This window comes from Rutidosis leptorrhynchoides, chromosome 5, assembly GCF_046630445.1.
Source record: "Rutidosis leptorrhynchoides isolate AG116_Rl617_1_P2 chromosome 5, CSIRO_AGI_Rlap_v1, whole genome shotgun sequence".
NCBI lineage: Eukaryota > Viridiplantae > Streptophyta > Magnoliopsida > Asterales > Asteraceae > Rutidosis > Rutidosis leptorrhynchoides.
The window spans coordinates 145,303,316-145,375,404 of NC_092337.1; positions in this window are offsets into that span (position 1 = coordinate 145,303,316).

Genomic DNA, 72,089 nt, shown 5'->3' on the forward strand with positions numbered 1-72,089 from the left:
CATTCTTATCTTTATTTTCATTCATCCAAACATCTTAGAGAGATAAGGGGGGAGGGTTTTAGAGAGAAATGAAAGAACTTAGAGAAGGAGCTTGATTCTTAACAAAGTTCAAGAATTAAAGTTGTTGCTCTTGCTCTTAGCTACATTTTGGTAGTGATGGCAAGTCCTAACTCCGAATTTCATTTTTAATTCGAGGTTTATGTTAAAAATGATGGTGCATCGGTGATGGCAATGCAGAATTGTTGGGCGATTACGATTTAACAATTGCAAAAGATGAGTTGGAGAGAGTTGTTGTGCATACTTCATGTGAATTGAAGTAGGGCGAATGAACACTATGGTCATTTGCTATGCGCAAACCAGGAGCAGTGATGAGTTGCGTGTGTTTGATGAGCTCATGAGACGGGTTAATCATGTTGCTTTTAAGAGCTCAGTGAGTTGTGATGATTGATGAAGCGACTATGGACATAACTGTCTGTTAGGTTGCGGTTGATGATGATGTGTTGTTTGATTCGGGTGACTTAATTTCGCATTAGAGTGGTCACTCTTCTCTATGAGAGTGAACAATTTTAGGTAAACTGTTGGTTGAGTGGAAGGTCGAGTGGACTCGACTGATACATCAGATTAATGGAGCTTGATGGCATACTCCTAGGCTCAGAGGTGTACGTACGAATTTTGTAAGAGTTTACCCTGAGGTTGACTGGTGTGACTCATGTTATTGAAGTATGATGTTATTGTAAGTATGACGTCTAGGGTGAGTGTGTTTGATGACTTCAAAGGTTTGAAGTTGATCCTCAGGAAATTGGTGTTTATATGATCAGTGATGATGATGATGGTCAGGTATGTTGGTGAACGATAAGTTTACAGGATTTTACCTTCTTTACGACTAGAGTGTGGAGCTAAATCTTATGTGGGGGAGTTTTATTATTCCCCAAGGAAGTTTCGATAGTGTGGTATGGTAAGAAATGTCAAAGAGCAACTTTATTGACCTCCATATGGATGTGTACTCCTAACGGGGTAGAGTGACGTGCTATTGACATGGGACTCGAGGTCAGGCATTATGACCATCGGGCCATGATTCAAAAAGAATGTGTGTGGGATCTTTTGTGATGATGGTTGAGTGGGGCTTAGGTTCTCATGAGAAAAGGGGATCGGGAATCATCAAATGGTAGTATGAGACTCAATGTGATACCTTAGAAACCTGAAGTGGAGGTACGAGCATACCCTAAAGTGGTGTATCCGTAGCATAAATCTGGGAAGTTGTGAATCTCGGATGGTGTTGGTGAGCGACTATGAGCTTTGTGTTGAGTAGATTGTTTCATTTTTCGGGTTGGGAAGTATGTTCACGGGAATCGCTAGTGGATTATTCTGCTTTGCGAGTGATTGTGGGTTATGGAGTGCCAATTCTGAATGCTTCAATTAGAAGCGTATAGATGCAGCTTGATTTTCGAGAGTTTGTTACCTTATTTTGTGAGAACTTGATGTTGTGTAATGCCAAGGCATTCCTTAATGGATGGTCAAGGCGAGAGGCTTAACCGGCGTTGGTGAGTGTATTGCGAGTTATGTCACTACGTGCGATGTTTGATGGGGTGAGAACTTGTCTTGACAAAATTTTGGTACACGAATAGTATCCATACTAGTGCTAGAAAGCTTTTTGGGCATTGAAAGTTGATGGGGATTGAGAAGAAACCCTGTGTAATGGGGTGGTAAGCTGTCGAGAGTGTTGCGTAGTAACGTTGTCCTGATATGATTCGAGGACGATCAATTTGTTGTGAGTAAATTTAAGGGACAGTTAGTGCCCTAAAAATGATTGTATATGTGATGTTTTTCCGCAGAACGGATAAGTTCGAATGTTGTTGAGGTAGACAAACTTTTGCGCAAAGGCGCGTGTAAGATCCATGGAATTTGTAGGCGAGAGTCGTTGTATGATCGAGGTATAAGTCCTCCCTGAATTGGAAATAATGCGAGGCCTAATACTTGATTTGGTGGACTTGGTAAATCACGATTGACGATGTGGTGTGAAAGGTAACTTATAGGGAGAAGTTACCGGAGAGCAAACGTAGGAATACATGGTGTCCTCCATGTTTCCGAGGCGGATACTTGATTGTTGGAAGTACAATATCACTATATTTTGTTGTAAGAGGCGTCGATGAATGCGAGCGAGTGGTGAGATTGCTAAATTGCTTTGCGCGTGAAGTTTCGACTTTGAAGTTTCGATTGTGTCCAACGGGTTCGTAGGATGCAGTTTGTGTTGCTGACGGGTAGTTAGAGTGGTGCTGGTGTAGATACCTTTTGGTCATAGTACGGATCACGGGGACGTGATCCATTCTAAGTGGGGGAGAGTTGTAACACCTTAATTTCTGAAATCAGGCATAAATCGCGTCGCGACTTATGCTATCGTATTGCGACTCAACGCGGTCAGACTTGGTAGTTTTGTATATTCGCATAATTGATGGGGGCATTTTGGGCTTTTCACTTGAGAACTTATTTGAGGCAGAGATTAGATCTGTATCTCATTTTTATCTTTATTTTCATCCATCTAAACATCTTAGAGAGAGAGAAGGGTTTTAGAGAGAAGTGCAAGAACTTAGAGAAGGAGCGTGATTCTTAACAAAGTTCAAGAATTAAAGTTGTTGCTCTTACTCCTAGCTACATTTTGGTAGTGATGGTAAGTCCTAACTCCAAATTTCAATTTTAATTTGAGGTTTATGTTAGGGTTTGAACTTGCATGTTCTTGAGAAAACCTATTTAGCTCACAAATGGGTAATTGAAGCTAGTTATTGGGCATGTTGACCCATTGATGGTGGGTTTTGGTTTGGGGAGTTTAGTCATGATTTTTGGGAGTGAATCACAAGTTAACTAGTTGGTGGTGTTTGAGATGTTCATAAGAACATGTTTTGTGTCAACTTGGGTGATTTTTTGAAATGGGTCAAAATAAGGGTTCATGACTTGATTTTGAGAAGATAAGTGCATGAGTACTTGGGTTAATTGTGTAATTGGTGTTTTGGTGACCTAATCACTGGTATTAGTACTTGGGTTTATTGTGCAAATATGCGAGCGCCGGGCAATATAACGCGAGGTTGGTAACAAAGTTTCTCCAGCAGCAAATTTATTTTAAGTCTAAAACAAGATTTCCAACATGATACAAGTCTAAATGATTCAAAAACTTGTATATCAATAGTTACCACAACATACCGCAATTTTAAATGATGGATTTGATAGAATAATCAATAACCCTTGGAAAAACCCAAGGGAAGCAGCAGATGAACAATCGAGAAGGAAGGGTGCAATTTTGGGGGAATAAGCTGGAAAGGAAAAAAGGACACTTATAAGGAGAATAGATATGTCGTTTTGGGGTTGTTAGTGAAGCCCACGACAAAAATTGGGATGCCTTTTAGTACACCCCTAAATGTGTCATTGGCTTTATTAACAATCCCAAAACGACAACTGATGTTATGCGAGGTGTATATAAAATAGTTATTAATTTTAGCAGGAAATACTATTAAATACGATACAATTTTACACAAGATATTTATTTATTTATAGAATGGATATACTTAAACCTTGCTACAACACTTATAGGCAGTGTACCTAATCGTACAGTAGTGTAGTTTTTAGTAAGTCCGGTTCGTTCCACAGGGAAATCTTTAAACAAAGCTCAACGCTATATTAGTTTACTTTTATTAAAAATACAAATATATATAAGTAATATTATTATTATAAAGGGGGGTTTTTACCGTTTAATGACCGGTTTGTCGATTTTAAAACTTTAGTCGCAGTTAAAACCTAATGTAAAATATTAAATAAATAAAAGACTTAAATTAAAACTTAAAGTAAATAACGATAATGAAATTTCGAATAATAAAAGTGCGATAAAATAAAATTGCGATAATTAAAAAGTACGATAATTAAAAGTGCGATTAAATAACAATAAATAAAAGTGCGATAATTAGAAGTGCAATTAAATATAAAATAAAGGAAATTAAATATGAAATAAAAGAATTATGCTTATTTAAACTTCCGTAATCATGATGTTTGACGTGTTGATTTTAGTTTTATGCCCATGGGTTAATTGTCCTTTGTCCTGGATTATTTAATATGTCCGTCTGGTTTTTGTCCATAACAGTCCATCAGTCATAAATATAAAGTGCGAGTGTCCTCATCAAATTATTCTTATACCCGAAGTTAAGTATTCCAACTAATTGGGGATTCGAATTGTAACAAGGTTTTAATACTTTGTTTAATGAATACACCAGGTTATCGACTGCGTGTAAACCAAGGTTTTACTACTTTGTTAACAATTACACCAATTACCCTTGAATGTAATTTCACCCCTGTTTTAATTATTCTAGTGGCTATTAATCCATTCCCGTGTCCGGTTAAATGAACGATTATTCGTACATATAAATACCCTGCCCATCGTGTCCGATCGAGTGTATATGGTAATTTATAGGGACACCCAATTGTAAATCTTTATATTAACATTAACAAACTATCATTTAGTTAAACAAATATAAAGCCCATTAATAGCCCATAGTCTAATTTCCACAAGTGTCGTTCTTTTGTCCAAACCCCAATTATGGTACAAAGCCCAATTTCCCAATTTTAGTAATTAGCCCAATATCATGATTACTTCGTTTTAAATAAGCATAATAATAACTTAGCTACGAGACATTAATGTAAAAAGGTTGAACATAACTTACAATGATTAAAAATAGCGTAGCGTTACACGGACAGAATTTCGACTTACACCCTTACAACATTCGCTAACATACCCTTATTATTAGAATTAGAATTATAATTAAAATATAAATTATAAATATAAATATAAATTTTACGTATGAATGAGGGAGAAAAAGATATATTTTTTTGATCAGAATTCGGTTTGCTTTATAGGCAGAGTTGAAATTTGGGGCTCCGCGACTCGCGGTGAAAACCTCTTCAAACTCCGCGAGTCGCGGAGGTTACTTTTACAGCTCAGTCTTTGGAGTTTTTCTCTGCCGACGTTTTTTTATTTATAAATATAATATATATATAATTAATATAATTAATTATATATTATATTATATTTATATACATAGTTAACTTGTAATTTTTAGTCCGTTGCGTCGAGCGTTAAGAGTTGACTCTGGTCCCGGTTCTGGATTTTCGAACGTCCTCGCGTACAATTTAATATCTTGTACTTTGCGTTTTGAATCTTGTACTCTTGTAATTTCGAGACGTTTCTTATCAATAATTGGAACCTTTTTTATTGTCTTTTGTACTTTTGAGCTTTTTGGTCGTTTGCGTTTTCAATTCGTCGAATCTGTCTTTTGTCTTCACTTTTTATTATTTAAACGAATATCTCTTGTAAATAGAACAATTGCAACTAAAAGCTTGTCTTTCTTGAGGAATAATGCTATGAAATATATGTTCGTTTTTAGCATTATCAAATATTCCCACACTTGAGCGTTGCTTGTCCTCAAGCAATATCGTCTTGAAATACTAGAATCACTTCTTTATTCTTCACACTTTGTACATCAGTGATTTCTATACGGCGGTATAAACAATGGTAGTAACGATATGGTTTACAGTCCCACATGACTATAAAAATTTAGATCCATTAAGGAAATTGGATCTTTATGAAAACATTTGATCTTTTGAAAATTAAATCTAGTTTTTACCCTAGATAAGTTTTCCGGAATAACCCTTTACCGGTGTTTGCAAAATATTTTTGTGGGTTTGGTGGGTTTCAGATTTGAAAATTTTAGCTCAAACTTGCGGTTTTGTGTCACCCACTTGCTAACCTTGTATTTGGAAAGCAACACGTCCAGTTTACTTGTTCCGTATATTACCTTTCGGCAAACTACCGTCCGGTTGTAAAGGAAAGCGTTGAACAAGCAACTGTTAAGGCAATGTCCCGTGACATGCTTTTGATTATGGTCTATAACGTGTCGGACGCAATTACTATCCTTGGTAGGAGCAATAGTAAAGCTCACCCTTATAATTTTTCGGTCTGGCACAAGGTCCTGTCTTTGACCACTATGCAACCACCGTTCTTACGGTTGACACCCGATTTAGTTCAGGTGACCTAATGAATTCCAGGTGAATTCCTAGGATTTTACGTTCAATGGTAATGAACGCATTGAAAATAGGGTTTTCAGAAAACAAATCGGTTTGTAATTTTGATCAAAATATTTTCTCGTTTAAGCTCGAGTTTAGATATCATTGAATTCCATGAGTTTGAATTCTCAATCTTTAAGGTCAATCTCTAGGATTGAGTAATATCAGTCTTAAAAGCTGATTTTTAATCTTTAAGGAGATTATCCTTTCTGGGGATCTGATTTATTAGTCTTATCCAGCTAATTTGCATGGTGCCCCCCCATTGTACGAGATAAATCCTTCTCATGGTTAGGATAAATCTGACCACTTGGCGACCCTGTTTAATGCTGAGGTCCGTGGATTTCCTGCTGATTTTAGTGATGACTTTTCTAGATTTTTCGTCAACCTACAGCTGGTCTGGACGACAACTTCATGACCTAAATCAAGAAGCGCGTTTCTTTTTCGGAAGACTTTACTTCCTTTTAATGATGGAATTGATTCATCGTGTAGATCCATCTCTTCTTTTCTTTCATCGGGTAAAACAGTTTAGTTTAGTCCAAAGCAAAAGTATTTTCAGTTATTTGTTACAGATATATGTGACATATGTTTAAAATAACTTGGTAAATTTTCCCACACTTGGCTTTTTATTTTTCTTTTTATCGTCCTCTATTCCATTTTAAATGAATTTTGACATTTTAGTTTGTTTCTTAATTTATGTTCTTTCTGAGATAACAATAATTTCGGTGTTAAAACCTAGTTTTATCGTTCATAAATATGTATAAACATGATTTGAATTCATTTAATTGAAAAATTTTACTAGAATTGGGTAGTCAGTATATAAGACTAGGGCTGTTCTTTTTTATCAGAGAGCACTAGATTCTAATACAACTACTGCTTTACTAGTATTTTTAATGGTAACCAAGTGTATAAAGTAAAAAATTTTTAAAATCCGAAAGAATTTAACCCCTTCCCACACTTAAGATCTTGCAATGCCCTCATTTGCAAGAAATCAGTAACAATTTAAATTATTGAGGGTGATTTGTGTGAAAATGATTAAATTTTTACCAAAGTTTCCAAATATATTGGCGTTTGTTTGCTGAATGATAAATGGTGCACATCATTTGTTCATTCCGTCTTGTTGTTATTTCACATATATTTTGCATCTTGTCGTCAAAATTAGTTGCTTTTGCTGAACTTAATGCCAGTCTTTGAAAATGCGTTGTTTTACCCTGTTGTGTACATAAGATAAACTGCAAACATATATACATATTTTTGAAGTTTGGTATATTACCCCACATTCAAAAATTATTAAAATCTAAGAATAAAAGTTAGATAATTATAAAAATGATTACAATATTAACAAAAATATTAAATGTATCAATAATTACAAATTACAAAATAAAAAAAATAATAATAAGTAAACTAAGGATGATATTGGTACCAATAGGGGTTCCAGGCATAACCATAAGTGCTATAGAATGCTTCGGCAGGGTCATACGTAGGATATGGTGGCTGCATCTCTATAGACCAAGGAGGGAAGACGGGTTTCGGTGTAGAAATATAGTTTCTACCTATATGTTGGCAATGAGCTATGATCTGGTTCTGATGAACTTGCCAATCTTCAAATGCTCTCTGTCTAGCATTTTCGTATTCCTGAGAAGCTATAAACCTATGCATTTCTTGCATCTCATTCCCCCCTCCTACATTACCTTGCTGCTGGTTTCTCTCCACCTGTGGATGTCTACCATGGTATCGTACTGCGGCGTTATTTCGCCTCTTCAAAACTTTCGCACCATGGTATACATTTAAACCTATAGTATCGCGGGGTTCCGGCTCTTCTAGTAATAATCCCCCCCGACTTATATCCACACCGAGATATTCACCAATCAAAGTAATAAAAATACCACCTCCTATTATGCTATGTGGTCGCATCCCCCGAACCATAGCTGATAAATAATAACCCACACAATATGGTATACTTACAGCGCTTTGTGGGTCTCGAATACACATATGGTAAAACAAATCTTGTTCATTTACTTTTTCTTTGTTCTTACCCCTTTGTGTAATCGAATTAGCTAAAAACCTATGTATCACTCTTAATTCGGCTCTATCTATATCCAAATAAGAGTAGTTTCCCCCTTTGAAACGGTGATGGCTTGTCATTTGACTCCACACACCGTGTGTATCAAAATTCTCATCTATCTTTCTACCGTTTAGTATCAATCCTCTACAATCGGCAGATGCTAACTCCTCAGGCGTATATATACGTAAAGCCTGAGCCATGTCCAGTAAAGACATGTGGCGCATCGAACCGCCTAACAAAAATCTAATAAAAGAACGATCGGTTAAACTAGCTACCCGATCATTCAACTCTATACTACATAACAATTCTTCACACCATACTTTATATACAGGTCTACGTATGGTGAATAAACATATCCAGTCATTAAAAGAAGAATTACCATACCTCTGTACAAGTAATTCCCTAATTGGCCCGGCCAATTCTACAGCTTCTAAGGGTCCCCATTCTATGACCCTCGGTACCTCAACAACCTTGGAATGAAGACTATGCAAACCCCGTTGATATTTTGGATAATCTATCCAAAGTCTGTCAAATCTCAGGTTCGGGTGCAACTCTTCCAAATGCATATCGGAAAAGGTCATGACTGGATGAGGTACATCCTGCTTGTAGTAGTTATCCACCTCCTGTTGTTCCAAATTCTCAGCAGGAGCATTGCGGGCTTGAGATGAAGATTCACCCCTTTCATTCTGCAAAACACATCAAACACAATTTTTGTGCATCCAAATATGCATTAGTGTCAGCAAAATCATTAATCAAAATAATTACAATGACATTATCAATTTATATCAAACTTAAGCTCATTTTCACATTTTTATCAAATCTACACTTTTTCAAATAAGCATATACGAAAATGTTCGCCAAGTTCATAAGCATTCAACTCAAATAACATGTCAAAATAATCATTACTAGCAATTAAACAAGTCTCAAATGGCATTATCTTTCAAAAATCAAGTTCATGAATTTTAGACTTGAAAAAGTCCACTTTAATTCTCAAAATCATGTTTAGGCTCAAAGTTTGGATCATTTAACTACCTAAACATGTTACACTACTTAATTTAGCAACAATTCATGACAAAAATAGGCCATAACCTGTTTATATCAAAAAGCCCCAAATTTGCTCAAGAACACAAACCCTAGATTACTCAAAATTTGAAGTTTAAGGCTTCTAATCATGTTAAACAGCATCAATCTAGGTTATACAAGCATAATACATAAACAATTTAAGCTTAATTACACTAAAAAGCATCAAAATCAAATTGGGGAAAAAATAGCTCAAGAACACCAAATTTCGGATTAAATGGTGTTTAGGTGTAGAAATTTGCCGTTTTTCTTGAGTAATTCTTAGATAGCATTCTTCTCAACATGATTTTAGCAAAAGATTTGGTGATTAACGGTTAAAAATTGTGATTTTGGGGGGTTTTTTTCGTGTTTTTGCGGAGTGTTTTTCGCAGGTTTTTATTGTTTTGGGGTTGGGACTGATCTGTTCCAGCTCTTTATTTTTTTCTGATTTTTCATCCCTCCGCGAGTCGCGGAGATTTCCCTTTCAAACTCCGCGAGTCGCGGAGTTTGCACTTTTTTTTTTTTTTTTTTATAATATTTAACTTATAAAACAATTAAGTATTTAATTTTAAAATTTTGTCTCCCTTGTTATTTAGGACGAGGTCGTTTCGGATCGATGTCCTAGTCCGTCTCTCGACAAAATTTTAAAATTTGTCTTTTTGTAGCGATTGTTTTAAAAGCTAAGATTTTTGGGTTTTTTAATGTTTTTGGCATACTTTAAATTAATAAGATTAAAAATAATGATAATAAAAGTTCTCGTCCCTCCCTTGGGTAAAGCAATTTCGGTTCAAAGACCTAGTCTTCAACTTACGACGAATTTTAAAAATCATATTTTTAACTTAATGAGATAAAGGAAATTTTTGTTTTTAAATTCACACAACTTAAATATAAAATTCAAAATTAATATTAAAAATTCACACCAAACTCAAAATTTAAAATGCATAAAATTAAAATTTTATATTTTAAAAATTAAAAATTCACACCAAACTTAAAATTAATTTTTCAAATATTTACAATTTTAAATATATTGTTTTTACAAAGTTTACAATATTAATTTAAGATTTAAATATTAATTTTAAAAACATGGTAAAAAATAAATTTAAAAATCTTTTTGTCTTTTTATCCCACTTTAATCAATCAAATATTATCAAAAATATGCGCCCCTCTTTTCGGTAAAGTAATTTCGATTCCAAGACCTAATTTAACTCATGACGAATTTTTGAAATATTTTGGGTTGATTGATTAAAGATATTTATACCTTAAGAATAAACGTTAAATTTCGCAGTAATGTAATAAATTTTTGAATGATATCAATAATTTCGGTCGCCAAACCTAATTTTATTTAATACCAATTTAATACTTTTTAGCGAACAAATTAGCGTTTATTATCAAAAGGTTAAAAATAAAAATAAAAATAAAAACTGTACAGACATACCTGTGAAATAGATTTCTTAGTTATATGATCTATCCCATTCATAAGATAGTCGGTTTAATTGGTTTTCCATGGCTACATAGGCGTAACCTCGAGCATTCAGTGTCTTTTCTTCTAAACATATCAACGGTCCGTCTCTGCATAAAGTAACAAATTCGGTATTTGAATAGGTTTGATTATTTGAACATTTACCTCCATGTGACCATTTTCCGCATTTGTGACATCGTTCTAGGTGTCGTGCTCTTCTTTTCGCTGCGGATTTTGATTTTCCTTTACCAAATTGTAACTTATTATCTTCGCATCTGGATTCTTTTCTAACTCCGTCCATTCTTTCTCTGATTACTGATACTATTTCACTCAGTAGTATGTCATTATTACGTTTAGTGATCAAAGCGTGTAGCATTAGACCATGGTTTAGTTCACAGGCAGTCTTCATTTCGTAAAAACCTAAAAAAAAAAAAAATTCAGAATGGGGGGAGAAGACTAGTTCTTTAGGGTCTGCTAGGGAAAGACCATTCGGGTTCCATTTTCGAGAACTACACGAAAACAGACAATCTAACTCTAACAGAAATACATATTATCCTTTAAAGACTTGATTCTCCCCACACTTAGTTAGCTGTGGTGTCGAAATTGTGATTAACTTCGTTGTCGACTTCCATCGGACCATGTATGTAATGTTTAACTCTGTGACCATTAACTTTAAATTCAATCCCATTTGAATTTATCAATTCTATCGTTCCGTATGGGAAAACTCTTTTGACTATGAATGGTCCAGACCATCTTGATTTCAATTTTCCAGGAAATAGCTTGAATCGTGAATTGAAAAGAAGAACTCTGTCTACTTCTTTAAATTCTTTTGAACTTCTGATTCTTTTATCATGCCATTTCTTCGTTCTTTCTTTATAGATTAACGAATTTTCGTATGCTTCATGTCTTAATTCTTCTAATTCGTTTAGTTGACTTAATCGTAGACGTCCGGCTTCATGTAAATCAAGATTACATGTTTTCAAAGCCCAAAATGCTTTGTGTTCAATTTCTACTGGAAGATGACATGCTTTTCCATAAACAAGTCTAAAAGGTGTGGTTCCAATTGGAGTTTTGTAGGCTGTTCTAAAAGCCCAGAGTGCATCCTCCAATTTAATGGACCATTCCTTCGGATTTGATCCTACGGTTTTCTCTAGAATACGTTTTAAAGCTCGGTTGGTATTTTCAACTTGTCCACTTGTTTGTGGATGATATGCGGAGGAGATTTTATGAGTTACTCCATATCTTTTAAGAACTTTCTCAAGTTGATTATTACAGAAATGAGTACCCCGATCACTTATTAAAGCTTTCGGTGTTCCAAACCTTGCAAAAAGACGTTTTAAAAAATTGACTACAACTCGTGCATCGTTAGTTGGGAGAGCTTGTGCTTCCGCCCATTTAGATACATAATCAATGGCTACGAGTATATATAAATTATTATGAGATTTTGGAAATGGACCCATAAAGTCAATACCCCAAATGTCAAATACTTCACATACTTGGATGACATTTTGTGGCATTTCATCACGTTGACTTATTTTTCCGGCCCTTTGACATGCATCACAGGATTTGCAAAGAAGGTGTGCGTCTTTGTAAATTGTAGGCCAATAGAATCCAGCTTCATAAACTTTTCTTGCTGTTAGTTGAGGCCCATAATGCCCTCCTGTTGGTCCTGTGTGACAATGGTTTAAAATTTTACTAGCTTCATCTCCAAATACACATCGGCGTATTATTCCATCGGGACAACTTTTAAACAGATGTGGATCTTCTCAGAAATAGTGTTTTATATCACTGAAGAATTTCTTTCGTCTTTGGTACGATAATCCTTTTTCAAGGAATCCACAAACTAAGTAGTTTGCATAATCTGCAAACCATGGGATTTCTTTATAATCTATCTTCAATAGATATTCATCAGGAAAGTTGTCTTGTATGGCCGATTCATTTAGAACTTCTAATTCGGGATTTTCAAGACGAGAAAGATGATCAGCGGTGAGATTTTCTGCTCCTCTTTTATCTCGGATTTCAATATCAAACTCTTGTAAGAGTAAGATCCAATGGATTAATCTTGGTTTAGCATCTTGTTTTGAAAATAGGTATCTAAGAGCAGAATGGTCGGTATAGACCACCGTTTTTGCTAGAACGAGATATGATCGAAATTTGTCAAAATCAAAGACAATAGCAAGGAGTTCTTTTTCAGTAGTTGTATAGTTCGTTTGTGCTCCTTGTAACGTCTTACTAGCATAATATATAGGTTGAAATCGTTTTTCAATCCTTTGTCCTAAAACGGCTCCCATTGCAAAATCACTTGCATCGCACATTAGTTCAAATGGTAGATTCCAATTTGGTGTTATCATGATCGGTGCATTAGTGAGTTTCTCTTTAAGAATATTAAAAGATTTGATACACTCATCTGAAAAGATGAATGGCGCATCCTTTTCTAGGAGTTTATTCATAGGAGTGGCAATTTTAGAAAAATCTTTTATGAAACGTCGGTAAAAACCGGCATGCCCTAGAAAACTCCTAACTCCTCTAACATTGGTGGGATGTGGAAGTTTAGCAATTACATCTACTTTAGCTCTATTCACTTCAATTCCTTCTTTTGAAATTTTATGTCCAAGAACGATGCCTTCTTTAACCATGAAATGGCATTTCTCCCAATTAAGTACTAGATTTGATTTTTCGCATCTAATTAGCATTCGTTCCAGATTAACTAGACATGATTTAAATGTATCACCGAAGACTGAAAAGTCATCCATGAATACTTCCATGCATTCTTCTATCATGTCGTGAAAAATCGCCATCATACACCTTTGAAAGGTTGCAGGGGCGTTACAAAGTCCAAATGGCATGCGTTTGTAAGCAAAAGTACCATAAGGGCACGTGAATGTGGTTTTCTCTTGATCTTCGGGTGCTATTGGAATTTGAAAATATCCGGAAAATCCATCTAGAAAACAATAGTAACTATTTCCGGCTAATCTTTCCAACATTTGATCTATGAAAGGTAAGGGAAAGTGATCTTTTCTGGTGGCGTCATTTAATTTTCTATAATCAATACATACACGCCATCCTGTTACAGTCCAAGTAGGAATAAGCTCATTTTTTTCATTTGTAATGACAGTCATGCCACCCTTCTTAGGTACGCATTGAACTGGGCTTACCCATGGACTATCAGAAATTGGATATATCAAACCTGTGATGACCCGGAAATTTCCGATCAAATTTAAACTTTAATCTTTATATGTTTCCGACACGATAAGCAAAATATGTAATATTGAGTCTCGAAAGTTTTGAAATATATATTCATGTAATCAATTACCCTTTGACTATGCTCAACGATTCACGAACATTTATGTGTATACTGATATGTATATATAATATATACTTATTAATTGAAAACATTAACAAAGTATTAGATATAAAATACTTTACATAAAAGTATTTGTTTCAATATGTTTATCGATGGAATTAAAAGATAATATCATATGATTAAATTATCAGATACATTGAATTATGATTACGAGTCTCTGTTATGAGGTCCACGTTGATTTGAGAAATCATTTCTTTTTAGCGGTATTCGGAATATTTGGTAATGTGATTTACAAGTAAGAACAAAAGTTTCATTAACGAGAATTAGACAAAAGTTAGTGGAGATTCCTGCTTAACTTTCAATGCATGTTTTACAATGATTGTCTCGTGTCTTTTGGTAAGATAATGATTAGTTTTCATAATATTGAAAATGTTTTACGATATAGATAAAACCTTTTTAAAGGATGATTTGAAATATAATTAATTTTGGAAAACCAAATTTATAAGTACTCGATTTAGTTTCAAGCGTACAAAAACGTTTTCAGTTTAAAAAGAACTTTATTATTAAAACGTATATAACTTTGATAAATATCTAGAACCACTTTTGACAACTCATTACTTAACCAGTATGATAAAGATAACGATATTTATATTTTATTTTATTAAATATATATATAACGATTTAAATTAATACGCGTATTATACGTATATAGTTTTATACTTTTACTATACTATAACTTTACCTTTACTTTACTTTTACTTTACTTTAACTTTAATAATTCATACTTTAATAATTCACTTTAATAATTCATACTTTAATAATTCACTTTAATAATTCATACTTTAATAATTCACTTTAATAATTCACTTTAATAATTCATACTTTAATAATTCATACTTTAATAATTCAATTTAATAATTCATACTTTAATAATTCACTTTAATAATTCATACTTTAATAATTCACTTTAATAATTCAAAGATCTATTATAAATAGAATTCAATAGGTTTCATTATTTCATAGAAACTTGAAAATATATTTCTCTAAACTCTCTCAATCGAATTACATATATATATTTACTTAGTATTATTTCAAGATATTATTAGTATACATAAAATACTACGACGGAGTTATATTCAGACGATTTCAAAATAAGTTTTCAAACGGGATAGAGCTAAGGAAATTATGGGTTATAGCTATGGAGGTTATGGGTATTGTTCGAGGGTATTGCTCGTCAGGTCAACCTAACGTTTATCATTTTCGTTGCGTCTACGTACTTTCCTGCAATATTGAATTACAATATTGATACGTTCGTGAATCCAAGACAAACTCTGCACTTGTTCAGTGCCGTCATATACATAATTGCTACGAAATACAGTATTGTGAGTTTCATTTGCTCCCTTTTTAATTGCTTTTGCAATATATATTTTTGGGCTGAGAATACATGCGCTGTTTTATAAATGTTTTACGAAATAGGCACAAGTACTAAAACAAATTCTACGTGGGTTTAAACCAGAAATATACCCTTAGCTTGGTAACATTAAACTACTTGTCTATGTACGGTAGGCGTGAATCCTAAAGATAGATCTATTGGGCATGACAAACCCCATCCTGACTATGGGATGCTTTAGTACTTCGAAGTTATATTAAACACACCTGGTCTGGTGTACTTCAGAGGGTAAAACATGAACGTTAAGGCTTGTTACCGGGTGCCTACAACTTATAGAATACTTTTATACACTTGCAATTGTACGGATATTTATGGAAACTGAAATCTTGTGGTCTATTACTATTACAGAAATGATTGATTATGATAAACTAATGAACTCACCAACCTTTTGGTTGACACTTTAAAGCATGTTTATTCTCAGGTATTAAAGAAATCTTCCGCTGTGCATTAGCTCATTTTAAGGATATTACTTGAAGTCATTCATGACATACTTTGAAAGACGTTGCATTCGAGTCGTTGAGTTCATCAAGATTAATATTAAGTCAATTATAGTTGGATGTAATATGAAATGGCATGCATGCCGTCAATTTTTGATGTAAAGAAAGTTTGTCTTTTAAAAACGAATGCAATGTTTGTAAAACGTATCATATAGAGGTCAAATACCTCGCGATGTAATCAACTATTGTGAATCGTTTATAATGTATATGAACGGGTCCTTTCAGTTGGTATCAGAGCGGTGGTCTTAGCGAACCAGGTCGTACATTAGTGTGTCTAACAGATAGTCGTTAAGATGCATTAGTGAGTCTGGACTTCGACCGTGTCTGCATGTCAACAGTTTTGCTTATCATTTTTAGTCGGAAATCATCTACTTATCATCCTTAGGAAATTACCTGCTTATCATTCTTAAGTCTAGACGCATTTTCCTGCATTTATTGCAAAATAGTGTATAGACAAATTCACACCTTAGCATATCTGCTAATTAATATCTTATCGTATCTGTTACTATGAACTTTAACTGACATCTTTCAAAGATTCCTCCGTAATTTATGGGATTTTGGTATTATATACACATATGTAAATTATGTATTGAAGAATACCAAATCTAAATTCTACAATCTATTTCATACCAAAAATTCTTTCCCTGATCATACGAGATGGATCTCTCAACCAGTTCGAACTCCTCAAATTCCGACAGCTATTCCGATATGAATATCTACCTGAGCTCCGAAAGCAGCGTCACCGGAATGAATCAACCAATCTCCCATCATCTATTCTGGATGAATTGGGGATGGGTTCGTAGTCTACTCAATCATTGGAGACAAGAAGAAGGCGATCCTTTCCATCCACCACATTGCCCTCTTGGCGATGAACCTGAAGCACTTACCGGCGAACCTATTCGAGACACCATTTTCTCACTCATTGCTAGAGTATCTCGTCACGATTATATACTATCTCATATTATGAATCTTATTATTCCGCTCACTCCAACCGCCAATCATCCCGGTGTACTAGCAGAAGTTAACGAACTTCGTGCTCGAGTAGTGGCTCTGGAACATATGGTGCAAAGATTACAAACACCATCAGCAGCACCAGCAGCATAACCAGTACCACCAGTAACATCAACATCGCAAGCCTCAATACCCTAAGCACCAGCAGCAGCACCGGCATCAACGGTATCACCATCATCAACACCAACAGTATCATTACCACCATCAACAATCACGTCCGCATCACACGCCTCAACATCACAACCTGTACCTCAGATATCAATATCACATGCACCATAAATACCAAGGAGTACCAACAACAACAAACGATGAAGTATTGATCGGAGAAACATTCTGTGGTGATTATGTAATCTCTAAAGTCTTAGAGATTATCTATTTCAGCCTTAACCATAAATCAGATAAGTAGACAGAAATGATAGAAAGAAGAATCGAAACCCTGACAAGAATGGTGTGAGATTTACAAACTAGACTTGTTATACCAGCATCATCAGCACTAGCAGCACTTATAACATATAAGCTCCGCCAGTTCAAGAAATTAATGTGTATATCATCACAAATCAACAACACGTATATTGTATCAACGAGTTATGAAGTATTAACTCATTCTTTCTGAAGAATTTATAGATATTTATATATATGAATTCTGAAACTATAATAAATCTTTCGTACTAAGCTATTGAGTATGAATTGAAAAAGGGTAGATACTACTCGGTTAAATTCATATTACTAATATGCTATGATGTACATCCTTCGTTAACAACCTAACCATCGTTAACTACAATCTCTACTTCAATTAAATGAATTCGGTTTCATAATAAACCAAGTGTATCATTCAACAACATGTTTGATTTTACACTTTCATCTTCGATGCACTCGAAACTTTCTAGAAAACAACATTCGTATCTTGCGAAGTTAGCAAGAGTTCTATGAGCATCAGCATAGTTCACTAAGGAAATATCTATAAGAATAAATAATGAAGTATTAATCACAGTAGTGCAATACTTTGTGAAGATTATGTAATCTCTAATGTTTTAGAGATTATTCATTTCTAATTCAAGCCGAAAATCAAATGAGCTTAATATGATATTAACTCATTAAATCTGTATTACATCGAAAGAAAATATACATATATTTTCATAAAGATTGTAATAAAATTCTCTGGTACAAAACATTACTCGTGAAATTTTTTTTAACGGGTAGGTAATACCGGAGAGATATTTAAATTCACAATTAATATGTTACATTCTTCGATTCTGATTCAACAATCATCAACTATACTCCCTACTTTTACAACAATACACATTCTTTTATAGAAATCAAAACAACCATACTCATTCGAATCTAATTACATATTCTGATTTTGAAATTTCAGAATTCAATTCGAGAAATAACCGAAATCATCACTCTTAGATTCCTGCACCTATCAAAACTATACTTTGACTTCAAAAGTGTACTAGAACATCATTTATATTCATGGAACCCAGAAGAATAATTGTAAAATTCAAAATCCTAGAACATCATATGTGTTCAAACCCTTCAAAATTCCTGAAGACACGCGAGATGATGATCCAACCACACATTACCCACCGTCATGCACCTGAAAAGCTCTCGAAACCAAAGTTATAGTTTAACACGTATCCGTGTCAGACCCTTTGACATTTATTACCAAATATAAATTTTCCACATCTTTCCAAAGTAGACAGTTTTGTCACGGCTCCAGCAAATCACCTTCAATTGTTTATACAATTACCCCTTCATCATTGTTACCGGGGAACCTTTTATATCTCGCCACGTTAGTAGTAAACTTATCAACAACTTTAATAAACTTCAACTTAAACCTCTCTGAAAAGTCATTATACTTATTCATTGAAACCCCATCATGTACTCACCTACATCCTGTAACAATAATTGTCATACCAACTACTGGAATCAGTAATCAGTATTTTGAAATTCGCAGCGATTCTACGCTAACCGTTATATGTATACATATAACGCCTAACGCCAATACTTACATACTTTGAATGTGAAGTTTCTGAAAAACACCCTGAATTACGAATTAGTTCTCAAAATGCTGACAAAGCAGCAAAAACTGTAAACGACTTTAACAGTCAAAAGTTTGATGATACAGAATGGTATGGTGGTAAAGCTGAGAAAAAGAGAAGGTTTGAAACTGAAAAACGGATTGAGTAGACCATGAAGGAGACCAAGGACAAATACAAGGACCAAACACTGTATTTAAAGAATCCTGATGATTCTGTTTCTGATGAAGTCATTAACGAATACCTTGCTCCTTACTCTAAAACCTTTGTGGACAATATTCTTCATCATCATCTTATCTTAAATATTCTAAGATATCATCATATCTTCCATTATAAATATCCTCCATATTTCTGAAGATATTTCCATAACTATTCTTACCTGAAACCATTACCTCTTCATGCTATCTGTGTTATATCATAAAAGAAACTATTTTAGTTCTATATGCCGAAATCTTCGAGTTTAAAATATGAATGTTTTGAAGTAGTGTTGGGAACTGAAGCATGAGTTAGTATAATATAATGACACTTGATCAACGTGATTATATTACAGTAAGACATGCTGAGTTTTTAATGGAACGTGATGATTCACAGAACATACCGTCATCATGTGCCATTTACACGACTCTTACATTCTACCCAATTTCCAAAAATATTAAGAACATATCTTCTTGATAGTTCTATCTTTTCGGATATTCTGGTAATTTACCAAATCAAGATCGTGCAATTACGATTTCCTTCTTAAGAACATTAACTATGTTCATTTCAAAATCCATACCTAAGAATTCCGGACCATTATTCGCTTGACTTGAAGTCGGGAAGAGGAGACAAAAGTATGGAACTCTTGAATATAAAAGAAAATATAAAGCTCGACAACAACACATAAATTACAAACCGTACATATCAATACGTATTGCCACGTAAAGGCACGGGAAAATTAAAAACACTATAACCCCAAGGTAATAGTAGAAGTGAATAAAATCCTCCGGTGGTAGATGAAAGAGAAGAATGACAGATATGAAAGTTAGGAGTATATCAAGAATCAGTACTGGATGGAGCATATTAACGAATGTTTAAAGAATGAATTGAGGAGAAAGAATAGAAGATGTTAGATATGGAATATAAGGAAAAGAAGGGGGTGGATTTATAGTAAAATATCCGACAGGTCAATCGAAACAGATTATTGCATTTAATCAAAGAAGATCCTGATTTCCTAAATCGCCGAAGAACCAAATCTTATTACGAAGATTTTCTTTAAATCGCATGAATTCCAGAAATCAATCATAACTACGTCATCAGTTAAAATGATTCTACATTTACCCATTTCACTCTCTTGCGATAGCTTCACTTATACTCTTCGTATAATTAAATTGCTTTATCTATATTACTCAATGATGATGAAACTCTATTTTCAACTCATATTCGCCATGAAAACATTTTTATAGTTAGCCATGACGACCTCGATCAAATTTCGGGACGAAATTTCTTTAACGAGTAGGTACTGTGATGACCCGGAAATTTCCGATCAAATTTAAACTTTAATCTTTATATGTTTCCGACACGATAAGCAAAATATGTAATATTGAGTCTCGAAAGTTTTGAAATATATATTCATGTAATCAATTACCCTTTGACTATGCTCAACGATTCACGAACATTTATGTGTATACTGATATGTATATATAATATATACTTATTAATTGAAAACATTAACAAAGTATTAGATATAAAATACTTTACATAAAAGTATTTGTTTCAATATGTTTATCGATGGAATTAAAAGATAATATCATATGATTAAATTATCAGATACATTGAATTATGATTACGAGTCTCTGTTATGAGGTCCACGTTGATTTGAGAAATCATTTCTTTTTAGCGGTATTCGGAATATTTGGTAATGTGATTTACAAGTAAGAACAAAAGTTTCATTAACGAGAATTAGACAAAAGTTAGTGGAGATTCCTGCTTAACTTTCAATGCATGTTTTACAATGATTGTCTCGTGTCTTTTGGTAAGATAATGATTAGTTTTCATAATATTGAAAATGTTTTACGATATAGATAAAACCTTTTTAAAGGATGATTTGGAATATAATTAATTTTGGAAAACCAAATTTATAAGTACTCGATTTAGTTTCAAGCGTACAAAAACGTTTTCAGTTTAAAAAGAACTTTATTATTAAAACGTATATAACTTTGATAAATATCTAGAATCACTTTTGACAACTCATTACTTAACCAGTATGATAAAGATAACGATATTTATATTTTATTTTATTAAATATATATATAACGATTTAAATTAATACGCGTATTATACGTATATAGTTTTATACTTTTACTATACTATAACTTTACCTTTACTTTACTTTTACTTTACTTTAACTTTAATAATTCATACTTTAATAATTCACTTTAATAATTCATACTTTAATAATTCACTTTAATAATTCATACTTTAATAATTCACTTTAATAATTCACTTTAATAATTCATACTTTAATAATTCATACTTTAATAATTCAATTTAATAATTCATACTTTAATAATTCACTTTAATAATTCATACTTTAATAATTCACTTTAATAATTCAAAGATCTATTATAAATTGAATTCAATAGGTTTCATTATTTCATAGAAACTTGAAAATATATTTCTCTAAACTCTCTCAATCGAATTACATATATATATTTACTTAGTATTATTTCAAGATATTATTAGTATACATAAAATACTACGACGGAGTTATATTCAGACGATTTCAAAATAAGTTTTCAAACGGGATAGAGCTAAGGAAATTATGGGTTATAGCTATGGAGGTTATGGGTATTGTTCGAGGGTATTGCTCGTCAGGTCAACCTAACGTTTATCATTTTCGTTGCGTCTACGTACTTTCCTGCAATATTGAATTACAATATTGATACGTTCGTGAATCCGAGACAAACTCTGCACTTGTTCAGTGCCGTCATATACATAATTGCTACGAAATACAGTATTGTGAGTTTCATTTGCTCCCTTTTTAATTGCTTTTGCAATATATATTTTTGGGCTGAGAATACATGCGCTGTTTTATAAATGTTTTACTAAATAGGCACAAGTACTAAAACAAATTCTACGTGGGTTTAAACCAGAAATATACCCTTAGCTTGGTAACATTAAACTACTTGTCTATGTACGGTAGGCGCGAATCCTAAAGATAGATCTATTGGGCATGACAAACCCCATCCTGACTATGGGATGCTTTAGTACTTCGAAGTTATATTAAACACACCTGGTCTGGTGTACTTCAGAGGGTAAAACATGAACGTTAAGGCTTGTTACCGGGTGCCTACAACTTATAGAATACTTTTATACACTTGCAATTGTACGGATATTTATGGAAACTGAAATCTTGTGGTCTATTACTATTACAGAAATGATTGATTATGATAAACTAATGAACTCACCAACCTTTTGGTTGACACTTTAAAGCATGTTTATTCTCAGGTATTAAAGAAATCTTCCGCTGTGCATTAGCTCATTTTAAGGATATTACTTGAAGTCATTCATGACATACTTTGAAAGACGTTGCATTCGAGTCGTTGAGTTCATCAAGATTAATATTAAGTCAATTATAGTTGGATGTAATATGAAATGGCATGCATGCCGTCAATTTTTGATGTAAAGAAAGTTTGTCTTTTAAAAACGAATGCAATGTTTGTAAAACGTATCATATAGAGGTCAAATACCTCGCGATGTAATCAACTATTGTGAATCATTTATAATGTATATGTGATGTGCAGTGGGGTGTATATAAAATAGTTATTATTTTACTAGAAAAATACTATTAAATATGATACAATTTTACACAAGATATTTATTTATTTATAGAATGGATATACTTAAACCTTGCTACAACACTTATAGGCAGTGTACCTAATCGTACAGTAGTGTAGTTTTTAGTAAGTCCGGTTCGTTCCACAGGGAAATCTTTAAACAAAGCTCAACGCTATATTAGTTTACTTTTATAAAAATACAAATATATATATATAAGTAATATTATTATTATAAAGGGGGTTTTTACCGTTTAATGACCGGTTTGTCGATTTTAAAACTTTAGTCGCAGTTAAAACCTAATGTAAAATATAAAATACAAGACTTAAATTAAAGCGTAAAGTAAATAACGATAATGAAATTGCGAATAATAAAAATGCGATGAAATTAAATTGCGATAATTAAAAAGTACGATAATTAAAAGTGCGATAAAATAAAATAACAATAAATAAAAGTGCGATAATTAGAAGTGCAATTAAATATAAAATAAAGGAAATTAAATATGAAATAAAAGAATTATGCTTATTTAAACTTCCGTAATCATGATGTTTGACGTGTTGATTTTAGTTTTATGCCCATGGGTTAATTGTCCTTTGTCCTGGATTATTCAATATGTCCGTCTGGTTTTTGTCCATAACAGTCCATCAGTCATAAATATAAATTGCAAGTGTCCTTGTCAAATTATTATTATACTCGAAGATAAATATTCCAACTAATTGGGGATTCGAATTGTAACAAGGTTTTAATACTTTGTTTAATGAATACACCAGGTTATCGACTGCGTGTAAACCAAGGTTTTACTACTTTGTTAACAATTACACCAATTACCCTTGAATGTAATTTCACCCCTGTTTTAATTATTCTAGTGGCTATTAATCCATTCCCGTGTCCGGTTAAATGAACGATTATTCGTACATATAAATACCCCGCCCATCGTGTCCGATCGAGTGTATATGGTAATTTATAGGGACGCCCAATTGTAAATCTTTATATTAACATTAACAAACTTTCATTTAGTTAAACAAATATAAAGCCCATTAATAGCCCATAGTCTAGTTTCCACAAGTGTCGTTCTTTTGTCCAAACCCCAATTATGGTACAAAGCCCAATTACCCAATTTTAGTAATTAGCCCAACATTATGATTACTTCGTTTTAAACAAGCATAATAATAACTTAGCTACGAGACATTAATATAAAAAGGTTGAACATAACTTACAATGATTAAAAATAGCGTAGCGTTACACGGACAGAATTTCGACTTACACCCTTACAACATTCGCTAACATACCCTTATTATTAGAATTATAATTAAAATTAAAATATAAATTATAAATATAAATATATTTACGTTGAAGAGGAAGAGAAAAAGGATGTTTAAAACTCGGCACAAAACTGGCTTTTTATAGGACCTGACCAGCAATCTCACACCATGCGACTCGCATGGTTTTGTGCCTCTGGCCATGCGAGTCGCATGGCCACCCTGGATTCAGCCAACTACTTTTGTTTTCTTCTTGCCGACGTAATATAATAATAATAATATATATAATATATAATTATATATAATTATATATATATTATATTATATTCTTGTGCATAGTAGACTAGATATTTTTGGTCCGTTGCGTCGGGCGTTTCTTCTTGGCTCAGGTCCCGGTTCCGGATTTTCGGACGTCCTCGCGTATTATTTTAAATCGCGTACTTTGCGTTCCGCAACTTGTACTCTTGTCATTTTGAGACGTTCCTCATCAATATTTTGAACCTTTTTAGTTGTATCTTGTACTTTATAGCTCTTTGGACCTTTTTGTCTACAATTTGTCGAATCTGCCTTTTGTCTTCACTTTTAATATTTAAACGAATATCTCTTGTAAATAGAACAATTGCAACTAAAAGCTTGTCTTTCTTGAGGAATAATGCTATGAAATATATGTTCGTTTTTAGCATTATCAAATATTCCCACACTTGAGCGTTGCTTGTCCTCAAGCAATATTGTCTTGAAATACTAGAATCACTTCTTTATTCTTCACACTTTGTACATCAGTGATTTCTATACGGCGGTATAAACAATGGTAGTAACGATATGGTTTACAGTCTCACATGACTATAAAAATTTAGATCCATTAAGGAAATTGGATCTTTATGAAAACATTTGATCTTTTGAAAATTAAATCTAGTTTTTCCCTAGATAAGTTTTCCGGAATAACCCTTTACCGGTGTTTGCAAAATATTTTTGTGGGTTTGGTGGGTTTCAGATTTGAAAATTTTAGCTCAAAACTTGCGGTTTTGTGTCACCCACTTGCTAACCTTGTATTTGGAAAGCAACACGTCCAGTTTACTTGTTCCGTATATTACCTTTCGGCAAACTACCGTCCGGTTGTAAAGGAAAGCGTTGAACAAGCAACTGTTTAAGGCAATGTCCCGTGACATGCTTTTGATTATGGTTTATAACGTGTCGGACGCAATTACTATCCTTGGTAGGAGCAATAGTAAAGCTCACCCTTATAATTTTTCGGTCTGGCACAAGGTCCTGTCTTTGACCATGTTATGCAACCACCGTTCTTACGGTTGACACCCGATTTAGTTCAGGTGACCTAATGAATTTCAGGTGAATTCCTAGGATTTTACGTTCAATGGTAATGAACGCATTGAAAATAGGGTTTTCAGAAAACAAATCGGTTTGTATTTTTGATCAAAATATTTTCTCGTTTCAGCTCGAGTTTTAGATATCATTGAATTCCATGAGTTTGAATTCTCAATCTTTACGGTCAATCTCTAGGATTGAGTAATATCAGTCTTAAAAGCTGATTTTTAATCTTTAAGGAGATTATCCTTTCTGGGGATCTGATTCATTAGTCTTATCCAGCTAATTTGCATGGTGCCCCCCCATTGTACGAGATAAATCCTTCTCATGGTTAGGATAAATCTGACCACTTGGCGACCCTGTTTGATGCTGAGGTCCGTGGATTTCCTGCTGATTTTAGTGATGACTTTTCTAGATTTTTCGTCAACCTACAGCTGGTCTGAACGACAACTTCATGACCTAAATCAAGAAGCGCGTGTCTTTTTCGGAAGACTTTACTTCCTTTTAGTGATGGAATTGATTCATCGTGTAGATCCATCTCTTCTTTTCTTTCATTGGGTAAAACAGTTTAGCTTAGTCCAAAGCAAAAGTATTTTCAGTTATTTGTTACAAATATATGTGGCATATGTTTAAAATAACTTGGTAAATTTTCCCACACTTGGCTTTTTATTTTTCTTTTTATCGTCCTCTATTCCATTTTTAAATGAATTTTAACATTTTAGTTTGTTTCTCAATTTATGTCCTTTCCGAGGTAACAATAATTTCGGTGTTAAAACCTAGTTTTATCGTTCATAAATATGTATAAACATGATTTGAATTCATTTAATTGAAAATTTTGAAAAATTTTACTAGAATTGGGTAGTCAGTATATAAGACTAGGGCTGTTCTTTTTTTATCAGAGAGCACTAGATTCTAATACAACTACTGCTTTACTAGTATTTTTAATGGTAACCAAGTGTTTAATATTAAAATTTTAAAATCCGAAAGAATTTAACCCCCTTCCCACACTTAAGATCTTGCAATGCCCTCATTTGCAAGAAATCAGTAACAATTTAAATTATTGAGGGTGATTTGTGTGAAAATTATTAAATTTTTACCAAAGTTTCCTAATATATTGGCGTTTGTTTGCTGAATGATAAATGGTGCACGTCATTTGTTCATTCCGTCTTGTTGTTATTTCACATACATTTTGCATCATTGTCGTCAAAATTACTTGCTTTTGCTGAACTTAATGCCAGTCTTTGAAAACGCGTTGTTTCACCCTGTTTTGTGCATAAAAATAGAATACATACAATACAAATATAATCATACATGAAATTTGAAATGGAACTTTGGCATCCCACTTTCAAACTATAAGAAAAATATTAGTACACAATAATAATAGAAATATCAAACATTACATAAACGTAATAGAAATGTTAAGTGTTTAAAATAATAAAAAATAAAAATTACCAACTTATCTCTACTGATCAGGAGGTGGGTTAGGAGGAAAATTAGGATATGGATCCCAATTCATGTTCGCGTCCGGGTTCCATGGCTGATTATAGGTGTACTGGTATGCTGCGTCATAATCATATGAATCATAGGGTGGTCTCATCTCTGGCTGATGTGCGGGATAGTATGCGGGTCGGGTCGGATAATACATCTCACCAGGCTGCAACTGGCTTATAATTTGGCGCTGATGATAATCCCATCGGCCATGCTCTCGTTGCCGGGAATGCTCGTAGTCATTCCGGCGTTGCCATGCCTCGTACTGCATATGCCTATCATAGTTCGTCATGTATTCATCCTCCATACGAATACCTAAATCAAGAGCAGTCTCCCGAACAACTCCTATAATGTTGTTCGCCTCCTCCATCTCGTCATCCGAACCTCTCTCTACCTGTCGCTGAGGTCCCTCGTATCGATATACCCGACCACGTCTCATCAATAATACCCTTGCACCGTGATAAAGGTTTGAACTTATAGTTTCACCTCCGTCCTCTATTTCGTTCATTGGACCCCCTTGGTGCTTATCTACACCTAAATACTCTCCAATGAGAGTAATGAAAATACCACCACCTATAATACTCCCCGATTTCATCCCCGAAACTACATTAGCGAGATAATAACCAACACAATAGGGAATGTTAACGAAACTCCTCGGGTCTCTAATACACTTGAGGTAGAACAAATCATTTACAGTCAATTTCTCCTTATTCCTACCCCTTTGTGTAATTGTGTTTGCTAAGAATCTATGAATCACCCGGAGTTCAGCTCTGTCTATATCTAAGTATGTATGATTTCCACTGGCGTGAAATTCATTAAAGTGGGACATACGCCTCCAGACAGCGTTAATATCAAATTCCCTATCTACCCTTTCTCCTTGGGCAATCAGGCTATTACAGTCGGGGCTCAAAAGTTCAGCAGGGGTGTAAATCTGTAAGGCCCTTGCTAAATCTATCATGGACATTCTGTACATTCGTCCACCTAACAGAAACCTAATAAAGCTTCTATCATCTATCCTCCTAACATCACTGTTTAACTTAATAGTACTAAGTAATTCTATACACCATTCCCTATATATGGTTCTACGAATGGAAAATAGGCGCATCCAATCGTTAAACTGAGAATTACCATACCTTTGCACCAATAATTGCCGAATCGGTTCGGCAAGGTCAACTGTTTCCAAAGGTACCCAGTCAATTGCCCTTGGCATTTCAACAACCTTAAAGTAGAGAATGTGCATGTTCTTTTGATAATCTGGATACTCTATCCAACATCTATCAAATCTCAGATTTGGGTGTAACTGATCTTCATTAATGTCTAAACTCAGAATCCTTTGATGTGGAGCGAATTGACGAAACTGATTCACGAATAATTGATCTTGATCGTGATAAGGAATATGTTGCTCCTCCTGTTCTTCTTCTTCTTGTTGCATATGTTGTTCCTGCTCATGAAACATTTCCGGTTCGGGCTCTGGTTGCCTGGACGATGATGCTCCTGAGCCTCCAGTATCGGCTTTCTGCAAAACACATTAAACACAAAATTTGTGCATCCAAATATGCATTAGTGTTAGCAAAATAATAACTTGAAACAATTATGATGACCTGTTCAATTCATAACACATTTTATACACATTTTCTTAACAATAACAATTCTACACTTTTACATACGAAAATGTGTACAATGTTTTATCACATTTAAACTCTTAAACATGTCAACAATAATCATTATAGCAATTAAACACTTGTTACATGGCATTCAAATCAAACTAGTGTTCATTTTCATATTTTTGTCAAGTCTACACTTTGTCAAATAAGCCTATACGAAAAATGTACATCAAGTTCATAAGCATTTATCTCAAATAACATGCCAAAATAATCACTACTAGCAATGAAACAAGTTTCAAATAGCCTTTATATCAAATTATCCAAGTTCATGAATTTTTGGACTTAAAAAGTCCACTTTAATTCTCAAAAACATGTTTAGGCTCAAAGTTTGGATCAATTAACTACCTAAACATGTTACACTACTTAATTTAGTAACAATTCATGACAAAAATCGGCCATAACCTGTTTATATCAAAAAGCCCCAAATTGCTCAAGAACACAAACCCTAGATTCTTAAAAATTTGAAGTTTTTAGCTTCAATTCATGTTAAATAGCTTCTATCTAGGATATACATGCATAATATAACAACAATTTAGCTCTAATTACACCTGAATTTAACAAAATCAAAATATAAATTTTCTAGCTCAAGAACACAAAAATTCGAATTTAAAGAGATTAGGGGTGAAATCTTTACCTTTCTCCTGAAGGGGTTGAGACTACTGAATCTAGGCATGATTATTGTGAAGTTTTGCAAGAAATTTGGTGAAAATTGGTGAAAAATTGAGAGGGTTTTGGAGATGGTTCGTGTATATGTGTGTGTAATGTGAGAGACAGAGCAGCTCGCTGGAAGTTTTGATCCTGTCCAGTATTTTATGGCCATGCGAGTCGCATGGCCTTCTGCCCATCCCCATGCGACTCGCATGGGGGTCAATTCCCAGGTATTTTTTTTTTTTTTTTTTTTTTTTTTTTTTTTTTTTTTTATAAATAAACCTTAAACTTTTTAGAACATAAAATTTAATAAAATTTTAAAAATTTTGTTTTTTTGTAGCGATTGTTTTAAAAGCTAAGATTTTTGGGTTTTTTTAATGTTTTTGGCATACTTTAAATCAATAAGATTAAAAATAATGATAATAAAAGTTCTCGTCCCTCCCTCGGGTAAAGCAATTTCGGTTCAAAGACCTAGTCTTCAACTTACGACGAATTTTAAAAATCATATTCTTAACTTAACGAGATAAAGTAAATTTTTTTGTTTTTAAATTCACACAACTTAAATATAGAATTCAAAATTAATATTAAAAATTCACACCAAACTTAAAATTTGAAATGCATAAAATTAAAAATTAATATTTTAAAAATTAAAAATTCACACCAAACTTAATTTAAAAATTTATAAATTCATATCAAACTTATATTAATTTTTCAAATATTTACAATTTTAAATATATTGTTTTTACAAAGTTTACAATATTAATTTAAGATTTAAATATTAATTTTAAAAACATGGTAAAAATAAATTTAAAAATCTTTTTGTCTTTTTATCCCACTTTAATCAATCAAATATTATCAAAAATATGCGCCCCTCTTTTCGGTAAAGTAATTTCGGTTCCAAGACCTAATTTAACTCATGACGAATTTTTGAAATATTTTGGGTTGATTGATTAAAGATATTTATACCTTAAGAATAAACGTTAAATTTCGCAGTGATGTAATAAATTTATGAACGATATCAATAATTTCGGTCGCCAAACCTAATTTTATTTAATACCAATTTAATACTTTTTAGCGAACAAATTAGCGTTTATTATCAAAAGGTTAAAAATAAAAATAAAAAAAATAAAAACTGTACAGACATACCTGTGAAATAGATTTCTTAGTTATATGATCTATTATATTCATAAGATAGTCGGTTTAATTGGTCTTCCATGGCTGCATAGGCGTAACCTCGAGCATTCATTGTCTTTTCTTCTAAACATATGAACGGTCCGTCTCTGCATAAAGTAACAAATTCGGTATTTGAATAGGTTTGATTATTTGAACATTTACCTCCATGTGACCATTTTCCGCATTTGTGACATTTTTCTAGGTGTCGTGCTCTTCTTTTTGCTGCGGATTTTGATTTTCCTTTACCAAATTGTAACTTATTATCTTCGCATCTGGATCCTTTTCTAACTCCGTCCATTCTTTCTCTGATTACTGATACTATTTCACTCGGGAGTATGTCATTATTACGTTTAGTGATCAAAGCGTGTAGCATTAGACCATGGTTTAGTTCACAGGCAGTCTTCATTTCGTAAAAACCTAAAAAAAATAAAAATTCAGAATGGGGGGAGAAGACTAGTTCTTTAGGGTCTGCTAGGGAAAGACCATACGTGTTCCATTTTCGAGAACTATACGAAAACAGACAATCTAACTCTAACAGAAATATATATTATCCTTTAAAGACTTGATTCTCCCCCCACTTAGTTAGCTGTGGTGTCGAAATTGTGATTAACTTCGTTGTCGACTTCCATCGGACCATGTATGTAATGTTTAACTCTGTGACCATTAACTTTAAATTCAATCCCATTTGAATTTATTAATTCTATCGTTCCGTATGGGAAAACTCTTTTGACTATGAATGGTCCAGACCATCTTGATTTCAATTTTCCAGGAAATAGCTTGAATCGTGAATTGAAAAGAAGAACTCTGTCTCCTTCTTTGAATTCTTTTGAACTTCTGATTCTTTTATCATGCCATTTCTTCGTTCTTTCTTTATAGATTAACGAATTTTCGTATGCTTCATGTCTTAATTCTTCTAATTCGTTTAGTTGACTTAATCGTAGACGTCCGGCTTCATGTAAATCAAGATTACATGTTTTCAAAGCCCAAAATGCTTTGTGTTCAATTTCTACTGGAAGATGACATGCTTTTCCATACACAAGTCTAAAAGGTGTGGTTCCAATTGGAGTTTTGTAGGCTGTTCTAAAAGCCCAGAGTGCATCCTCCAATTTAATGGACCATTCCTTCGGATTTGATCCTACGGTTTTCTCTAGAATACGTTTTAAAGCTCGGTTTGTATTTTCAACTTGTCCACTTGTTTGTGGATGATATGCGGTGGAGATTTTATGAGTTACTCCATATCTTTTAAGAACTTTCTCAAGTTGATTATTACAAAAATGAGTACCCCGATCACTTATTAAAGCTTTCGGTGTTCCAAACCTTGCAAAAAGACGTTTTAAAAAGTTGACTACAACTCGTGCATCGTTAGTTGGGAGAGCTTGTGCTTCCGCCCATTTAGATACATAATCAATGGCTACGAGTATATATAAATTATTATGAGATTTTGGAAATGGACCCATAAAGTCAATACCCCAAATGTCAAATACTTCACATACTTGGATGACATTTTGTGGCATTTCATCACGTTGACTTATTTTTCCGGCCCTTTGACATGCATCACAGGATTTGCAAAGAAGGTGTGCGTCTTTGTAAATTGTAGGCCAATAGAATCCAGCTTCATAAACTTTTCTTGCTGTTAGTTGAGGCCCATAATGCCCTCCTGTTGGTCCTGTGTGACAATGGTTTAAAATTTTACTAGCTTCATCTCCAAATACACATCGGCGTATTATTCCATCGGGACAACTTTTAAACAGGTGTGGATCTTCCCAGAAATAGTGTTTTATATTACTGAAGAATTTCTTTCGTCTTTGGTACGATAATCCTTTTTCAAGGAATCCACAAACCAAGTAGTTTGCATAGTCTGCAAACCATGGGATTTCTTTATAATCTATCTTCAATAGATATTCATCAGGAAAGTTGTCTTGTATGGCCGATTCATTCAGAACTTCTAATTCGGGATTTTCAAGACGAGAAAGATGATCAGCGGCGAGATTTTCTGCTCCTTTTTTATCTCGGATTTCAATATCAAACTCTTGTAAGAGTAAGATCCAACGGATTAATCTTGGTTTAGCATCTTGTTTTGAAAATAGGTATCTAAGAGCAGAATGGTCGGTATAGACCACCGTTTTTGCTAGAACGAGATATGATCGAAATTTGTCAAAAGCAAAGACAATAGCAAGGAGTTCTTTTTCAGTAGTTGTATAGTTCGTTTGTGCTCCTTGTAATGTCTTACTAGCATAATATATAGGTTGAAATCGTTTTTCAATCCTTTGTCCTAAAACGGCTCCCATTGCAAAATCACTTGCATCGCACATTAGTTCAAATGGTAGATTCCAATTTGGTGTTATCATGATCGGCGCATTAGTGAGTTTTTCTTTAAGAATATTAAAAGATTTGATACATTCATCTGAAAAGATGAATGGCGCATCCTTTTCTAGGAGTTTATTCATAGGAGTGGCAATTTTTGAAAAATCTTTTATGAAACGTCGGTAAAAACCGGCATGCCCTAGAAAACTCCTAACTCCTCTAACATTGGTGGGATGTGGAAGTTTAGCAATTACATCTACTTTAGCTCTATCCACTTCAATTCCTTGTTTTGAAATTTTATGTCCAAGAACGATGCCTTCTTTAACCATGAAATGGCATTTCTCCCAATTAAGTACTAGATTTGATTTTTCGCATCTAATTAGCATTCGTTCCAGATTAACTAGACATGATTTAAATGTATCACCGAAGACTGAAAAGTCATCCATGAATACTTCCATGCATTCTTCTATCATGTCATGAAAAATCGCCATCATACACCTTTGAAAGGTTGCAGGGGCGTTACAAAGTCCAAATGGCATGCGTTTGTAAGCAAAAGTACCATAAGGGCACGTGAATGTGGTTTTCTCTTGGTCTTCGGGTGCTATTGGAATTTGAAAATATCCGGAAAATCCATCTAGAAAACAATAGTAACTATTTCCGGCTAATCTTTCCAACATTTGATCTATGAAAGGTAAGGGAAAGTGATCTTTTCTGGTGGCGTCATTTAATTTTCTATAATCAATACATACACGCCATCCTGTTACAGTCCTAGTAGGAATAAGCTCATTTTTCTCATTTGTAATGACAGTCATGCCACCCTTCTTCGGCACGCATTGAACTGGGCTTACCCATGGGCTATCAGAAATTGGATATATCAAACCTGCATCTAGTAGTTTAATAATCTCTTTTTTAACTACATCTTGCATATTAGGATTTAGTCTTTGTTGGCGTTGCACATACGTTTTATGACCTTCTTCCATAAGGATTTTATGTGTGCAATACGAAGGACTTATTCCTTTAATATCATGAATCTTCCATGCAATGGCTGGTTTATGAGCTTTCAACACAGAAATGAGTTGTGATTTCTCATTTTCAGTAAGAGAAGACGATATTATTACAGGTAATTCAGATTCACCATGTAAATAAGCGTATTCCAAATGGTTTGGAAGTGGCTTTAACTCTAATTTCGGAGGTTCTTCTATCGATGATTTATATCGATATCTGTCTTTTTCTTTTAGCATTTGAATTTCTTCTGTTGTTGGTTCATATCCATTAGCTATAAGTGTAGCTAACATTTCAGCTTCATCAATTGGTTCATTACCTTCTCCTAAAGAACATTCTCCCGTTCCTTGTAATTCTGGAAATTCTTCTAATAATTCTGCATGTGCATCTATAGTTTGAATATAATAACATGTATCATCTGCAGATTGTGGTTGTTGCATTGCTCTATCAACTGAAAAGGTAACACTCTCATCCTCTATACTTAGGGTCAGTTTCTTACCGAACACGTCTATCATTGCTTTAGCCGTGTTTAAGAATGGTCTTCCTAATATGAGAGGAACTTGAGAATCTTCTTCCATGTCCAAAACAACAAAATCTACTGGAAATACTAAAGTACCAACTTTAACTAGCATGTTTTCCATTATCCCTCTAGGATATTTTATTGATCTATCGGCTAGTTGTATGCTTATTCTGGTTGGTTTCAATTCTCCAAGGTCTAGTTTAGCGTATAGTGAATACGGCATTAGATTTATACTAGCACCTAAGTCTGCCAATGCTTCTATTGAACTAAGACTACCCAGAAAACATGGAATTGTGAAACTTCCTGGATCAGATAGTTTTTCTGGTATCTTATTCAACAGCACTGCTGAACAATTTGCATTCATAGTAACAGCCGAGAGTTCTTCCATTTTCTTTCTATTTGTGATTAGATCTTTCAAGAATTTAGCATATCTTGGCATTCCTGAAATCACATCAATGAAAGGAAGATTTACATTTATCTGTTTAAACATATCCAAGAATTTGGATTGCTCGGCTTCAAGTTTTTCTTTCTTCATTTTACTTGGATAAGGAAGTGGTGGTTGGTATGGTTTAACATAAGGTTTATCCTTAACTGTGTTATCTTCATTAACCTTTTCAACTACCGGTTCTTTTTCCTTATCTTGATCAGGTTGTGGTTCTTGTGGAGTAGGAATAGTTTTATCAGAAGTTACAGGTATTTCAGGTGGTTTAAGTGTTGTACCACTTCTTGTGGTAATAGCTTTAGCTGTTTCATTCCGGGGGTTAGCATTTGTATCACTAGGTAAACTTCCCGGTTTTCTTTCACCTATTAACCTTGCTAGGTTACTTACTTCTTGTTCCAGATTTTGAATAGAAGCTTGTTGATTTCTAAATGCTTGAGCATTTTGTTCATTGGTTTGTTTTTGAGATGTGAAAAACTGCGTTTGAGTTTCAACTAGCTTCGTCATCATATCTTCTAAATTCGGCTTTTTATCATCGGTTTGTTGTGGTGGTTTGTTTTGAAAATTCGGTCTTTGCTGATTATAAGTATTATTGGATACTTGTTGATTGCTAGGACCTTGTTGGTTGTTGTATGGAATATTTCGGTTATAATTCTGGTTTTGATTGTAAATCGGTCTTGGCGGTTGATAATTATTCTGATAATTATTTCCAGGCCTTTGGTTTATGTATGAAATATTCTCTCTTTGTTCCATTGTTAATTCAATACTTAGACAATCTTTTGTCAAATGTGGTCCTCCACACTGCTCACAACTAATTCGTATTGAGTGAATATCCTTAGTCATCTTTTCCATTCGTCTCTCCACAGCATCTATCTTTGCGGAAATGGAATCTAAGTCATGGCTAGAATCGGCTCTAGCTGCTTTAGATGATCTAATGATATCTTTTTCTTGGTGCCACTCATGTGAGTGGGAAGCAGTATTATCAATAATTTTGTAAGCATCAGTTTCGGTTTTCTTCATAATAGAACCACCAGCTGCTATATCTATGTCTTTTCTTGTAGTGATGTCGCATCCTCGGTAAAATATTTGTACTATTTGACAGGTGTCTAAACCATGTTGCGGACATCCTCTTAACAACTTTCCATATCTTGTCCACGCCTCATATAGAGTTTCATTTGGTTTCTGTGTGAACGTAACAATTTCTGCTTGAAGTCTTACGGCTTTAGATGCAGGAAAGAATTGTTTAAGAAATTTGTCAATTAAAACGTCCCATGTATCAATCGCCCCTTCAGGTAACGATTCCAACCAATCTTTGGCTTCTCCCTTTAAAGTCCAGGGAAATAACATGAGATATATCTGTTCATCCTCCACTTCTCGTATTTTAAATAGTGTGCAGATCCTATTAAAGGTACGTAGATGTTCATTTGGATCTTCCTTCGGCGCACCACTAAATTGGCATTGATTAGTCACCATGTGTAGAATTTGTCCTTTGATTTCATAATCTGGCGCATTAATGTCTGGATGAGTGATTGCGTGACCTTGGCCAGTGCGTTTAGCTCTCATTCGGTCTTCCATACTTAAAGGTTCCAGATTCTCCATAATTGAATTTGTGGAATCGGTATCACTAGATGATTCTGATTTAATGGTTCGTTCCTCAACAATCTCTGTTTGAATGATTTGTGGTTCCGGAGGAAAGTTTAGTGGTTCAGGATCTATGAACCGTTCCTGAATATTTTCTGGATTCTCAATTGTGAGGTTTGTTTCAAAAACTGGATTATCGGAAATTTGAACTGAAGTACTTGGTCGACTGGATGACGATTCTAAAGAAAAATCAACGGCGGTTATATTTGTTAAACGATGTCTTGATCGAGTTACAGGTGGTGAACGTACAAAAGGTGATGAACGTCTTGCTCGGTGCATTCACTGAATATTCTATTAGTTTTAAAAAGGAAAGAAAAATTATAATAAGTTATCCAATCAATAGACTTTTCTGATTTTGCCCACGTTTCGAATAGCCAAAAGATGCAGCAGAGGGGCAGGATTCGTTTGGTCTCAATATAATTAAGGACTGTTTGGCTCCAATAACCCGGTCCACGTACAAATCCAACTATTACTACGAACCAGAAAATTTTGATGTCTATCAATTTAACTACTCAAAATAAATTTTCGTAATTTTAAGAAATTTAGATAAGAAGTAGAATAAATTCTAAGTCCTAAAACTAGAATAGCGAGAAATAAGAAAGACAAAGAGTTCGTCGCAAAAGGTCGAAAAAGAAAAATGGTTGAAAAATAAAAGGTGACGGAAAAATAAAAGAAACTTATAAAAACTTAAAAATACTTAATTAATTTAACCTTATTACTACAACTAACTTAAAATTATAATCGCAAATTGAAATTACTAATTGGAATGATAATTGATACATAGTAAAAGGTCTAAAAATATTAAAGCTTACAAGAAAAACTAAATCCCAAATGGAAATAACTTAAAAAAGAAACTTAAAACGTAAAAAGGCGTCGCAAAATTCTAAAGCACCTAAATCTTAGTCTAAAGAAAAAGCACTTAAGGAATTCTACGGCAAAGCCTAAAAATTTAGGAGTAAAAATAACTATAGCAAAAACTAAGTTTAAAATTAAATATGAGCGAAAAATATAAATATTACGCTATAACGATTAAAAAGGGACAAAATATAAAAGTTATAAAAAGTTATAAAAATATTAGATTTTATAAAAATATTATTTTTATATTTTATAATAAAAGTATTAAGTAAATAAATAATAAAAGTAAATAAAAGTAAAAATAACTAAATAAATTAAACTTAATTATAATAATAATAATAGTATTAGGGTTTAGTTAATAATAATATAATATACCCCGTAATTAATGCGAAATTAGGGTTGGATGTGGCCCTGTCAGACCCTTCATGCGAGTCGCATGGTTTTAGTGGGGGGGTCATGCGAGTCGCATGACTGAACTGGACCAGTTCAACTGGACTGGTTTAAATGACGGGTCACGTATTATTTTATATTTAATTTCTTTTATTTTCTGTTTTAAATTTAAATAAAATATATATATATAATTAGAATAAAAATTTAAAAATAAACTTAAAATACTTTATAATTTTGTAAAAATAAAAGAAAAACTTAAAAATATACTTAAAATACTTTTTTTTTTTTTTTTCGATTTTAAAAGCTTTTTTTTTTTTTAATTTTTTATATCTTTTTAATTTTTTAAACAAAAATATAAATTTTACAAAAACTAATTATAACTTAAAAATTAAAAATATGGCGTTTCGCTTCGGCGAATGTTAGTTCCCCGGCAGCGGCGCCAAAAATACTTGATGTGCAGCGGGGTGTATATAAAATAGTTATTATTTTACTAGAAAAATACTATTAAATATGATACAATTTTACACAAGATATTTATTTATTTATAGAATGGATATACTTAAACCTTGCTACAACACTTATAGGCAGTGTACCTAATCGTACAGTAGTGTAGTTTTTAGTAAGTCCGGTTCGTTCCACAGGGAAATCTTTAAACAAAGCTCAACGCTATATTAGTTTACTTTTATAAAAATACAAATATATATATATAAGTAATATTATTATTATAAAGGGGGTTTTTACCGTTTAATGACCGGTTTGTCGATTTTAAAACTTTAGTCGCAGTTAAAACCTAATGTAAAATATAAAATACAAGACTTAAATTAAAGCGTAAAGTAAATAACGATAATGAAATTGCGAATAATAAAAATGCGATGAAATTAAATTGCGATAATTAAAAAGTACGATAATTAAAAGTGCGATAAAATAAAATAACAATAAATAAAAGTGCGATAATTAGAAGTGCAATTAAATATAAAATAAAGGAAATTAAATATGAAATAAAAGAATTATGCTTATTTAAACTTCCGTAATCATGATGTTTGACGTGTTGATTTTAGTTTTATGCCCATGGGTTAATTGTCCTTTGTCCTGGATTATTCAATATGTCCGTCTGGTTTTTGTCCATAACAGTCCATCAGTCATAAATATAAATTGCAAGTGTCCTTGTCAAATTATTATTATACCCGAAGATAAATATTCCAACTAATTGGGGATTCGAATTGTAACAAGGTTTTAATACTTTGTTTAATGAATACACCAGGTTATCGACTGCGTGTAAACCAAGGTTTTACTACTTTGTTAACAATTACACCAATTACCCTTGAATGTAATTTCACCCCTGTTTTAATTATTCTAGTGGCTATTAATCCATTCCCGTGTCCGGTTAAATGAACGATTATTCGTACATATAAATACCCCGCCCATCGTGTCCGATCGAGTGTATATGGTAATTTATAGGGACGCCCAATTGTAAATCTTTATATTAACATTAACAAACTTTCATTTAGTTAAACAAATATAAAGCCCATTAATAGCCCATAGTCTAGTTTCCACAAGTGTCGTTCTTTTGTCCAAACCCCAATTATGGTACAAAGCCCAATTACCCAATTTTAGTAATTAGCCCAACATTATGATTACTTCGTTTTAAACAAGCATAATAATAACTTAGCTACGAGACATTAATATAAAAAGGTTGAACATAACTTACAATGATTAAAAATAGCGTAGCGTTACACGGACAGAATTTCGACTTACACCCTTACAACATTCGCTAACATACCCTTATTATTAGAATTATAATTAAAATTAAAATATAAATTATAAATATAAATATATTTACGTTGAAGAGGAAGAGAAAAAGGATGTTTAAAACTCGGCACAAAACTGGCTTTTTATAGGACCTGACCAGCAATCTCACACCATGCGACTCGCATGGTTTTGTGCCTCTGGCCATGCGAGTCGCATGGCCACCCTGGATTCAGCCAACTACTTTTGTTTTCTTCTTGCCGACGTAATATAATAATAATAATATATATAATATATAATTATATATAATTATATATATATTATATTATATTCTTGTGCATAGTAGACTAGATATTTTTGGTCCGTTGCGTCGGGCGTTTCTTCTTGGCTCAGGTCCCGGTTCCGGATTTTCGGACGTCCTCGCGTATTATTTTAAATCGCGTACTTTGCGTTCCGCAACTTGTACTCTTGTCATTTTGAGACGTTCCTCATCAATATTTTGAACCTTTTTAGTTGTATCTTGTACTTTATAGCTCTTTGGACCTTTTTGTCTACAATTTGTCGAATCTGCCTTTTGTCTTCACTTTTAATATTTAAACGAATATCTCTTGTAAATAGAACAATTGCAACTAAAAGCTTGTCTTTCTTGAGGAATAATGCTATGAAATATATGTTCGTTTTTAGCATTATCAATATGAACGGGTCCTTTCAAAACCTGCATCTAGCAGTTTAATAATCTCTTTCTTAACTACATCTTGCATATTCGGATTTAGTCTTCGTTGGCGTTGCACATACGTTTTATGACCTTCTTCCATAAGGATTTTATGTGTGCAATACGAAGGACTTATTCCTTTAATATCTTGAATCTTCCATGCAATGGCTGGTTTATGAGCTTTCAACACAGAAATGAGTTGTGATTTCTCATTTTCAGTAAGAGAAGACGATATTATTACAGGTAATTCAGATTCACCATGTAAATAAGCGTATTCCAAATGGTTTGGAAGTGGCTTTAACTCTAATTTCGGAGGTTCTTCTATTGATGATTTATATCGATATCTGTCTTCTTGTTTTAGCATTTGAATTTCTTCTGTTGTTGGTTCATATCCATTAGCTATAAGTGTAGCTAACATTTCAGCTTCATCAATTGGTTCATTACCTTCTCCTAAAGAACATTCTCCTGTTCCTTGTAATTCTGGAAATTCTTCTAATAATTCTGCATGTGCATCTATAGTTTGAATATAATAACATGTATCGTCTACAGATTGTGGTTGTTGCATTGCTCTATCAACTGAAAAGGTAACACTCTCATCCTCTATACTTAGGGTCAGTTTCTTACCGAACACGTCTATCATTGCTTTAGCCGTGTTTAAGAATGGTCTTCCTAATATGAGAGGAACTTGAGAATCTTCTTCCATGTCCAGAACAACAAAATCTACTGGAAATACTAGAGTACCAACTTTAACTAGCATGTTCTCCATTATCCCTCTAGGATATTTTATTGATCTATCGGCTAGTTGTATGCTTATTCTGGTTGGTTTCAATTCTCCAAGGTCTAGTTTAGCGTATAGTGAATACGACATTAGATTTATACTAGCACCTAAGTCTGCCAATGCTTCTATTGAACTAAGACTACCCAGAAAACATGGAATTGTGAAACTTCCTGGATCAGATAGTTTTTCTGGTATCTTATTCAACAGCACTGCTGAACAATTAGCATTCATAGTAACAGCCGAGAGTTCTTCCATTTTCTTTCTATTTGAGATTAGATCTTTCAAGAATTTAGCATATCTTGGCATTCCTGAAATCACATCAATGAAAGGAAGATTTACATTTATCTGTTTAAACATATCCAAAAATTTGGATTGCTCGGCTTCAAGTTTTTCTTTCTTCATTTTACTCGGGTAAGGAAGTGGTGGTTGGTATGGTTTAACATAAGGTTTATCCTTAACTGTGTTATCTTCATTAACCTTTTCAACTACCGGTTCTTTTTCCTTATCTTGATCAGGTTGTGGTTCTTGTGGAGTAGGAATAGTTTCATCAGAAGTTACAGGTATTTCAGGTGGTTTAAGTGTTGTACCACTTCTTGTGGTAATAGCTTTAGCTGTTTCATTCCGGTAGTTAGCATTTGTATCGCTTGGTAAACTTCCCGGTTTTCTTTCACCTATTAACCTTGCTAGGTTACTTACTTCTTGTTCCAGATTTTGAATAGAAGCTTGTTGATTTCTAAATGCTTGAGCATTTTGTTCATTGGTTTGTTTCTGAGATGTGAAAAACTGTGTTTGAGTTTCAACTAGCTTCGTCATCATATCTTCTAAATTCGGCTTTTTATCATCGGTTTGTTGTGGTGGTTTGTTTTGAAAATTCGGTCTTTGCTGGTTGTAAGTATTATTGGATACTTGTTGATTGCTAGGACCTTGTTGGTTGTTGTATGGAATATTTCGGCTATAATTCTGGTTTTGATTGTAAATCGGTCTTGGCGGTTGATAATTATTCTGATAATTATTTCCAGGCCTTTGGTTTATGTATGAAATATTCTCTCTTTGTTCCATTGTTAATTCAATACTGAGACAATCTTTTGTCAAATGTGGTCCTCCACACTGCTCACAACTAATTCGTATTGAGTGAATATCTTTAGTCATCTTTTCCATTCGTCGTTCCACAGCATCTATCTTTGCAGAAATGGAATCTAAGTCATGGCTAGAATCGGCTCTAGCTGCTTTAGATGATCTAATGATATCTTTTTCTTGGTGCCACTCATGTGAGTGGGAAGCAGTATTATCAATAATTTTGTAAGCATCAGTTTCGGTTTTCTTCATAATAGAACCACCAGCTGCTATATCTATGTCTTTCCTTGTAGTGATGTCGCATCCTCGGTAGAATATTTGTACTATTTGACAGGTGTCTAAACCATGTTGCGGACATCCTCTTAATAACTTTCCATATCTTGTCCACGCCTCATATAGAGTTTCATTTGGCTTCTGTGTGAACGTAACAATTTCTGCTTGAAGTCTTACGGCTTTAGATGCAGGAAAGAATTGTTTAAGAAATTTGTCAATTAAAACGTCCCATGTATCAATCGCCCCTTCAGGTAACGATTCCAACCAATCTTTGGCTTCTCCCTTTAAAGTCCAGGGAAATAACATGAGATATATCTGTTCATCCTCCACTTCTCGTATTTTAAATAGTGTGCAGATCCTATTAAAGGTACGTAGATGTTCATTTGGATCTTCCTTCGGCGCACCACTAAATTGGCATTGATTAGTCACCATGTGTAGAATTTGTCCTTTGATTTCATAATCTGGCGCATTAATGTCTGGATGAGTAATTGCGTGACCTTGGCCAGTGCGTTTAGCTCTCATTCGGTCTTCCATACTTAAAGGTTCCAGATTCTCCATAATTGAATTTGTTGAATCGGTATCACTAGATGATTCTGATTTAATGGTTCGTTCCTCAACAATCTCTGTTTGAATGATTGGTGGTTCCGGAGGAAAGTTTAATGGTTCAGGATCTACGAACCGTTCCTGAATATTCTCCGGATTCTCAATTGTGAGGTCGGGTTCAAAAAATGGATTATCGGAAATTTGAACTGAAGTACTTGGTCTACTGGATGACGATTCTAAAGAAAAATCAACGGCGGTTATATTTGCTAAATGTCTTGATCTAGTTACAGGTGGTGAACGTACAAAAGGTGATGAACGTCTTGCTCGGTGCATTCACTGAATATCCTATTAGTTTTTAAAAAGGAAAGAAAAATTATAATAAGTTATCCAATCAATAGACTTTTCTGATTTTGCCCACGTTTCGAATAGCCAAAAGATGCAGCAGAGGGGCAGGATTCGTTTGGTCTCAATATAATTGAGGACTGTTTGGCTCCAATAACCCGGTCCACGTACAAATCCAACTATTACTACGAACCAGAAAATTTTGATGTCTATTAATTTAACCACTTAAAATAAACTTTCGTAATTTTAAGAAATTTAGATAAGAAGTAGAAAAAATTCTAAGTCCTAAAAACTAGAATGGCGAGAAATAAGAGAGAAAAAGAGTTCGTCGCAAAAGGTCGAAAAAGAAAAAATGGTTGAAAAATAAAAGGTGACGGAAAAATAAAAGAAACTTATAAAAACTTAAAAATACTTAACTAACCTAACCTTATTACTACAACTAACTTAAAATTATAATCGCAAATTGAGATTACTAATTGGAATGATAATTGATACATAGTAAAAGGTCTAAAAATATTAAAGCTTACAAGGAAAAACTAAATCCCAAATGGAAATAACTTAAAAAGAAACTAAAACTTAAAAAGGCGTCGCAAAATTCTAAAGCACCTAAATCTTAGTCTAAAGAAAAAGCACTTAAGGAATTCTACGGCAAAGCCTAAAAATCTAGGAGTAAAAATAACTATAGCAAAAACTAAGTTTAAAATTAAATATGAGCTAAAAAATACAAATATTACGCTACAACGATTAAAAAGGTACAAAATATAAAAATATACAAAAAGTTGTAAAAATTACAATTTTTATAAAAATATTATTTTTATATTATTTATTTTATAAAACTATTAATTTTACAATTTAATAAAACTAATTAATACTAAATACATAAATTAAATAAAAAGTAAAAATAAAAATAAAACTAATAATAATAATAATAATAATTAGGTTTAAATAATAATTATAATTAATAATAAACCGTAATTAATGCTGAATTAGGGCTTCCTGTCGCCTGTCAGATACCCTCCGCGAGTTGCGGTAATTAATGAAGAAAACCCCGCGAGTCGCGGGGTTCAGAATTTCAATTCTGGCACAGTTTGAATCGACGCGTTTTTTCTTTATTTATTTATTTTTTATTTTCTGTTTTTAATTCTTTTCTATAAATAAAAGATAGTTAATAAAGCTTATATTTTTATAAATTAAAATAAAAATAAAGAAACTTATAAAACTTAAATATTTAACAAAATCTTAAAAATACTTATATTTTTGTTTTTCTTTTTATATTTTTGAATATTTAAAACGTATTTTTACAAAAACGAATTTTAATAAAAGTAAACAAAAAAATCCCTTTTTTTTTTTTATATTAGCGTTGCGCTTCCGGCTTTTAAGAGTGTTCCCCGGCAGCGGCGCCAAAAATACTTGATGTTATGCGAGGTGTATATAAAATAGTTATTAATTTTAGCAGGAAATACTATTAAATACGATACAATTTTACACAAGATATTTATTTATTTATAGAATGGATATATTTAAACCTTGCTACAACACTTATAGGCAGTGTACCTAATCGTACAGTAGTGTAGTTTTTAGTAAGTCCGGTTCGTTCCACAGGGAAATCTTTAAACAAAGCTCAACGCTATATTAGTTTACTTTTATTAAAAATACAAATATATATATAAGTAATATTATTATTATAAAGGGGGGTTTTTACCGTTTAATGACCGGTTTGTCAATTTTAAAACTTTAGTCGCAGTTAAAACCTAATGTAAAATATTAAATAAATAAAAGACTTAAATTAAAACTTAAAGTAAATAACGATAATGAAATTGCGAATAATAAAAGTGCGATAAAATAAAATTGCGATAATTAAAAAGTACGATAATTAAAAGTGCGATTAAATAACAATAAATAAAAGTGCGATAATTAGAAGTGCAATTAAATATAAAATAAAGGAAATTAAATATGAAATAAAAGAATTATGCTTATTTAAACTTCCGTAATCATGATGTTTGACGTGTTGATTTTAGTTTTATGCCCATGGGTTAATTGTCCTTTGTCCTGGATTATTTAATATGTCCGTCTGGTTTTTGTCCATAACAGTCCATCAGTCATAAATATAAAGTGCGAGTGTCCTCATCAAATTATTCTTATACCCGAAGTTAAGTATTCCAACTAATTGGGGATTCGAATTGTAACAAGGTTTTAATACTTTGTTTAATGAATACACCAGGTTATCGACTGCGTGTAAACCAAGGTTTTACTACTTTGTTAACAATTACACCAATTACCCTTGAATGTAATTTCACCCCTGTTTTAATTATTCTAGTGGCTATTAATCAATTCCCGTGTCCGGTTAAATGAACGATTATTCGTACATATAAATACCCCGCCCATCGTGTCCGATCGAGTGTATATGGTAATTTATAGGGACGCCCAATTGTAAATCTTTATATTAACATTAACAAACTATCATTTAGTTAAACAAATATAAAGCCCATTAATAGCCCATAGTCTAATTTCCACAAGTGTCGTTCTTTTGTCCAAACCCCAATTATGGTACAAAGCCCAATTACCCAATTTTAGTAATTAGCCCAACATCATGATTACTTCGTTTTAAATAAGCATAATAATAACTTAGCTACGAGACATTAATGTAAAAAGGTTGAACATAACTTACAATGATTAAAAATAGCGTAGCGTTACACGGACAGAATTTCGACTTACACCCTTACAACATTCGCTAACATACCCTTATTATTAGAATTATAATTAAAATTAAAATATAAATTATAAATATAAATATAAATTTTACGTATGAATGAGGGAGAAAAAGATATATTTTTTTGATCAGAATTCGGTTTGCTTTATAGGCAGAGTTGAAATTTGGGGCTCCGCGACTCGCGGTGAAAACCTCTTCAAACTCCGCGAGTCGCAGAGGTTACTTTTACAGCTCAGTCTTTGGAGTTTTTCTCTGCCGACGGTTTTTTATTTATAAATATAATATATATATATAATTAATATAATTAATTATATATTATATTATATTTATATACATAGTTAACTTGTAATTTTTAGTCCGTTGCGTCGAGCGTTAAGAGTTGACTCTGGTCCCGGTTCCGGATTTTCGAACGTCCTCGCGTACAATTTAATATCCTGTACTTTGCGTTTTGAATCTTGTACTCTTGTAATTTCGAGACGTTTCTTATCAATAATTGGAACCTTTTTGATTGACTTTTGTACTTTTGAGCTTTTTGGTCGTTTGCGTTTTCAATTCGTCGAATCTGTCTTTTGTCTTCACCTTTTATTATTTAAACGAATATCTCTTGTAAATAGAACAATTGCAACTAAAAGCTTGTCTTTCTTGAGGAATAATGCTATGAAATATATGTTCGTTTTTAGCATTATCAACAACCTCGCTCTCCCTATTAATTAATTTGCTATGAAAATACAAACACAAACTCCTCTCCCAAACCTACCCAGTGTCACCAAATCGTCTCCTCCATCCATCTCTCTGACTCATCTTCTGATTACTGTCCGTTGTTACTGATTCTCGCCACCTACTACTCTTTCTGGAACCATTTTTTTTCTTCCTGCCTCAGATTGAATGGGAATTTCGCAACACAAGGCGGGCATATTAGGGGCTGTTACGTAAAATGCTGGAAATTGAGGATTGGGTGTAATTTTGCATGTGCCGGGTTTTTACCACTAAAACTGATCTAAACCCTCATTTCTTCATCTCATCTTCATCCTAGAACACCTTCTAGAGAGAAAGAGCAAACTTAGAGAGAGAAATCTCAAGAAAATGAAGAAGGAGCTTGAATCTTTACAAGGTGCAAGAATTAAGGTTGTTCATCTTGCTTGTAGCTACATTTTGGTAGTTGTGGTAAGTCTCAAATCTGAATTTAATTTGCGTAATTTGATATTGAAGTTAGGATTTGAGCTTTGAGTTGTTAGAAGCCCATGGGTGCTCATGAAATGGGTTTGATGTAACTAGTAGTTGGGTTTTAGACCCATTGTTGGTGGGTTTGGGGTTAGAAAATGATTTGGCCATGTTTGGGCTTGTAAAGTTGGGCATGAGCACTAGGAAGTAAGAGTATTAGTGATTGTATTGGTGTTTTGAAATTGAGTGTGTGTTATTAAAAGCTTAATTTTGAAATGGGTCAAAATTAGGGTTTGTAACTTTATTTTGGGGAACACCAGCACTTAGGGGTGTTCATAATATCCGTATCCGAATCCGCAATCCGAAAAATCCGATCCGAAAATATCCGAAAAATATTCGTATCCGAATCCGCAATCCAAAAATCTGATCCGAAAATATTCGAAAAATCGGATATCCGGATTTTCGGATACCCGAAAATCGGATATCTAATTTTTCGGATTCGGGTTTCGGATAGAGCTTTTCAAAATTTTCGGATATTCGGATATCCGAATATCCGAAAAACATTTTAATTATTACTAATTTAATAATATTTATAATTATACTAAGTAATTTATACGAAGTAATGTAACATGGGACGTACAATTACAGTACCAAATGAGTTCCCAATGCTATTTTAGTATCCCTTAATTTACTTATTTTTATTATTTATTTATTATAGTAGCAAAATAGAGTACCAAATTAGAAAATCCTAGATCGTAACTTCATCTCTTCATCTAATCGTGTCCATCTTCTTCATATCATCTTCGTTCTTCTTCTCTCCATCCTTCATCTACTCAAGATTACAAGGTAATCTTCATCTATCTTCTATTTAAATTCCGATTCTTTTTATTTGTTAAAGTGATATGAAGAACACTAAAGGGATGAGATTGGTTGATATAGCTCCAGTCAACAGGATCCGAATCGGCTAAAAGAATTGGAAGATCTGCAGCTGAAGATCTACTTTGATATTCTATTTTTATTTTCTTAAAAGCTTATGTTTTAAGTTTTATTTTGTTGATGCCCAGGCGATTCTCTTCTCTACCCATATGGCATGTTCCTCAATTATATTAGAGAGTATACATAATGTAAATTTCTTCATATAATATATATATATATATATATATATATATATATATATATATATATATATATATATATATATATATATATATAATGAGATGCTGACTTGCTTAAAAAAATCGGATATTCGGATAATCCGATATCCGAATCCGAAATTTCGGATATCCGAAAATCGGATATCCGAAAGTTCGGATTCGGATTTCGGATGACCAAATCCACTATCCGAAATTTCGGATATCCGAAATTTCGAATATCCGGTTTTGAACACCCCTACCAGTACTTGGTGCTTGGAAATTTGGTTTAAAGGGTATTTTAGAACTATAATCACTAGTTGTTAGTGATTATTGGTGAGTTTGGACATGGGTTATGCTCGGAAGTGCAATTGGGTCATAATTTCACTAGGTGTCGATTTGGGTTGGTGGTAATCCACCCTAATTGTGAAATTGATTGTGTGATAAATTTAATAGGTACATTCCATTAACGGGTTGTAGACTTAGTAAATTGCATTCATCAAGATGCTAAAGTGAATGTAAATGTATTATATGCATATGTACGCGTAGGGTAGGTGCGGGTGTGGTAGGCGAATCCCGTGGGTATTCGGATTCACCTCGTTCTGGTGTGTTTTCGGTGACCATCCTTGGGGTAATGAATCACATGCGTATTTAGATTCACTATGGTGCATGAGTTTTCGTCCAAACTCTTTGTCGTTATGGGTTGGGGAAGTGAATCGTGTGAGTCTTCTTATTCACTATGGCGCGTGAGTTTTAGGCCAACCCTGTTGTCGTTATGGTTTGGAGAAGTAAATCACGTGAATTTTAGATTCACTAGGACGCGTGAGTTTTTGGTCATCCCCATTGTTGTTATGGTTGGGGTAGTGAATCACGTGAGTTTTCGGATTCACTATAATGCGTGAGTTTTCGGTTATCCCCGTGGTTGTTATGGCTTGGGTAGTAAATCGCTTGAGTTTTAAGATCCAATAAGGCGGTGAGTTTTCAGCCAACCCTTTTATGTTTATGGTTAATGGTTAACCATCGTGTTTTGTATGGTTAACCATCGTGTTAACCATCGTGTTTATATATATATATATATATATATATATATATATATATATATATATATATATATATATAGGAAAGCGCTCTCTTTTTGTCATCCCTGCTGCTTTCCTTTCCAGATTTTTTATTGAACGCATTGCGTAGCTAGGACCCTTCAAATAATGTTTGAGCCTATGTTCAAACAAACCCACCTCCTATTTGAGTCAGGCTGGAAAGAATGCCCGCCAAGTTCAGATAAGGGAATGCTTCCCCCAACCATTAAAGGAAAGGCTCGACGAAGGGAGGGGCTCCACTCCTTCGACTGATTGTTCGCATCGGATCTCAGGTTCTCTATTGCACTCCCTAAATAGGATGTGCATGTAGTTATACTTATGGAATTGCTATGGTGGTATGTGCTTATAGCTTGCATTGTTATACTCGGGCATGGTATGTGTTATTATATGTTATTGATGATTAGTACTCACTCTATGTATATGTATGTATATAGTATATTTACATTCACTAAGCACTGCTTACCCTGTCGTTGTTTTCATTTTTACTAGAGGACTAACACATGTTGCTTTAAAAGAGATTGCTTTTGGAATTCGACTAAGGATTGGGTAGTTTTATCCCAAACACCATGTTCGACCATTTGTTGTTGTTAAACTACATTTGGTCGAAATCGTCCCGATGTTGTATTAATGGGTCGTTGGAGTTTCAAGGGTCGAAATAGCCTTTTGTTACTTAAACCCCTTTATTTAATGTTTGTTAGATGTTTAAACATCGTTTAGGTTGTTATTGGTGGAATTGGTGTCATGATTGAAGTGTCACGTGTGAAACGGAAGGGTGAAAGCTCGTTTGATTTTGATTTCTAGTACAAATACGAACCGTGAAAGTGTGGCCTAACGATCCTTTAGATATTCAGAATTTGAATCTAGAGGTGTCAGAAAAGTTACCACATGGATCTTGGCACCAAACATGACATGTCGATATAAGGAGAGAGCTTGAGTCTTAGTGAGAAAGTGCAAGAACTTGGAGAAGGAGATTGATTCTCAACAAAGTTCAAGAATTAATGTTGTTGCTCTTGCTCCTAGCTACATTTTGAAGTCACCTAGATCCCTTAGACCATGCTCTGACACCAATTTGAAATGACCCGAACCCTTTATCGAAAAACAACACTTTTTTACAGGCTTATATCGCGATGCGACTCATCTTGATCGCGACGCGTCTTAATGTGTATTTTTAAAACCGAACGCGATAATACTGTAACTAACTATCACTCCTTCTTCCCAATCAATCACCTCCATCGCCACAATAGCGAGTATGTGAGTATGTACTGATCAGTCTGTATCGATCAACCTAACACCATCTACCTTTTGTGTGATTAAACTGAAACCCTAAAATTGAAAATTCTAAATCCCAAACCAATACTCATCTTCTAGGTTTTATGGTTTTGTTTACACTATGAAGCATAGATATAGATGATTCAGAGATTGAACAACTAAAATTGTTGTTTGAAACCATTCTGAAGAAATAAAATTATTGGTAGAAATCACTGAATTTTGATCCATCGATTCTTTAGCATCTATCATTAGGATTTGTTCTAATTTTTCTTCCAAAGGTATAACTTTGACCTATATTTAGTTCTTATTATTTAGTATTCATCGTATTTGTTATGTAAAATTTTTTATTCTTCAATTTTTGTCACCCATTTACGGAAAAACGACACTTTTTTTTAGCATGGTAAAATCACGACTCTGCACCATTAGGTCGTGACGCGGTCCAAAACGCGTTTTCAATGCCGAACCTAAAACATGATCTGAACATTAGTTCCAACACCAAGTCGCGTTGCGGCTGTGCGAATCACGATGCGAATTATCACTGTGTCAGATGCCTAAAATTAAAATTTAAGCTTAGCATCCAATTTACACTATATGTCTTAACGCGGCATGTGTAGGTCGCGACGCGACTTAAAGAAAAAACAGCTGCTGTAGTTTTGAAAACACTTTGACACTTCAATCATAACCCCAATACTACCAATATCAATCAAAACCTTATTTATACATCTACCAATGTTAAATATAGGGGTTTAAGTAATGAAACGGGTATTTCGACTCTTAGGATCTTAACGAACTATTAGTACAATAACGTGATGACTTCGACCAAAATTACACACAAAACGTCGGGTTTTTACTCAATAACATAACCCAATATCGCGAGCATGATCCCGGGGAATATCCATCCCCGACTGAAGCCAAATATCCAAGAGCTAGTTCCACTAAACTCAAGCAAGCTCCATGCATTCTATCCGAACTACTAGGATCCTCCAATACATCCAACAGGTACCTATAAAAAGGTAAACAATGTGGGAGTAAGCAACATGCTTAGTAAGTGCAATAGTTATATGCATACATACATAACCTGCTTCCTTGCACATACTTACACGAATCCGCATAGAAGCTAGCATCACAATCGCATACTTACACAAATCCGAATACAAGCTAGCATCACAATCGCATACTTACATACATCCGCATACAAGGTAGCATCACAATTGCATATAATCACAATGTAATATGCTACACTACGACACACAAATATATGGTTAACCATACCCAATAGTGCTAGTCATAAAATTAAGTAACACTATCCGCACATGCACGTGGCCAACGAAGGTGCATATCAGGATAGCACTGCCACGTACACACGAATGTGGTTCCCGAATAGTGAAACCGTTAGGTGACACTTCCTACATTCCAATACACTGTGTGGCTACCGAAGAGTGAATAATACTCTCCACACCTCAAACTGCAAATGTTGTCAACGAAGAGTGAAACCTTATGGATGTCACTCACCAGCTTGCATCTAGTGGACAACGACGAGTGAATTCATATGCCTGGGTATCACTCACCACATACCATGTGGCCAACGAAGAGTGAATCCTTATGCCTGGTGTCATTCGCCACTTCACCTACAAGCAAGCAACTTATATACATGCACATATAAATACTCCACTCACCTTGAAGCGCACGCGAATCACATGTACGCGTAATCACCGCCATCACGGCCGAGTAAGAAACCACCTATATCACACATAGGCACAATGTACACATAAATATCAATTCTCTAAAAGAGAATCCGACACACATCCCTCAACTGAGGGATCACACCTTGCTCGTCAAACCCGCCCATTTAAGACTTAATGACCACAATCCAATTACCACTTTGGGTGGTAATTTAAACCCACACATCATAAGCATAATGCACTCGTCCCCAAAAAAGGCCATCATACGCAATTCCCCACTATTAAAAACAAGATAGTGGTTATACACTAACCACTTTTTCGACACTAGACCACACAAGTCCATTGTGACCCAGATGCACAAAACCTCAAATTGATACAAGTCAAAAACACCCATAATCGCTAATACTAGTGAGTAGGTCACCAAAACACCGATTACACAATTAACCTAAGTACTTAGGCACTTATCCTCTCAAAATCAAGTCATGAACCCTATTTTGACCCATTTCACAACATCACCGAAATTTACCCAAAACATGTTCTTATGAACATCTAAAACTTTCACCAATAAGTTAACTAGTGATTCACACCCAAGATCATGACTAATTTTCCCCAAATTCATCACCCAAACCAAAACCCACCATTAATGGGTCAACAACCCCAATAACTAGCTTCAATTAGCCATTTGTGAGCTAAATGGTTTTTCTCAAGAACATGCAAGTTCAAACCCTAACATAAACCTCAAATTAAAATTGAAATTCAGATTTTGGACTTACCATCACTACCACAATGTAGCTAAGAGCAAGAGCAACAACTTTAATACTTGAACTTCGTTGAGAATCAATCTCCTTCTCCAAGTTCTTGCACTTTCTTACTCTAGGCTCAAGCTCTCCCCTTCTCTTGCTAAATTGAAGTTTAGATCTAGAAAATAAGGGTTTCCAGTCCCCTAGAGTGTATAAACCGACCTTAAGTGAAAAGACCAAAACACCCTCCTTATTTTTCAACATTTATAAAACAGCCCAGATCTGGCCGCCATAGTAGTGACGCGACGGCATAAGTCGCCACGCGACTTATGCCTGGTTCAAAAATAATCTTGTTACAGTTTGTGTGGGTAACGGTTTAATCAAACTTAAAATGACAAAAATCTTATTAAACGCGTTAATTATCTTGGATAACATCTCAGGTGAGATTGAAGTAATTATATTTATATAATTACGGAAGAATCTGGCTGGCCGTACTGGTTGAGACAAACAACTTGATTGTAAATGAGGTCTTTTAGTTGTGTGCATATATAACTAAATAGTTCAAGACATTGCACTTGATTTTTTCCACCGTGTAAGCCAAAGAACTTACTACTAAAAGGACGTTAAGTATATTTAAATAGTTCGTATGTTTTCTAAAACAATTTATTAAAGCATTGTTGTTAAGAAAAAATCGAATTAAACGGGGGGTCCATCTTATTCGGATAGCCTAAGATAAGGTCGCCTGTACTCTATAAGGGTACGGCGTCGGGGACATGTAAGTTACCCTATAGTCATAATCTCCCTTGCTTAAAGATACAAGTGACATCCTTAATTAGAACCGGACCAATTAAGGAGGGCTTTAAGTTCACAACATGTTTTAATAAATAGAAATTATATCCGATAGTATCAAATAAATATTATAAAAGATATAGAATATAAAATTTTAATACATATACCTATATATATATATATATATATATATATATATATATATATATATATATATATATATATATATATATAATACTATATTAAGTAGTAGTAAATAGGTAGGTTATAAAACAGAAAAAAGCAACATAAAAACATTTAACAACTAAGTTATACTTAAATCTTGAATAAGAAACCTGGTAATTCTCGTCCAAATTGTTGAGTCGTGTGACGACCCTAAGTTATACTTACGCTAACTACTCATTAGATAACTGTGAGTACAAGCACAGACCAAGCTCTTATAAATATGAATAACTATGTGCGACAGGTCTCGCTCTCTGAAACGCTGAAAGGCCCAGCTCTTCAAATGACCAGAGAGATGCAACCGGGACCGACTGTCGTAAGTAAAACCCAGGAGATCGTCTAGTTTATCCCCACTATCCACCATCCATCCATTCATGGGGATATATATATATATATACATATATATATATATATATACATATACATATATATATATATATATATATATATGTATATATATATATATATATGTATACATATATATGTATATATATGTATATATACATATGTATATATATACATAAAGATATACGTATATATATACGTAAAAATATATATATATATATATATATATGAGCAAAAATATATGTATATGTGTGTTGTATATGTGTGTGTATGTATATATATATATATATATATATATATATATATATATATATATATATATATTGTATATAAGGTTATAACGTTAGTAATTGGAATATGAATTACTAACTTGTGTGTATTGTTCTCGGGTGATACTGATGAGGAGAAGACTTGGTGACATTAGACTACTAAGTTTTGTTGGATATTGGTGAGTGGGTCTATTTTCGGATAGAGTTTGAGTAGCAAAAAGTGCTACTGTCGTTTACTCTATTATATTAGACTGTTGTAATATCCAATTGCCATGCTTAAATATCTATTTTCCATGCTAGATAGATGTTGCATGCTTGTTGTTGTGTGATATTATGTGCACTGTGTTTGACACCATCCGGGTCTGAGGAGGCCGAGGACTCATAACAGGGCCTGTAGAGGTTAAAGTTCGTATGAAGTCAATCGAGAATGACGAAGTTGGGTCCAAAGCCTGCTGATTGTGGAGTATAGTTTAAATGACGCATCCCCTGCGTCTGGATAACTATACTATCAATCGAGTAGCACGGACTAGCGATAGACTCTAGCCCGATCAGCTAGGATTGTGTGCTCATACAAGACATTGATCCTCTTATTGTCATTATCTTTATTGTATGTTGTTAGGACGTTAGAATACTTTATGGCTGAAGCTGGTTTGATGCTTAGACTTGATGTGTTAGATAGATTCCATTCACTTAGCAGTTGTGCTAATCCCCAACATTTCCACCCTTACAAGTTCACTTTTATTGTGTGCTAGATATCAGGGTGAAGATGGGATGCTGGAAGATATGTTTGACAACTCAGAACTCTGATGCCGTGTCTTTTTTATTATTAGTGTCCCATTTGATTCTTTTTGAACAAAACCGAATGAACTATTACCCTTTAACCCATGCACCCATCTGTCTTCTAGATATTTACATTTGGTTTCTTGAAATGCCGCAATATGAGGCATATCACCACAACATAAACCTTTGACCCACCCATATTTTCCCTTGACACCAAATCAACAAACATTTAAAGACATTATCTTCATTTAAAAACATTAATAGACGAAAGTGAGATTCGAAAACTTACTATGGATTGAGGTTTGGCCACCTCAATCTGATTTGTTCACCAAACTCCCTTATCTCCACCTTGTAAACTGAAAAATTCTCAATTGGTTTCGAGCCATGTGATTTTGATTTCAAATTTTTCTTCCTTATATTTGTTCTTGTTCCACAATTTTTACATCTCCTTCGCCTGCCCTCATCTTCAATTATTGATTTACCTCTCGCCATGTTTCTGAATCTCATGATTCAGATGAAGCTTTACAATTTTCCGATAGTGTCCAGTAATTACCCTTGCATAAGGAAACCTCTGATGTTTTGTTGTTATTCGTAGAGTGTCTACTCGATTCACCATTTATTTTTGAATTGTGTTTCAGATTATTAAAAGGCCAGTTTGAATTACACGATTTATATTTAGGCTCATCACACGTGGGCAGCCCATCATCTTCTTTTTGAACTGTGTCTTCATTTAGGCTATGTGGCCCAAAAATCTTTTAGGCCGATGTAGACTTCTCTTTACCGTATGTTTCTTTTCCTCCAGCCGTTACACACTTTTACACATTTAGATCTCCACACGTCGTAAACTTTTCATCTATATCCTCCCCATATTTTTCGAAATTAGTTTTGGAATGATTATCGTTAACTGTTTCTGCTACCACCTCCTCGTACATCTGAAAAAGTTTATTAATCCCAAGGCAAGCCGACTCATGATCTTCTTCTACTTGCCTGTTTAGTTTTCTGGCACTATCACCGTCTGTATTTTTTCCTGATACCTTTTCATCATTTTTATTGTGACAGTTTTGATCTTCATCGTCAGATTGAAAGACAAATTTCTTGCTACTAGAATACTCATCTAAATCGATATATTCTGAGCTATATTCAGAACACTGTGACTGGTTTTCACTATCACTTAACTCCTCATCCATATGTGGGCAGATCATTTCCTCCTCCATGATGTTGATTAAGTAAAACTGTGACCTTTGTTTAAGCTTTAAAGAATCGTTCACTCTATCCGGAGCTGTTAGCTTAACCTGAACTCTCCCATAAGATAACTTTTGATTTCCTTGGTAGGTCAGGTCATGATTGAATAATGAGGAATCAAGAGTAAGAATGAGATTCAGACAGAAAGTAATAGATTTAGACATAGAGTAATTCGGACGAAATTACATTACGCAGCTTCTTAAACTCTTTACAATGCAATGGCTATCTAGTTAGGACAATTTAGGCTCTGTATATAGCCCTCGTCTATAGAATCTTCTAATTAAGCTTATTCACTATAACACTATCTAACTTTGGAGTTCTAACAATCTCCCCCTTAGTGTTAAATGTGAATTTAACATCATTATCCTTAGTAATCTTCAGGGTTCCAAATGTAGCTTTCCATCTTGTACCGCTTGGTTCAGAAAATTCAACTTGATTATCTCAAATATTCTTGGACGGTTTCCAAGTTCGCCACATTTTTCTTGGATCTCCTGAGTGAAGTGGATATTCTTTAATTTCCTTAAAAATCCTTCGTTTCCTTTGCCCGCTTAGAATCTCAAAGTGTCTTGTATGAATTTGAAGTTTAAGACGATCTCTGATGTGTTTGATAAACTCTCCAAGGCTCATATTCATGTAAACATCATAAAACTTGTTTTATGATACTTGAGACATTTAAATGTCGGCTTTGAGTGTCCCATCAGAATATTTGTTGAGTTCATTTGTTCTGATGAACACCTTCTCTTTCTGAGAATTGACAAATACAAACCCTTCGAGTTCAAATAATGTTTAGAAAAGCATCAAATTCTCCAGTCCTTCTAAAGATTGATCCGGACATGAACTTGAATCTTTTTCCTGTTCGCTTCAAGACCTATTTGAAAATCTTCTAGTCTCATCAATTTAATTATCTTCATCATGTATCTCTTCACCGCTTCTAATGATTGAGTCTTTGCATAAGGACGCTCGGTAAGAATACTGAGATAGTTGTGGACGTGAACGATGTCTATCATGTTTAGATTGGAAAAATTTGCCCAGTTAACTTTTATTCATTCTCGTCTTCTAGTATAACATGAAACTGACTTAAGACGTCTTTCCTTGCACTTATGTTTTCCCCCAATCATGTAATGTCCAACACTTCTATCAAACGGTATCTTTATTGAAGACATAGATCATCTTCATTCTTATTTCTGTGTCTCCTCCACATCCAACGATACCATGTTCTTTCAATAGCTGGAAGTAACTTAGAACCATTGTAAATAAACCTTTCCCTTCTTGGAATCTCGTTGATGCGGAAAATTCTATAGGCATTCTCTTCAATAAAAGTGTTTGTCAACGTGAGGAAATCATGCTCAAAACCCAATTGTAATCTTTTTTCCCGATTCTTGAAGAATATACCGTTGTTGAATTTGAACCAGGAATTAATTTTTGAACTTGATGTTGTGGAATCAGAAGTTGAAGCATTATTAGCATTTGAGGTTTGTGTTGTTTACTCAAAAGAATTTGATGGATTTTCTGTTGGAATAGTTTCTTTTTCAATATGTTCAAAGATATCATCTATATTCGGACTTTCATATTGACCTTCACCATCCTCATCTGTAGAATCCTCCTCATCATCACTCTGTATCAAAGCATCTGGATTCTATTCATCAACAATTTCTACATCATTCGGTATTGCAGATAATGAAGATAGTGTATAGAGTACAACAAACCCGTCATCATGAGTCTCTTCTAGATAGAATTCATGTAAGCCCAAATCTTTATCTACCGGTCCACTAACAACTTAATTTAACTTTTTTCACCCATAACAATAAATACCTTTTCAAACCCTTCTTTCTCAATTACATCTTCATGAGTTTGTGTCATCTCAGGTTCAATCACAACATTTGTAGTATCTTTTGCAGTTGAAGTTGAAGCAGACCTCTCACCACCACCCCTTGTGGAAATATTCATCAAAATATATTATCCAAATACTCCCGTATCCCTCTCATGACAATTTTGAGGATCAAAATTGTCATGTTCATCATCTTTATGAGGGCTTAAGGGTGGAGAACAAGAAGTAATTAGATATCGCAACCGAGCGCGAAAGATAGCTTGGATTGAAGTACGTCTTATACCATCAAGATTAGGATTTGTAAACATGCGACTAATATATGCTTGTTCCAAGGCATCATAATAATTTAATGAATGTGGAGGTGATGGCGGAAAAGAGATAATCGGACATGCCTGTAACAACGCAACCCATTAACCATCCGAAAACGCGCCATAAAAAAAATTTCTGGAACAGCACATCTGGACGGCGTCCAGATTTCTGGACAGCGTCCAAGACCTTTGGACAGCATCCCAAATGCCTGCCAGATTCTGATTTGCTTAACTTTTACACACGGGTGAAAAACCCGCTTCCCGATACTTTTAAACCAAAACACTTTCACAATATGTTAATAGTAATTAAACTAAGAGTTTTTCATAATAAAACCGAGTTTTACGACACCGGGCCCACAACGACCCAAAATACCATAAGTGACCATTTCGACCCATTCGTTTATACAAAACATAGACCGAGCATGGGATTGGGGATACGCTATCCAATCCTAATCAAATCCAAAAGTAAGTCTTTTAAAGCAAACTACGCAAGTCCACTAGTTCCCACGCTTACCCAAGCCACCTCATCCATGCAATCTATAAAAATGTAAATAACGAGAGGGTAAGCTAACGCTTAGTGAGTGCAATAGTTACACACATACATATATAATTTACCTACTTGCACTCCCTTACCCAAACCACACATTAATCCCGCATGTTAAAGCATAAGAAACGAGCATCAACAATCTTACCACAATAAACTCGTATAACAAGCGTAAAAGCTAGTAACATCAAACGCACCACAATTACCTCGTGTATCAATTCGTACAAGCTAGTAACATCAAACGTACAACTAGCATAAACCTTAGCATAATCTCGCATATCATCTCGTAACAAAGCTAGTATCATCAAAATCGTACAACTAGCAACATCATTAGCATAATAATCATAATAATAATTAAATGCTACAAAACAACTATAAACCATGGTTAACCAATTCTTCGCAAGGGAATGACTTCGCAAAACAAGTCATCGATGTTCATAACAAGCGTTAGCGCCCAAACACGGCTATGGTATGCTAACCCTCGAGGTGTTCCAAAAACGGCTATGGCATCACCCCCAAGTGTTCCAAAAACGGCTATGGCATCACCTGATCAATGTGTGAGTAAAACACGGCTATTACTCACAATCATGTGCACAAACACGGCTATGTGCAACAATTTATACGGGCAAAGATGTGGGAGTAAAACACGGCTATTACTCACCACCATATGCACAAACATGGCTATGTGCATAATTATCAATTGGACAAAACGGCTATGTCCCACAACTATGGTCACAAAAACGGCTATGTAACACCATTAATTTATGTGTGCAAAAACGGATATGCAACACCTCAATGGTCACAAAAACGGTTATGTGACTCATTGTCAAATAGTAGCATTACAATAAATATATCGGGACCAAAATCTTAAGTCGCATGTAGTGCACAAAATCCGGCTATTGTAACACTATTCCCAAAGGTGTCTAAACGGCTATCGTCACATCGATGTGCACCAAAACCCGGCTATTGTGCACATCGCGCACAAGCAAATAAATTATATACATAAATGTATATCTATTCCACTCACCTTGTCGCCTTGAAGAATGCCACCGAATAATCCGCAACACACTGATGGAATGTACCTATTCCATTAACACAAATACATCAACACACTTGGAGTGAATTTACTAAACAACCCAAATTGACAACTAGTGCAATTTCGACCCAAATGCACTTGAAAGCACAAACCGCGCGCAAAATAACCAATAATCACTAACACAAGTGAGAATGGTCCTAATAAGCCAATTAGACCCAAACATAGGTGTTAAACACCTATCTTGCCCAAAATGACACTTAAACCCTAATTTTGACCCATAAGGAGTCAACATCACGCCATTAGCAAGTTTTGACACCAAAACATGTTTAACTCGGTTTCATACTTCAACTTAATCCATTTTAAGTTTATAAACCTTATCAAATCGACAATTGGGTCATAATCATAACCAAACCCTAATTTTGACTCTAGTAAAAATTAGTCAACAAACACACCCAAAAGAGTTTCAACACTTCCATAATCACTAATCATAGTGATTATACTCGATTACAAGACACAAACATGGTTAAATCATTAACCAACCCAAAACCCGCCAAATATCAAAATAGCAAGTTTCCATAAACCCTCTTCATTAACTAAATAGGTTTTACAACAAATCAAACTCAAACCCTAACTTGAATATCAAATCTAACAAATGAAATTCGGAGTTTGAACTTACCAATACCGCCAAAATGATGCCGTTGACGAGATGAACAACTTTAAAACCCGAGCTTTGGTAAGAATCTGACTCCTTCTTCTCCAAATCAAGCTCTCTCTCTCACTAAAAGTGAGTTTCTCTCACTAGATATGGTTGAGAGTGTTTGTGTGGGTGAAAAATGAGCTTCAATGGAGTTCTAGATCAGTTTTAATGATCCCAAATCGACCCCAAGTGAAAAGACCAAAGTACCTCTTTATTTTTAAGTAAAATATAGCTGCTGGCCCGTCAGGCCTTTTGGACGGCGTCCAAAAAGGTTGGACAGCGTCCAAAACAACTGGATCACTTTTCTGAACTTGTTTTGGTCATAACTTTCAAACCGTAACTCCATTTTCGATGAACCAAATATCGTTGGAAACGTAATGAGATTTCCTCTATAATGGTAAGGTTTTGAAACATCAGCACAAACTTTATTTGGGGTTGAAAAGATGCGTACACACCTTGTCACTTCAGACAACGTCCAGTTTCCTTCGACGTTCGAGCAAGCAACACGTACGTGCTTTGTACACTTCATACACGCATCCTACACTATAAATACATTATGTACAATAAATATTTGGGTCTTACAATGCCGTTGATGTTGTCGGTGATTTAAGTGAAGTTGTTTAATTTGTCGTGGTGCAGTTTAGGGAATAGTAGGAATTCATTCGTATATAGGTTGATACTTACTACTAGTCAGATTTACCCCTTCTGATGGAGGTTGACTAACAACCAGAGTTGTAGCCGGTGAGGACCTTTTCGGGTCATTCACATCTATGATATATGTCTCATGGGACTTTGACAAGATAGAAGAACTACCTATCGTTATATTTCTTGCGGAAATGTTATATTCCCTACTCCTAATGTCATTGATGTATCATGAGGTAACACATCTCCTTCAATTACAGACTTAACACATTAATCCTGAATTTCAAGATCAAAATGAGAAGTGGTTTTGTCCAAAGGATCAATTACTTGGTCTAAAGGATCAATCTGCCGGAAGTCTGATAAATTTCTCAGCGGAATGTCATATTACCATTCTGTGAGCGCGATCAATCTCCCTCATCGAGAAAAGTCGGACCTTTAGGCCATTTTTGATATTGAGACTCTACAACAGCTCTTGGATGAAGTATATCAAGAGGAATTCCAGCCGATATGCAGGGTGCCTTTTCGAGGTTTTTCGGCTCCCCTTCAGCTGTTTCGGACTTCAATGATTGAGTTTCATCAATCGGTGGAGTCAGCGAGGACTTTACTTCTTTGGAAAACTTTACTTCCTTTGAAGATGTAGAAACATATTTTCTGGTAATATTTATTCTTAAGTCATGTTTAATTTGAATGGGCTTATTGGCCTTTTTACTATCCTTGCGTTAAGCTCTCTTGCCTACCAAGACTTGCATCTCATTTAGCGTAGGTCTTACTATTATTATTGGAACTGATATGGAGATCCGTGAGGGTGTCATAGAAGGCTCTAAGACATGATCCGTACCAGTAACAGTTTCGGTTAGGTTTTGAAGGTTTGGAGTTGACGTCCTAGACCTATTTTGTCGAGTTGGTAGAGTCTGAATTATCTCATCGGGTATGTATCACATCTTCTTCTTCGATGGTTCGGGAGATGAATCAGTTGTTGATGTGTCATTGTCGGATCTTTCACTAGTTTGAGTGGTTGACACAGGAGGTATAACCTGAGTTGGACTAGGTTCACTAATCCTCACGGGTTGTGATGATCTTGTAACTCTATTTCTTTTGATGTTTCCCCAAGGTGAAGTTACAGCTGGTCCGAGTTGGCTACTAGGTTTTTCTCTAACCTCTTAGGTCGATATCGCGGTTGGTTCAACTTGTTGTGGTTGCACCCGGTCCGGTAGAGGTAGACCAACTTCTTCAACAAATGAATCTATTCTAGTATCCCTTGGATCAACTAATCTCAACAACCACTCCAGTATCAATGCAGTGAATCTGTTGTCAAGCACAGTTTCATTTTGACTTTAGAAAAGATCACCATTGGAAGTCCAGTGGCATTAGAGATTGGTATGTTTGCATTCCTGCAAATGGTTAGTTCATCATTTATAAATAAACAAAAAAACTGTTCAGAAGATATATACTTGTTGATTTGTGGCTTGTCCATTTGATACTAAACCATATCCCAAATAAGCTCTTCCGAAAGTCGGCACATTAATTCCTCACAAAAGAGTTGAATAACTTGAGCATCGGGATCGTCATTCCATCAGAACCCCTTGGTGTCATCAACAAGCACCTATTCATAATTAAGAGGATCACATATCACCGAGAATGAAGGTATTTCTTTTCAAAGAACCTAATAGCAGTGTTCCTTTCACCAGTGAAACCCAAATCATATATGAAATGCAACATCATAGAATTGGATGGAAGAACTTGAGGATTGTTAATAGCTGGAAGGTTAAAAATCCTTCGTAAGTCAGCTTTGGTTATCATCCTCCTTCCTTGAAATCCCCTCAGAAAGAAAGAGAAATGAGCAGGTTCTCCTTGAGGATTGGTTGGTTAAGGAAGATTTCCCAAAAAATCTTATAGAATGATTGAGAATTCTCGTATCTTCCTTTGGTACACTCACAGTGTAATTCAAAGCACCCCAGATTTGATGTCTTTCTAATATGGCCAATCAGTAGTTGCTTGGGATGTTCGTGGGTGATGTCATGAAATGATTGTTTACCATTCGCTGCTTGATAAGAATATAAGACCACAAAATGTTAGATACACACAATGTCTTTATTTTTATTTCCCTTTAAGTCTAATCTTTTATGAGTTTCAAATTTTACAAGTTTTTGTGGATTTTCTAAGTTTTAAAAACTTTTATTGCATGAAAAACATAAGTATATATAAATCATGAAGTTCAAATATCCTTATGCAATCATGTTAAGCATGTAAGTTTATATTATTCATCACACATTAATACAATATTCATCATATTAGGATTCAAAACTTGCACATGATATTCATACAAAATAGATTTGGACATTCAAAATTTATTAAGTATACAATCAAAATCGGACAGCAGAATGGAATCATTCAAAGAAAGATCAGATTCGCACAGTATGAAAATCCGACTTTTAGGTCTAATTCGGATACAACATCAATTAACACTTAAAGAAATGAATTAGATTCGCATATAAGATCCTGACACAAGTATAATGAACTAAGTGTTAAACCTGAGATAATTTGTCAGAATCGCACAGTGTGAGATACTCACATGTACAAGGTTAAATGTCAGATTCGTACACTTAAATTATTCAAACACTTGTAATCATCATGTAAATCTAATCATTTTTGCAAACAAACATCAGCAGATTCTCACACAATCCAAGTTAGAACAGGTTCTCACAGATGACCAAGGATCAGATTCGCATAGAAGACAAAGCATCATATTCGTACAATTATAATCATAAATATTCAAATTAATCATACAATCTTAATCGTTTATGTCCTAGATCCACTTATCATCTATCATTTATTCAAAGATAAACAACAAAAGGTGTACGAATATGTTTAAGTATATCTAATTCGTACACTTGCCTCAGATTCGCACTTTCAAAATTAACCTCTGTTTGTGATTTGATCATGAATAAAATAATATATCCTGTTTAGGTTGATCAAAAATGGTTCAGATCTGTTCTTTTAAGTGAAAAACAAGGACTAAAAGAAGATTTACCAAATATGTGTATCGACTTTGAGTCAGATTCGCACAATTATGTAAGATTCGGATGCTTTGTAATTGAGGGAATTTTGGAAAAAGTAATCTTGTTTGACTTTTTGACCCCAGTCCGAATTTGAATCTGATTTTAGAATCGGACCGTGCGAATCTCTCATTAATGGGCCTTAACTGACCAATCTCAGTTAAATTAAGTCCATTTATTCATTTTCACACAATTTTGGATCATCCGAATTGAAAAAATAACAAGTTTTTCATTTTTCAATCAAAAATCAGATTGTGAGAATCTGAGTTTTGAAACTGTCCAAATTGCAACTGTTTGCTGTCGCATTCGGACACATGTTAAAAAATTAACATTTATTCAAGGAAAATTAAATCTTTTTGATTTTTAATCTTATTCAACTTTTTAGGGTTTTTCAAAAGTGAAATTTATACTTACTATATTTCAAGAAAAATGTACACATTTTCAGTGATACCAAATGTTAAGCGGGTTGCATACTGAGATGTATAAAAGCCAAAGTGAATTATAACAAATAAAACACAATTTTTATATTTTTACTTTTCAAAAATCACTTTTCCTTTCTTTTTCTCCCATTTCTCCCCCTCAAAATGTGATATACAATAAAGTAAAATCATCATGTTCAAAGAAATATGAAAATGCTCCTCCCCTTGATATAAGACAAGATATCAATCAGTTACCCCTAACATAACTATTAAAGTACACATCAAAGGTGAAAACATATTTACTAAGCTCCCCCAGAAGAATACTATCTAAAGCAGTCGATGATCATTAGTTTCTCCTAGAAAGTATATACTTCCCCTAAACACAAGATCCTAAGATCAAGCACCAAATGTAGCAAGGAAATTAAGAACCATCAGGATGATTAATCTTCTTAACAATAAATTTCTTTGAAGACGAATCATTTGAAAAACTTTTTGTTTATCCCTTGATTAACAACATGAGTATTGTAGATGGGGGTGAATACAATTCATTTTAAATTAATTAATTGTTATGGCAGTTTAGTATTCAAGCATGCAATTTAAATTAGAGTCAAAGGTAATTTTCAATGGTTATTCTTTATTGAGTTGAATCACAATGAATCACAACTGTTCTTGGCAGAATAACAGTTGGTTGAATACAGATTACTCCTAGACTATAGCTATAGAGGCTATCTTAAGCTATTACACGTTTTGGACTCTATTTTAATAAGCCCATACAACTAGTTATTACAATAGTGAATACTACTATTTATAGTAATCCTTTTATCCGTGTAATTTATCCATTGTCCATTGGGGAAAACTGCATCAGAGAGCATCCTCTCTTCTTTCCTCTTTGGTAGATATTTGCAGGAATACCTCAATTCGGTTTGGCACCACTATTTGATTAAACAAATAGAATGTTGGGTTCCCTAGGCGTTGAAAAAATATTACACATATCTGCACATGCGTTAAAATTCTGCATTTCCACGTGGTCTTGTAAGGTCACTTGTCAGCCGCCGACACGTGTCCTTTTCTGTTCAACTTTTTTTTTTGAACAGCGATTGGGATGAAATTGTGTTTTTTAATATGTAGCCAACGGGGTTCGAACTTCTGACCTCCCCTAAAGGAGGCAGGACACCTACCGATGAACCACATCACAATTTCCTTTTCTGTTCAACTTTGTCTTCGACTTCTGTTGAATAGTACACTTGATGTAGACCACTCAGGAAACTACTATGATTTTAATGGAGCATAGCTATCTTGTGTTGTATGCTGCTACCAGCTATGTTGGCTCTTCTATACTGGTTCACTTGATCTTCCTGATTGGCTGGGTACTCATCATTTGCTCAATGAAGAATACTGTCTACCTTATGCTGGTAGACTAGGTAGCATACTAAAACACTCGACATAGCAACAATTGCTTTCTATACACAAATAAACCTATGCTGGCTGCACATAACATTCTAGTGTACATAATTGCTGTTTTGTCATAATTAAATCCTTAATTATTTTTGGGACTCAACAATCTCTCCCTATTTGATGATGACAAAACCTATGACATATAAAGAAAACACTAAAGCCAACACTAAGGGACCTAATGAAAATAGGCAGTAAAATTTGTCCCTAAAGCAAGTATAATGAATTATGAAATAAAGAAAGATACAAGTTCAACAACAGAAGGCTACTATCTTTATCTTTTTCCTTTTCCTTTTCTTCATCCGATAGCTCATCTTCTTTTACCTTAATGGCTGCCCAGGCTTCAGGGAACAGCTCAGGCAAGTCTTCCATCTTGAATACAGGTATTTGAGGAGGTAGGATGATTGGATCTCTTCTGTGTGGGCCAGCACCAATAGATTTCTTTCTTTTTGTCTTTTGAGCCAGTACTTCTTCTACATTCACCACTGGTGCATTTCCATACTTAGCTGCTTTATCAAATAGGTCATGTAACTCAAGTTTCAGTGTATCTTTAAGATTACTTTGACCTTTACCAATGAAGTACTGCAGCATCTCCATCCATTCATCAAATCTAAAGGTTCTCAGATCCTTGTACTTTACCTTCTCATAGACATTGTTGTCTCTGCTGATTCTGAAGGTCCTTTTTGTTCCTTTATGACACTTGATGATCTTACCAGGGTTAGATCTTCTGGTCATTACATCAACATATTTGCTCCTGAAGAAATGATCAGTAAATTCTTTTGTTCTTTCAGTTTGTTATGGAGCTTCTGTAGATACCTTCTCAGCAGCCTCAAGCTTTTCAAAAACTTTGTCCTAAGCTTCAGCTATGGCTTTTGCTAATTTGAGTGATTCAGCTTCTTGAGCTTTATCAGCAGCCAATTTAGCTGCTTGTTCCCTAAGCCTCAATCTTTCAGCATATTCAGCATCATCCCTACTGTGTTGTTCTAGTTGAACACTTTTAATATAATTATTGATTGTAATGTTTAGGGATTTTGCTGATGCAATCAATTTCCTGCCCTCATCAGTAGCTGTGAGGTTGCAGTACGGTTCCAAATCAATACCCAGTTGCACAGCTTCATAAAATAATGTCTTCTCCCTATCATTAAGGAGTCTCCAGCCACTATTCCTCAGATACATGCCTATGTCAATGTTGCAATCTGTAGCATTAATGTAGAATTGTTGATCAAGAGGATGATACATCATTCTGATTTGGCGTATTCTTTCTGTTCTCCTTTCTGCCTGTATGGTTAGCAATTCATCAATAGAAATTTTAAGCCTATGAGCATCCCTTTGATTTGGATTCATCTTTCTAGGATTAGGCTTTTTGTTTGCAGCTGGTTGATCTTGCCAAGTTGTATGTTTATCATTTCTCTTTGGGGAAGATGAAGGATATTCATATGGTAATTCTGTTGTGCCAGAAGGACCCACTGGTTCATAAGGATGAAGATCACCCAGTGTCTTGTCAAAATCCATTTGAGCGACTGCTAGTAGTGGTGATAGCACAAACGTTGAGTTGCCACTACCCCAGACAGTAAAGTTAGCCACATCAGAATCATCATCAGTATTAGTTCCCTGTTCATCCTCCTTTGCTGGGTCTTCAATTCTTCTTTCACCCAGCATCACACTTCTGGCTGGGTCTTATATCACAACACTCCTTGCTGTGTCTTCATTACCAGCTGACTGATTAGTATCAGCTGGAACAACAACTGCCACAGAACCTTCATCAGCTGCCTCGAATAAGGGCTCTTTTCTTAGGGGCTGGTTATCCCTAGGGGCAGAGTTTACCCTTTGTCTATCAATTGGCTTGGGTAGCTGATGGTTCTTGTATGCATACTGGTTCTTGTGTAGGAAGTAGGGGAGTTATAACATGGTGCTCCCCCTCAGTAGCAGATAGATCTGTCTCTACTGGCTTCTCTTCATCATCATCATCAAGATGAAAAACTTCTACTGCTTTGATTGTGTAGCTGGCTAAGTAGGAACTGGGTGAGAGGACTGGTAGGATTTCATCATACCAGCCAACCATTGTAAAAATACATTTTCCCTTTCTCCCCCTGACCTGTCAGAATCCAAGTACTTTTTAATACCTTTAGGGGTCATGTTCCTTATTCTTTCAGCTCGTTCAGCATAAATGTTGGCCTTCTTCTTGTCATACTTCACCATATACTTAGCATTTCTTTTTCGTTCAACTTTCTTGTGTTGATCAATGATAATTATCTGGTTGTGAATTTCAAGAAGTTTACCAGAGAGACCTCTTCTATGCTCAATTATGTGCTTCTTCTTCTCAGCATAGGCCTCAAACTTGGCATTAAAGGCATCATTTATATCCCGCTGCTTCTTTTGGTGTCTCTCTAATTTTTGTTTTAACTTCTTTTCAATGGATTGAGAAACAACAAAAGAGTCAGCCAAAGCCAGTGAAGAAAAAGTATCACTAGGCTTATTGTCAGAACCAATATCATCCATAGAAGTGGCAGGAATGCTGGGTTGAGATTCACCAGTTTTTTAGCACCTGCTTCAGTATGAGCGTTGCTGGACTTAAGGTCAGTTCTTCCTTGGACATCATCACCATCATCCCTCATCTACTGCTTAGGAGCCTTTTCATGCTCATGCTCCCCCTCTGATTGTTTTCTTTTCTTTTTTAATTTAGACTTATTCTCCCCCTTTTTGTCATCAGCAGGGGCAGAAGTAGAGCCTGGGGGAACAGAAACATCTAGATCACTATCGGATTCAGGCATTGAATAGGCAAAGTTGTTCCATTCAGCATCACCAGAAGAAAGATTTGCACCAGGGTCCACACCATATTATTGAAGACATAGGTTGGACGCTCTAACTTCATTTCTAGCCACACCCATAGCAATCTGATTAACACCAGCTCGAACATTAGCTTGTAGATCAGCCATTCTGTGCATTGTCTCAACCAGTCTAACATAAGCAGAATCAGAAATCATAGTAGCCATTTGCTGTTCATATGACTTTACTCTCTCTTCCAACACCCTATTCTCTTCATTCAGAAATTGATTCCTTGATCTTTCAAGATCCAATTCTTCTTGAAGTCTGGCGATATGATCAGTATACTCGTTGTGAGAGATGATTCGCTGCTTTAGTTCTTCTTGTTCTTCATAATGTTGCCTGATAGCAGCAACTTCTAGATCAGCAAAAGCATTAGTTTGATGTAGCTGGGCTTCAATAGCTGAGGTAGTAATACATCCAGCTCTTCGAATGGCTTCAGCAACATTATCAACAATGGTGTCCCGGATGGTATTCTGAATATCAGGTGTAATTCTGGTAACTGCCCTGTAAACGGCAAGGGTAGATAACCCTTCCATTTCTGTAACATCAACTGTACTAGGTGGTGGTTGTGTAGTAGCAGCTAGAGCAGGAGTACCACTGTGGGGTGGTGAAGGTGGAAGTTCGGAATCTGACTCATCACCATGATGACCATCATTTTTACCTTCACCTGAAGGCTTAGAACCACTTATACCCTTATCCGCTGAATTAGCTTTGTCAGCAGTAAGATTCACTGGTTTGTCTTTGGAGCCAGTAGTATTATCAGGAACTACTGGCTCTTTCTTACCAGTACCTTTATCAGCATCATCATCATCATCATCAACAGAAGAAGAAGAAGATGATGAGGAAGAAGCTGATGAATCAGAAGGTACTGACGAATCAGGAATATCTTGCATGACAACCTTACCAGTATCGGGATCATAGATGAACTTGAGAGGCCTCCATGTACCAAGCCATGGAGAAGCAGCAAGAGCCATACCAAAATAATGATAGTATGGCTGCTCATTAAAGTTATCAAGTGTAGCCAGCCTCTAATACACTTCCTCTCTTGCCGGTTCATCCAGCTGGTAAAGTAGCTGCGCCAGCTCCTCATCAGGCAGCTTGCAGGCTCCAACTAGAGCACTTTGTGGATTAAGAGTCAGATGGTCCACTAGGAAGGTAAATTTTAGGATCAATGGATACTCATTTTTAGAAAATTTAGGTACAACCTCTTCTGGATCTGGTACCTTGCAAACATACTTAGGCTTTTCAAAAGAAACAGTAGCTTTAAAAGATTCGGTAGGGGTAGTGGAATTGGTACCAGCATCCATTATTGTCTCCTGGGAACCAGTATCAGGGGTAGTACCAGAAATAACAAGATTACCAGATGCATTTGGGACAATGGATTCAAATTCCATGTCATCAACATCAGTAGCACCAGCAGGTTGTGGTTTATCAGCACCCTGTAGACTAGTAGTGCCAATAAGGTCAGTAACCATTGCTTCCTCAAGGAAGATAACATTAGCAGCATCCTGAGTGCTACCAGCAATGGTAGTATCAACAACTGTATCAGCAATGACCTCATCAACAGCAGGAGGTTCATTAATCACATCATCAACTACTTCAGGAACAGTAGTTGAAGTACCAATACTGTGAATAGGACGAAGAATAATAGAATCATCATCAACAATGAAACGACCCGTCCATATTACTATAAACACAGTACGTTATTCATTGGTCCCATAGCGAGGTAATTGACCTCTATATGATACGTTTTAGAAAATATTGCATTCGTTTCATAAAAAGAACACCATTATTATACATAATACGAGTTTTAAACATATGGGCGATTATTTACAAAATAATCCCCATGATACATCGATTTTCAAATATTACAAATGTGACATAACAGTCGAATATAATACATGACCAAAGTTTTATTGAATGCAACCCTCTTTTAAACAAAAGCATGAGACTCCATGCAAAGCTTGCTCAGATAATGCGACAGCGGAAGACTTTCTTAAGGACCTGAGAATAAACATTCTTAAACAGTCAACAAAAAGGTTGGTGAGATATATAGGTTTAAAGCTAGCATCGATATAAATATAGACCACAAGATTTCATAGTTACAAACATTTCAATAAAGATATTCTATAAGTTGTTGAGTGCTTCGGTAACCATACTTAACCATTAATGTGGCATATTCCCTTTATTATGAAATCTCCCTACACTGTACCAAGTGTAGTAAAAATGAAGTACTATGCAACTGTTTATGATACTAGAGCAACTAGCCCGGTTGGGGTTGTCAAACCCGATAGATCTATCAATAGGATTCGCTCTTACATGTTCTTACAACATGTAAATATTAGATACCAAGCTATTAGGGAAGATATGCAAGGTGATAAAACTCAACGTAGAATATATTTTAAGCACTTGTGTCCATGGCGTAAAACATAAAATGCATGTATTCTCATCCCAAAATATTTAGAGTTTAAAAATGGGACTATATACTCACAGTAGTAAAAGTATATTAATAATAAGTTTTCAACTTATTAAAAATATGATCGTCGTCCTTGGATTCACGAACCTATAACAATAATAACGATTCAGATAATAATACGACCTATAAAATAATAAAGCAAGTTCATAGAATACTTATATAATAATTTTTTACATTTTATGTTGGTAGTCCAAAATAGTTCGAAAAGTCCATTAATCGGTATATATATATAATCTTATAATTACCCCACGGCGTATTGTGTACGTATTGTCTTGCATCAATCCAGAGACGTATTGTATACGTATTGTCTTAGAATTAACTAAGATGTATTGTGTACGTATTGTCTTAGGATTTATCAAAATGTATTGTGCACGTATTGTCATGGAACGTACCAAGATTATTATA